Source organism: Populus trichocarpa, chromosome 2 (assembly GCF_000002775.5).
Source record: "Populus trichocarpa isolate Nisqually-1 chromosome 2, P.trichocarpa_v4.1, whole genome shotgun sequence".
Taxonomy (NCBI): domain Eukaryota; kingdom Viridiplantae; phylum Streptophyta; class Magnoliopsida; order Malpighiales; family Salicaceae; genus Populus; species Populus trichocarpa.
The window spans coordinates 8673897-8745590 of record NC_037286.2 but is presented as its reverse complement, the minus strand read 5'-3'; the positions used below and the strand labels follow the sequence as shown (position 1 = coordinate 8745590).

Genomic DNA, 71694 nt, shown 5'->3' with positions numbered 1-71694 from the left:
TTTGTTTTTTTCTCTTTTTTTAATTGATTTTTTTATCACATCCTTCAACATTGAGTTGGTTGAAAATCGTGCTTCATAATTTTCTTGATCTCATGACCCAGATTGCAGATTTGACAGGTTAACCCGTGTTGACTCTGGTAGTTATTTGTCTTTTTTTTTTAATTTCATCTTTCGACATTGGATTGATTATAAATTAATTTTTATAATTTTTTTATTTATTTTTTACAGGGTTATCACGGTCTCATGATCTAGATTATAAATTTGATAGGTTAATTCAAGTTCATCTAATACATCACAATCTTAATATTTTAAAATTAAATATCAACCAATATATCGTTGTATCAATATTTCAAGAATATATCGTTTAATATATATTATATATTGAGTTTATGATTAATTTTTTTTATTAGCAAACACATTAGCAATAATTCAATAATTTTTTGAAATTAAAAAAAAAAATAACTCAACTTACACCGTAGGCCGCTGATATAGTTAAAACTAAAGGAAATGCAATGTTTATAATTTTAATTTTTAATATATAAATATAACAAAAAACAAATATCTGTAGGTTTTATTCAATGCTCGCAAGTTTGTTTATTTTATTATTAAAGACATTATTTTAACCAACACGCTTTTTAGTTGTCTCTTTAGTACCATTGCAAGTGCTGCAAAGTATGTTTCTAACGTAGTTATAACGCAATTTAATCGTTAATATGTGAATTATGTTTTTTAATTTGAAGATGAATATGGCTTCAATTTTCTATTTGCGTTTAATATTCTTGTTTTTTTAATAAATATTTTAATGCTCTTTGGTTGAATATATATTATTACACTCTTCATGTTTACTTATAAAAAATCAAAACAATGTTTTCTTTTATAGATGATTTTACCATAATTACGTGAAAACCAATTACAATTGGTACATATCTTGTCGTGCTTTAAGTTTAGTTTAATCATTTAAAAAAAAAACAACCGAATGAGTTTTGTCACCACCTCAATCTTACATGTGATAGTTGAGGGCAGAGATTCTAAGTTTATTCTCTAAAATTACTGGTTTGACTTTCATAAATTTCAGGGTCATTAGAGACTTATATGGTTATTAATTTCAAGGCTTGTGAAATTAGTCAAAATGCACACAAACTGACCCGAAAACCTGCATTAATGAAAAAAAAAAAAGTTGAAGGCAAATGAAGGGCACCCAATAGCTGTACTAGGAAAATTCTCCATACCCATCTAGGTGGTGGTCCAGTGGTAAAAGCTTGGGACCAAGAGGTTTGCTCTCTCTGTGGTCTCAGGTTCGAGCCCTGTGGTTGCTCATATGATGGCCACTGGAGGTTTACATGGTCATTAACTTCAGGACCCGTGGGATTAGTCGAGGTGCACGCAAGCTGGCCCGAACACCCACGTTAAACTAAAAAAAAAATTCTCCATGAACAATGCAAAACTGTCTCGTATACATGGCTAAATTTCAGCATGGGCTCATGTTATTTAAATGGTCCCAGGGAGTGTTGAATTCGGACCCCCGTTTTTATTCCTATCATGAGGAACAGCTCACTGGAAGGCAGTGGATCCCAATGCATGCAGGCGTCTGTGTTGTTGTCCAGCAGTGCTTGATGGGGAAACGAGATCATGTCTGTCTGAACAAGGGGGGTCTGTTTCTTCCGGGGAGACCTGTAGAAGCTCTTGGCTCTTGCTTAAACCTGACCTGGCTTTCTCCATGGTCCAGTCTCTCCTTCGAGATTCTCGTCTTCGTTTGCTTACTCTGATCAGACAGACCTGATATATATATATATATGATTGATTTCTTTTTTCTCTCTATCTGCACAGCCTCAAATGAAAACACACACACACATTTATATATATATATATATATATATATATATATATATATATATATATATATATATATATATATATATATATATACATGGAACCGCAGTTGATTAGAGCGTGTTTGGTAGTGTGGTTGCGGATGCTTTTCAAATAATTTTTCGTGCCAAAATCATTTTAATTATGATCAGACAGACCTGATGTTTTTTTATTTTTTAAAAATCATTTTTGACATCAGCACATCAAAACGATTCAAAACATACAAACCATATTAAATTTTAGTAAAAAAAAAAAAATTTCAAAATTTTTGGGAACGCAGACGCAGCCGCGTTCCCTTAGTTGGCCTTCTATTGTTACCCCCATGTCGTGAGTGGCGGGGTTAGTCAAGGTAATTCAAGTTGACTCGTTTTTCTTTTTCTTGATTATTTTTATGATTTTAATTATTATTTTTTTAATTTTCTCATTTCATATAAAATTATTTGCCCTTGGCTTTGTCATTTTTTCGCTCTTCTTTTTGCTTCATTATTTCAAGAGCGGGTTGATTAAGTTAACTTGGTCAGCTTGTATTTTCGTTCACAATATTTTTTTTATTTAGCCTGGGCCTTTTTTGCTTGGTCCTTCTTTTGAAAGTCTATTTTTTTATCTCGATCTCATGTCGCATGTGACGGGTTGGTCGAGTTAACCGGATTTACTTAGATTTATTTTCCTCCATTTTGTATGATTTTTTTTTTCAATTTCATCATTTTGCAATAAATTATTAACCCTTGAGATTTGTTATTTTTTTACTTTTCTTTCTGTATGGTTAATCTAGAGCGTCTTGGTAAAGTTAACATGGGTTTACTCGGGGTTTTTTTTTTACTTTTTTTATTGTATTCTGGTTTTTTTTACTAGGTCACCATTTTGATATTATTTTTTTATCCTGATCCCATATCGCGAGTTGTTGGTTTATCAAGTTACTCCGAGTTGACTCGAGTTTTCTTTTTCGACGTTATATTTTTTGATGTTTTTTTAATCTTTGACATGAGTTTATCATGCCTTGAATTTTACAATTTCCTTTTGTTTTTTTATTTGCGGATTCTTTCAATCTCATATCCTGGATTTTATTTTTAGTTAATTTAATCTTAATTATCTCAAATTATTGTCACCCATATATTTTTTTCAGGGTTGAAAAAAGTTTGGCCCGCCCGCCACACAGCATACATACAGGCTAGAGAAAGATATTGGGTAGATGAACGAATCAAAGCACTAATCACATGGAAATCAGAAGGTTTATTGCTTGACAGATACAATCATACAAGCTCTCTTCCGTTTTGTTTTTTGTTGAATTTTTTTTGTTCTTACTCATCCTGGTCTATTTTTTTCAGGGTTGAAAAAAGTTTGGCCCGCCCGCCACACAGCATACATACTGGCTAGAGAAAGACTCTATTTAAATTTAGCAGGGGGCGGAACATATAGCCCCACATGACCAGGGCGCTGGGTAGATGGAATTCATTGATGTTCCTTACAGATATGTCCATGCCGGTTCAGTGCCGTATTCGTTCGGTAAAAGTGAAGTAAAGACCTCACAATTATCACCAAGCAAGAGATAGGGCAGATGAACGAATCAAGCACTAATCACACGGAAATCAGAAGGTTTATTGCTTGACAGATAATCATACATGCTCTCTTCTGTTTTGTTTTTTGTTGAATTTTTTTGTTCACGATTGTCCTTCAAGCGTGTCGCGCATTCAGTTTTTAAAGAAATTAACAATTCATGAGTGTATGGCCTACGGGGGAAGAAATGCATTCAGAGCTGGTTCTTGTAAGGGCGGGCCTGGTCCGTCAGAAATGCGTGGACTGGACCCTGGCTTTTATTGCCGTTATGTCATCTTCATCATTTATTCATAAGAATAGTTGCATCTCGTTTTTTCTTTTGGCAATTTTGTCTTTTCCAGCAATGTGTACGTCTCCAAATCTATCAAACACGTACATCGAACCTAAATCTCGAGGATGATTGGGAGCGTGGAGTGTTTATTTTTACAATTATTTTAAATATTATTATGCTAAAACGTTTTAAAAAAATTATTTTAAAAAAAACAATTTTAAATATTTAAAAAACATCATTTCAAAAGATTGAACAAACTGCTCTCGATAAACGCATCCACCTCCTTTAAATTCCTCCTGCCTGATCACGCAATTAATCATACGTCCCTTGCAAATGATTTGCTCATTTGAAATGCACAAGCAGCATAAACAGATAGGGATATTTTATTTGTTTTATTATTACAAGTAAAATCTAACACGATGAGTTCTTGTTGCAGCACATCAATTACTGGACCATGATGGTCGAACGTGATGCCACACACAGAGACGGATTTCTGACCTGTGAAAGAGAAGGCACCGAAACCAAAGCTGGAAGGAGCTATAGTAGAGTAGCTAGCTAGCTTTAATAGCTAGGGTCAGGACTCAGGGTTCTTCAGGGTGAGGTCAGGGCTTATAGGGACAGAAAATAGGGAAAAAAAGGGTCCTGTCAACGTCCCGTATCTAATGTAGGATCTTCGGCCCCAAGTTTTTGACTTTTATTTAATTTGGCCCTCGTGATCTCTCTCTCCCTCTCTCTGTTATTTTTCTTTACTTCCACTTTTGTTCTTCCACGTTGTATTCGTGAGCCGTCTTAGTTACTGTTTCCGTGGTAGCCGCCGTTGTTTGTCTTTGGTTTTGTCTTTTCATTTAGAGAGAGAAGCATGGACTCAGCCCCTGGAGGCTAGAGGATCCGAGAATCTACACCATGCTGTTAAAAGTACTGCTGTTATTTTCATGAATTTCTTTTCAAACTTAGCGCAGTTACTCTTCTTTTTTTTTTTATAAAGTAACTGCAATAAGTTTATTAAAATACAATTTACTAACCTATAACATATTCAATCATAATTATTAAAATTAGACTAATAATTAAATTAATTATAAATCTATCGATGATTCTCATAACAAATAATAATTACCTCATATCATAAAAAGGCCTAAAACATTTGTGTACAAGTTTTAGGGTTTGTTTGGCAATGTGGTTGCGGTTGCTTTTCAAATAGCTTTTCGTGCCAAAATACATGTCAATGATGTTTTTTTATTTTTTAAAAATCATTTTTGACATCAGCACATCAAAATGATTTGAAAACACTAAAAACATATTAATTTGAAGTTAATAAAAAAATAAAAAATATTCAAATTTTGTCAAAAGCGCTTTTGAAACGCAGAAACAAACAGGCCCTTAGTTGAATGATAAACCTTGTACTATAATGATTTTTTTATAAGTCATTATTTTAATTGCAATAATATATTCAAAATTATTTTTGGTTTTTTTTCTAGCCTCCAGTTCATTAACTAATAAGCTCGAATGCCTATAATAATTAGTCAAGTCATTGCATATGTATTGATCATCCTCACCCACAGCCTCAAATTCAGGAGCAGGATGAGCTATGTATTGATCAACATGCTCAACTAATTCAACATCCTCATCTTCCCTACCTTCTTCTTCTTCGTATTCTTCCTTAACCTTAACTCTATTAATGTGATAGTCATTTTCATCGTCATTTGGTTTGGATTCTTCATGGTAATATGGAGCACATATAATATCTAACTAAAGTTTAATATTAACAAATTCTTGAAAATGACATTTATCTCCTTGCATTACCACCTAATCTACATGAACCAATTACTCGTGATGCTTACATGGTTCTCTGAAAGTTACTTAGAACTCGTGTATGGAATCAAATTAACACACATTAGAAAAAATTACATCAAATTGATAGAGGAGAAATGTTGCATATACCTCTAAGTATAGAACGTGGATGGTGGTGGTGACTGGTGGTGGTAGTTTTAGCTGGAAATAGATTGACCCATGGTGGAGAAAGAGTAAGAGGCGACAATCTCATGTTAGAGAGGGAGAGGGGTGTTCTCATAGTGTTTTGGATGTATTTCGTGGCAGGGAGAGAGCGATAAGAAGGTTGCTAACGACAAAGAAAGGGGAGGGGTTGCTGATCGTGGGGGGAGAGGGGGGGATAAGGGAAAAGAGGGGGGGAAAAGGGTTTTGGGTTTAAATTTTATATGCAGTTGCAGATGTTATCTACGACTTGCTTGTCGCAAATAAAAACTGCGATATAAGATCCACATATAATATATATGAATCGTTAAATTATGCTATTTTTCCAAATATTTTCTCCATTATGTTATATTATCAAAAAAAATTAATAGTGTTAAAAACCGCAAAAACTCTTATTCTATACTTAATAAATTATTATTCTTTATTTTCTACTTTGACCTAAAAGAGTTTAAGTAAGCTTTAATAATTTCAAAAAGAATTCAGAATAGTTTGATTTCCTACATAGATGAAGAAAATGTTTTTTCAGCTCTAAAAAAAGAATGAAAGTCGTTAATTTTTTTTTTGTCATCGATACAAATTTTAATTGTAAATTAAAAAACCTATATATGCGATCAATAAAATAAATTAAGAATTATATGTGCTAATAAATAATAATAAATTTATTGATTCTAACAAACGATCAAGTCAGAAAACGAAGATAAAGATGTTATTTCTTAGGAAAATTTTTTTTTGAATATATTTTCAATATTAAATTGGGTCCCTAAAGTTTTCATTTGTTTAAATTGATAAAATTAAATTGTATTTTGTCAAATTGAGCATCAACTCAACGTTGAAACTCATTTTTAATATTGCAAAGCCTTATATAAAGCCAACCAAAATAAAAATCAAACTTAATTCTAAGTCAATTTAATGTGAAATTATTAAAATAAAATTAAAAATAAAAATAAAATAAAACTATTTTTTTAGAAAATAAACGTTTTGAGAAACACAATTAAATATCACAATAATAGAAAAATAACATAGTTCAATAGATAACACAAATAAATAGATTGCAATTGTCCAAACAATGAAACTATTTTGATAACAGCACAACCTAAAAAAAAGTTATGATAATTTTAACAGTGTAACCTCAAAAAAGAAAAGGAATTATGATAATTTTAATTATTATTGCTTGGTACATGGTTAATTATTATTTTAATTATATTTATATATAATAGGGCAAATTTGTCTTTGAAGGCAAGATTTCACAAATTCGACCGTGAAAGTTGCGTTGCCTTCACAAATTTCTTACTAAGAAAATAATTGAGCCATTTCTCAACGTAATTTATAGATTTTATTATTCTTAACAACATAATCTATTGAGTTACATTGTTCCTGACAGTGCAACTCATTTAGCCTTGTTATTTTTCCAAGTTTTTTTGAAATTGTGCTCGTTTCTAAAAACAATTGAAACCCAAATTTTTACGTGATGATTTGGAATATATTCACTTTGTTGACAGATTTTGAGGCGTCTTGCTGGAGATGAACTTTTCTCAGCAAGCCCTGCGGCTCCACCCACAACATTGAAGGGGGGAAATAGACTCGGCCTGCTAGTTAAAAAATACATGGGCCAGATCACGCAGTTCAATGATATAAGTCGACTGGATCGCTGGTCCAGAATGTTTCTTTCTTCCAGTGTCCATTGTATAGGCCGCGCTTCACATTTAAAATTAGTTGGTTCTAAAGATCGGGAAAAAATGCACCAAAATATGCAAATGATATAAGTCGTGCTCGAAACCCTAAATTAAAGAGTTCGTTTTCAATTAATATTTTCTGCTGCATTTCACTTCATGCCTTGCAATGGTTTATCCATCACTATCATACATTTTTTTTTTTTACATGATGGAAACATACATGAAAAGTTATAATTGAACCAGGTCAAATAAATTATATATCACTCGAAATAGTTTATTAGCATGTGCTTCCCTATAAATTATATTTGATTTTTTTATGAATGGAAAAAAATGTTTAGGCCACAAGATATTATTTAGCTTTGGTATTAAACTCAGCCTATTAGGTCAACCTTAAAGTCTCCTAACGCAACTCATTACCTAACCTGAATTCAAAATTAAACCATGTGAGGGTTGCAGTGGTGTGCCTTAGTTGACTTGGCAGGTCTAAAGAAAACCTGAACGACAAATAAAATTGTGTTTTGACTTTATTTTTTTACAATGATTTTTTTTTAATATCGACACAACTAGACATTAGATATATCCAAGCTTCATGACTTAACCTGCCAAACACATGACCTATAATATAAAATATATTGAGTTTAATAACATTTTATGTACTTAATTATATGATAACAAAAATAGACACTTGCAAAATCAAGCACTAGCCAAAATACCATGATATTTTTAGACCGCGATAAATCTACAAAACCAACCGAATATTAAAAAATAAAATTATTAATAATAATAAAATAAAATAAAAAAACACAAAAAAAACCAAGCGTGCAAGCGTTGATGGGTCAAGCCCACACACTTGGTTTTTCTATAAAAACCTATATAAATATGGGCTTGAAAAGCTCCACAAACAAGCCTAGGTTTTTTTACTTGTATAGTATTTAAAATAGATCAAAAAATATTTAAAAAGTAAACCATATCCCATCTTTTAAATTCAACTAACAGTAATAGTTAGTTTTTTTAATAGTATTTTAATCAATAAATAATAATCACCACCATTGCTACTATATCTAAAATTCTAGTTTAGCCATAGTCAGGCACACACTATTAAACTACTTGGAACCCTCCTTTACAAAGTACTTGAGTGGTATTCAACCTTTTTTTTATCATCTTTCTTTTTGTGTTTTTATTTTTAGGGGTTTGTTCTCTATGATTTTATTTCTCTAGATTCTTGATTTTCTCTCTCTAAATTAAAATAGAGTCTCAAGTTTTTCTTTTAATTTTACAAATCCGTAGATATAATTGGATCATTTGATGGATCACAATTATTTCTAATAATGAAAAAAAAATAGGGTTTTGATTGGCAAATGATGGATTGAAGAAGTTTGGCCTTTTTAATTGAATATATACAAAATTGATTGATTGAGTGAAAAGAAAAGTTTGAACTTCAAGTTTTATTTCTTAGAAGAAGAGTGATGGATTGATGGTACTCAAAAGAAAAACACAAGGCTATGCTGCATGAAATGAAAGGTAAGGAGAGTAAAAAGGATTATCAATACATGTTAACAAGCCTCACACGTGGTAATGTTGTTGTAGCTAGTGATGATATTTGATGATGTCCTAAAAATCCATGTAGCTTAAGAATAGGGTTCTGCGATTGGATAATCGGTTGATTAGTTGGTTCTAACAATCTTGTACATTCTCCCTAACCAAGGTGATTGATAGCTAATGCCTGGTAGATCAATGTGGCTTGTAGCTAGTACTTGTGAAAGATCCCTTTTGACTGATGTGGGGACTCTTTGATACTTAAATAAGTATCTTTTTAGAGATAGAAAATACAAAGATATTCTAAAGAGAGATGCTCTAAAAATATATATGCAGTAGAGAATGAAGATTATGAACTTTTATCTTGAAGGATTTATGATGTATTTATAGCCCATGAGTTTTGTCTTTTTATGGAAAAGAGAAGGACTGAAAAGTTCTATACTTTCGGTGATATTATTGGGGGGACAAATATCTCTTACATACATTAATGAGATAATAAGTATGGTATGTCCCTTAAGAGATCTTTTATACACCTATAAGTATAGCAAAAATAATTACATTGGATACGGATGAGTCATATTATTGTTCTAGATGAAGATAGATGTCAATTTATCATGCATACAATACTTTTAATTTAGGGGATTGTCTATGATAAGACATATAGACTTGGAACTTGGTAATAGTTGATCCAAATGTTATGGGTTTGAGATGTTTTTCAAACTCATATAGTCTTAAGCTTGGCTGACTGTCGAATTCAAGTCCTTTGGGTCTATCATGTTTGCTAGACTCACGTTACATTGGGCTTGACTGACTGTCGAATCCAGGTACTTTAAGTCTGACATGTTTGCTAGAACCATGTTATTTTGGGTTTGGCTGACTGCTGAACCCATGTACTTTGGATCTGACAAATATGTCAGACTCATGCTACCTTGAGCTTAGCTAACTACCAAACCCAAGTTATTTGGGTCTTACATATTTGTCAGACCCACAGTACCTTAGAATTGACTGATTGCTAAAACGAGTTATTTGGTTCTGACATATTTTTCAGACCCACACTACCTTGAGTAGTATGGGTCTTTTAAGATCTTTTCTATTTATAAAAATCTATAACAATCTTAGGTCATCAGTATTGTTTCTGATTCGTTTTTCAAAGGTAATTTTGTTTTCTCTGTTTTATTTTTTAGGGTTTCTTTTTAGTATTTTGGGTATTTTTTTTTTTGCGTTATAAGATGAAGGGTTAATTGGGTTATTATATATTTATGTGATTGAGAGAGGTGTTGAATCAATTTTATTATAATTATGTGTTATTTGGATTGAATTGGTGGATAATTTTGATAAATGATTGGAATGGAAAAATTATTTATGGATTGATATAGCTGAGGGGTTGGTTTTTGGTTTGGAGACTGGGGCTAAAGAGGACTATTTGAGAGAAGATCAAACATGAGTGTCCGGCTTATTGATGAGGGTTTTTTTCAAATGGTTAATGAACTTTTAAAAACTGAAAGGATATTAATTGAAAAAAAAAGCGGGAATTGAAAGAAAAAATATATGAGAAGTGTCATTTAATTGTGCAAGTAATTTATCATTTGCCTACTAAAATCAATAATTGAATTTGAAACAACAAAATTTCTAAATATTTTAAATTATGTTAATATGCAGTTAAAGATGAAAAGTGGTAGAAAAAATCCGCTAATTCTTATATCAGTTTCTCATAATTCTTTTCAAAATTGAATTATTCATGTTTTTATAGTTGTTGATCATAGTAAATTGCAAACTCTTTTAATTATACTTTTTATGAAATGATCTCGTTGCTGAACATATTAATTTTTGAAACATCAAAGTTTTTAAAGAGATAGATATAATCAAAATGAATTTGAGGTTGCTCTCTTCTCACCACAATTGACAAATACTGGATCAAAACCTGTAGCTCTCCAAACTTGAAATAGAGCACTCCATATAGCTCTTAAGCGGATAATTAAAGTGACTTGAACTTAGGATTTTGTTCTAAAATGAATTAGATTGAGGAACAAATTTAATATAATTAACAAATAATTTAATATTTTTTTTATTTTTTACACCTTCTAAAAAATATATTTCGTTTATAATAAAAGGAAAATGATTTCTTAGAAAACCACAAACAAACTGTGCATAGACTTCTTTAATTTAGAAGTTGCAAATGTATTTTCTTTGCAATTTCTTCGTCTCATATTTGAAAACGACATTGCATGATTACTCTCTGGTCCATGACCATTACCAACAATCACTCGAAACCTGCACAGTCCTTGCCCCTGCGCTCTTTCCATGAAAATGGAAGTCGCTGCATGCGTTGCATGCTCTCATTAAGTCAACATCTGCATGCATGATTAATTATGCACTTTGTAACCATAAATCTTCCTTTAATCATTCCAAAAAAGAAAAAAATAGGAAAGATTTTCTCTAATCTGTACGGTGAGTCCCAATTATCACTGGCTTTCAATCTCCATCCCGTGCTTTCTAGCTGGATTGGGTGTTTTTTTCTCTTCTCTCCTTTTCTTTTCTTTTTGTTGGAATACAATAATGCATCACAACGCATTCTCAGCCAGAGCATATATAAGGAGGGGGCAAGAAGGAAGGAAGGAAGAAAAAAACAGATGCCTTAGCTTCCTGAGGGCCTGGCTTGCCCCCACCTCTCTCAGTCGTAAACTGAAGATGGATTTGGTGTGAGTGCCCACATTGATTACTTGGGTGCCCCATCTCAATCATCATATCTATACACTCATTTTGACTATGCACGAGGGAACCGCTTGGCATCATGCAAATTGCAAAATCAAATCATCCCCGATCCCCACACCATCCACCGCTATTTTAGACCCGTTTATTTTTATGATTTAAGAATATATTTTTAAAAAGTTAAATACTTTTTATTTTTTTTAATTTTAAATTATATTTTTTTGTTTTTTTATTATTCTGATGTGCTGATGTCAAGAATAATTTTAAAGATAAAAAAATATTGTTTTGATGCATTTCCGAGTGAAAAACACTTTGAAAAGCAACCGCTACCATACTTCTAAACAAACTTGTAGTTGTTATTTTTAAAATATTTTTTATTTATAAATATATAAAATAATATTTTTTTATTTTTTTAAAAAATTATTTTTAAACAACATAAAAAAATTAAAGAGAATAATTTTTTTAAAAAAATTAAATTTTTATAAAATGCAGCTTTGGCCGTGGTTTCAAACAGCTGCTGCCTACTGTACAATAATTCATTCTTTGCAATGAGGTGTCTCACACAGGATTATGCTTTTGGAACAAAACTGGCCGTTAATTTCGGATTAAATTTAAAAATTCCAGCAAGGTCACAGCAGACTCGAAGTTGACCAGATAATTTGGTTTTGAACAGGTTAGGGTGGTTGAGACTTGAGAGGGTTTTTTGCACACTAAAACCTACAGCTGGAAACTGTACCAGGACAAGAGGGTAAAATTGATGATTAGATTCCATTATTCCATGTGTTCTCCATTGGCCAGAGCCTCCAAAGTAAAAAAGAAAAAGATTGCTGCAGGTGTTAATTAATAATCTAACATAAGCTAAATAAAATAAAAAATAAAAAATGTAGACACCATACCCTGTGTTGACACTTAGAGTACTCTCTTTGAGTTCTGTAATCACAGCCACACAGTCGTAATCACATAAAAACCAACCATCAAATAGAAGGGACCTCTTTTGCATGAAGGAGACCTTTTTTTTTAATTTACTTTTTAACATTAAGGTATTTTTGTAGCCTGTGACCAGCTACTAATTTTGTTTTTTAAAAAATATTTCATAATTTGAAAGCAAATATTATTTTTATTTTTTTAAAATTTATTTGTAACATCAATATAATAAAAAATTAATTTCAAGCTTGAAAATTCCTGGAGCTTATTTATTTGATGGATTGGGGCTCGGGAAGGAGGAGGGTTTGGAGACAAGTTGATGGAGAGCAGTGGTGCTCATTCATTGAGAATGATGGACCTCAGGAGCATAATGAGAACTCTCAAAAGAAAAGAAAGGTTTGTTTGTTGGCACTGAGAAAGATGAGTGTGTAACAGCAAAGAGAGCCTGGTAGAATAGTTGGCAAATGTGTCGGTAAAAAAACATAAAGTATATGTCGAAGAAGGAAGCAATCTAACAAGCAAGCAAAGCTTGGGCTTGAAGAGAAGAACCTCTTCCAATCTTTTCTCAGACAATATATATTTACTATTTCTTTTTTGTTTCTAAAAGAAAAAAAAGAAAAGAAAGGAAAAGCACTGTGCAGGGTTTTAATAATTTTTAAAGATAATAATAACAATAAAAAAAGAAATTACAAGGAGTAAAGTGATTAGGTTCTATAATAATTTAGCAACAAAAGCAGTTGGGTAGTAGTTAGTCTGTCTTTTAAAATCATACATGTCACCTGTTAACTCGAGCAGGTAACCCAAGAGACACTCTCTCTCTATCTCTACTTTTGTATTCCACTCTCCCTGTCTCTCTAGCTTCATAGGTCTCTACATTGTCCGTGGTCTGTTGAAAAGGTTGGAATTTGATGCTTCTTTAACTGATTGTAGAAGTGCCGATCTGATGAAATTTGTTTTTTTCTTGTCTGTTTGAGAAAGCATTTGATGCTCTTCGGGGGTGCTATCAATCCATCCATTGAGGGGACTGTGAATGAAACTCGGTTCTTTTCAGTTCTTGCATAATTCAAGTAGAATTTGATGCTTTTTTGGACACCCATCTGAGAATATTGCAAAAGGGTGCCTGAAAACGTACCTTTTCTTGGTTCTTGGGGTTGTTTGGTCTTCAATTAAAATTTTGGAACTTGTCATTTCCGTTTTAGGAATTTCTCCGGACACCATTTCTCTAATTCCACGTTCATTGCTACAAGTCTTGTGGTGATCCTCTTGGATTTTGGTCTTAATTGAAGAGATTCAAGGGTGATAAGATCAATATGGTGGTGCTTAAATGAGTGGAGAAGGTGAGAAATTTTTGCTAGTCCAACAAAAAGTGAAAAAAGGGAATCTGCTTTCCTTTTGATGAGCTGTTTGTTAGCTAATGCCATTGTTTGTCTGTGTCTACTTTATGCTCTGAAAGGTTCACTTTGCTGTCTGTAGGAACCATTTTTCATTTTTCTCTTGCAAATTAGAGTAGACTTGATCGTAGGGTTTTCCAAATATTGAAGTAGCTGATGCTGGTTAGATTTTATGCCTGATACATTGGATTTCTCTTTTTCACTTTGTGTCTACGGGATGCTGCTGCGATGGGTTTCTTTTACTTTATAGCACCATCACAGTTTTATAAAGCTGCCAAGGTTACTTGTTCCTTGTTGAGTCGTGCAAGATATCACCAGCTAATTTTGGTCAAACTCACTTCTCACTTTTAAGGTTATAGTTCCTTCTGTTTCATATCTATATTTAGCACTTGTCTTTGCTGACTGTTGCTTTGGGTTCTCTCCTCAATCGTATACATAGGCTATTCCTTAGAATTTGGGGGTTTAGCTTTTGAATCCCAGAACATGGATGGTAGCGGTGATAGTAATGATGATTTAGGATATCAAAATAGAGGTGAGAGTGTTATGAATTGTCCATCTTCAGGAATGAACACAAACCCCTTCTATGTTTCTGCTTGGGATCCAGTAGTTTCACTAAGCCAGCCTGGGAATTTTGGTGGTTCATCAATAGTTTCTCAAAGTGGGTTTTCCAATTCTCCTTTCCCAATTGTAATGGAAAACCCAGGTATTAGTAACCTTGTTCATTACCCATCTGGTTCAGGCTTTGTTGAGCTGGTGCCAAAGTTTCCTGGCTTTGGAAGTGGGAATTTCTCAGAAATGGTTGGCTCTCTTGGCCTGACCGAGTGTGGTCAGATTACTCATACTGGGTGCCCTCCAAATTACAACAAGGAGGCAAACAATGCTCAACATCAGGAAGATCAGCAATTATCAGAAGAGACAAGTATAGGAGCTTCACCAAATGGAAAGAGAAGAAAACGAGTACCCGAGTCTAATTCTCCTTTGGATCCAAACAAGGTAATTTGAATTAGGTCTAATCTTATACTTTAGGAAGTTAAAAGATTCTGCAGCAATGTAATTTTGTGTTTCGTATTTGTGAATTCATGAATCTTTTATCTTTAAATCTAGAATACTGAAGGAGAGTTACGAAAGGATCTTTCTGGAGAGAGTTGTGATATTGCAAAAGAACTGGATGAAAAGACACAAAAAACTGAACAAAACCCCGGTCCTAATTTGCGGGGCAAACAGGCAGCTAAACAAGCTAAAGACGATACTCAAAGTGGAGAAGTTCCTAAAGAGAATTACTTTCATGTGAGAGCCAGAAGGGGTCAGGCTACCAATAGTCACAGCCTTGCAGAGAGGGTACCTTCTCACTATTATGTGTTGACAATGGGAAAATGATCTGGCTCATTTTCATATTGAACATAGAGGCCTTTTTGCAGGTGAGAAGAGAAAAGATCAGCGAGCGGATGAGAATGCTACAAGAACTTGTCCCAGGATGCAATAAGGTACTTAAATAGCTTCTTAATGGAAACTATTTATTTGAGTGAAAAAAAACAGATGCTGATTAGTTTGGTGTTGATCATTGTTTTAGATTACTGGAAAGGCAGTAATGCTTGATGAGATTATCAACTATGTGCAATCATTGCAACAGCAAGTTGAGGTATGCCATTCTAAGATCGAGATTATGGACTGTGAAATTGTCATATGAACCTGTACTCTTAATGTTCACTAAGCCGCATGATAAATTTGCTAGTTTGAATTGTAGCTCTAACTTTTAGGGAAAAAAAACACACACAACAAAGCACCCTGGTGAACTATTGGAAGCAGAATAAATTCATAGTATATCATCATTAGCGTCTGCAAAAAGTGTTGCTATTTCTGGAGTCTAACTGATGTCCATGGGATGATAATACCCATAAAGGATAGTGATTTATAAGTCAAGCATTAAGTTTGTAATTCCTATCATAAAACGGATGAGAATCAAGTTTAGCTTCTTTTCTACGAGAATCACATTTGCAAATTATAAGCACTGAGAGTTCTTTGTGATGAATTCAATATCACTGAAGCCATTTGTGCTTCCGAATGACTACAAGTTACTAATACTTGCCTGCTATTGCAGTTTTTGTCAATGAAACTTGCCACTGTAAATCCGGAACTGCAAATTGATGTTGAGAGGATTCTATCTAAAGATGTAAGCAAGGTTTATGTGGTGAAAGAATTTATAGACAATTTTCGTATATGTTTCTTTGAATAAAGCCTGATAGGTTTCCCTTCCATCAGATCCTTCATTCACGTGGTGGCAATGCAGCTATTCTAGGATTCAGTCCCGGGATAAGCTCACACCCGTATTCACATAGAATTTTTCAACCCGGCATACAAGTCATTCCAAATTCCAATCCACAATTTTCTCCAGCACCTCATGTAAGTGATGCATCTTTGCAAATGCTCTGCAGAATCAATTGCTCATCAAAAACTTATTCTTGGAATTGTTTCCGCATGTGTAGGCTGTATTAGATAATGAGCTCCAGAGCTATTTCCAAATGGGATTTGATTCCAGTTCAGCTATTGACAATTTAGGACCGAATGGTAATCAGCAGTACTTCTTATAATCTCAACTCAAACTTTTGTTTCTATTTTCTTGACCTGGAAACACTCATGCTTTCAGCAGCACGTTTGAAACCGGAGCTCTGAATGCTGAAGAGAGATAACAAGGCGTTGATTCCTTCTAACAAAGAATTGAAGTGGTTCAAGTTTGACTTTTCATACTGGAACTCGTTTTGAAACAAACAAAAATAGGGAAGAAAGTTCTTGTTTCTTTTTTTGTATAGGTTTAAGCTCCTAACTCTGCGTTCTTCACATTTTTTGGAAGAAGATTACGTGCTAGAATCACAGATATATGTATATTGTCCGGGTAAGAAGGGAGACTTCTGTTGGTGATTTTGATTTTTGCCTGTTTCATTGGGAATTTGAGGATGTACGAGGCTTTCTGTTGTGAGGTTTATGAAGCTAAAAAAATACATTTGCCTGATATCTGTTTCGGTTGGTATCACGATAATGTTCGAAAAGACTAGGATCTATTTGTGATAAAATAATTGGGTATCATTCAAGCACTTGATCTGTTAATTATTAGGAGGATAACTCGTTGGGCGTTAAGATACTTGGGACTGACGGTAGTGGAGGTGGGTAGCTCCTTTTTCCCTGTTAGGTTGAAAACAATTGTTCATAGTTTTGAAACTCGGCCCGGTTCGGCAGGTCGACCCGGGCTTGGAACCGAGCCGGGTTTAAAAAAAATAGGGAAAGTCAAAACCCGGGATGACCTGGTGACCCGGTAAAAAACCCGGTTGCAACATGTTGACTTGTTTTTTTACTAAAACGACATCGTTTTGATTTTTAAAAATAATCGAAATTGACCTGGTTAAAACCCGAAACCCGGATCTTGAATCGGGCCGGGTTTAAAAACTCTAGTACTTTGAACAAAATGAGCTGCACTCTTTTCGTACCTCACTGGGAGTGGGAGTGTTGTACCACAAGAGCAAAGTCGAGTGCGTCTAAGTCTAAGGAATGTTTGAAAGAATGATAATAGTTGTTTTTTAAAGTATTTTTTATTTAAAAATATATTAAAATATATTTTTTTATTTTTTAAAAATTATTTTTGACATTAGCATATCAAAATAATCTAAAAACACCAAAATAATTAATTTGAAGTAAAGAAAAAAATTAATTTTTTTAAAGTGCTTTCAAAATGAAAAAACAAACGTTAGTCATCCGGTTGAAATCAATATTTTCATAAAACTTAAATTTGGCTTGTTTCTACCGTTAGCATAACATATGAAACTCGAACTAAATTTTTTAAATTTATAATTAGCCTAAACTTGTTTTGAAATTGATACTGGGATGAAATAGATACGGTAAAGTAATAAGTTACTTACATAAATAAATATTTTCACACACCACTCCAAGATATAAAATCAAAGAGATACATACGTGAATAACTTATCATTTTAAAGATACAGATAAAAATCAGATTTTTGTCAAAAGATCAAGTTAAAGACTTTCAATTCAGATTTTTACCAAAAGACCCAATATATAGTTTGAATCATCATTATATACTTGGAACAACCCAAAACATTGAAATAACTCAATTAAAATCCAAATAAATGACGTCGACATAAAACTAGACATTCATTAACTAGCACACATTTTTAACTTCTTAAAAACACAAGCAGTTTCTTTTGAAAAGATAACCCTTCAACACAACAAAATGCTTGGAAACACCACTTTCACATTCAACTCATATCTTTCCAAAGCCACCATCATGCTTGTAAACATCTTTTAATATTTTAAAACCTATCACTTCTAGTTGCATATTTGTCAATAACAAATGTCTTTGACTTAAAGCATTAGCAAAAATATTATGAATTCTATATTTGTGTTTCATAGAGAAACTAAAAGTTTGTAGAAATCCAACCCAATAAGCATATCTTCAACTAAGTTTTTGTTGAATATTAAGAAACTTCAAATCCTCATGATTAAAAAGTAACACAGATGGTTTTAGACACAAATACTGACACTAATGGTCCAAAGCACGAACAATGGCATTTAACTTCTTATCATAAATTGAATATTTTCTTCCTAAATTATTGAGCTTCTCACTATAAAAATTAATAGGTTTGCTTTTTTAGTTAAAAATAACATCAATGTCAACATTAGATGCATCACATTTAACTTCAAAAACTTTTTAGAAATCTTGTAGATAAATAATATGCACATTAGTCACCTTTTGCTTCATAAGTCCCAAACACTTCTCTACCTCATCAATCCACTTGAAATTATCTCCTTTCAAGTATTCAGTGATTGAAGCAGTAATAATGCTATTTTTTTTATTATTATAAAACAACGATAAAAAGATGTTAGACCATGAAAACTCTGAATATTATAAAGAGTTTGAGTGGCTAGCTTAGAACTACTTCAATCTTCATAGGATCCATCTTCACTCCTTCACTGAAAATAACAAAACCAAAGAAAACAAGATTGATAATGAAGAATTCACACTTTTTCAAATTAGCATATAACTCTTGATTCCTTGAAGTTTGAAACACTTCTTGCAAGTGACTAAGATGCTCTCATTTATCCTCGTTGTATATATTGGGTTCCCAAAATTCATACACGCAGCAGAAATAATAAATTTAAAATTATTTGGGAATCCCAAGGATCTCGTTAGACATATCTAGAGTTGTTTAAGGGTTTATGCGAAGATTACTTAAAGATCTGAACTTTTTTTCAGCTTTGAATATATGCTTTAAGGCTGGGTTATCACAAATCACAAGTCGTCTAATTTTTTGGCTATAACGGTAATCCACATGAATCACCAGTGAGAAATCTTCTAAATCTTTATTTAGGAGAAAAGGACTTGCTAAGTTTAGAGTGTTAGCTCTAATTTTTTGTTTATGTAGTTTTTTTGTAAAAATTATCTGACATAAATATTCTCTACCTAAATAATAGGCCTGACTTTATATTTATAGGGAATCCTAAAAACCCTATCAATAAATAAAAAATATCAATTTGCCCCTTAAATAATATTCATATATTATATAAGGATAATTTTATAAATTTAATCAATAAAGTCCCTACTTGATTATTATAGGACTAGAATTATAATCCCTTAATTAAATACATTTTAGTGCTTAATTTCTAAAATTATTTTCAATCAAATCACATTTGATTAATTATCCCATTTTAATTCCTGACTAATAATTTTTAATATGTGTGACATATTAAGTTTCTAATTTGTTGACCAAAATATAAATTATAATTCTAAATAAATAGAATTAAATAAATTAAATAATTTAATTCACTATCAATTCAATAATTGATTAATTTATATTTGAAGATTAAGTGCACTGTCTAGCAATATGTTATGATCCCCTAAATATTAAAAAAGTCATAAGTGGTTTGACTTAACTTTTTAGTGACCGGTTTCTCAGTGTAATTATTATCCATTTTATCAATAATGCTCTGATTTAAACATTTTAGCATGGAGTGTGTTTTCCATGCCAAATCATATTTGTTCACAACATTATAGTGATTGATTATTTGAATAAGATTTGAAACTCTTTTCAAATCTCATTCCACCTTGTACAATGATTTAACAGTCAATACTATTTGAGAACATTTAGAATTTTTTTTAATTCACTCAGGGTGATGAATCCTCTCTTGATCATTTAAATATCTTTATATGGTTTACGTTATATCCAATGTCTGTTTATTTATTACATTTACCAAGATAACGTATAATATGATCAAAACATAACACTCTTTATATAAGATAACATGGTAATCTCAAGTATACGAATCATTTACACAACCATCATGTGAGTCTTTCCATAAACACAAGTGATAACTCCATGTAGAATTTTCATGCGAGTCAGTTCAATGTATATCTCATCTGATAAGCACTTACATATTATTTCTAAGTATCCCTCATATCTTAGCTTACAAGATCAGCTACTTTCTTTCATAAAGAAAATAATATAATATGTACTAGTCTCAACAACTTTAATAAATGTCCATTATTAAGAGAGCATTGACCAAGAATATTTAGAAACAATACTTTGATGCAATAGGAATCTCATGATTATAACATCCTTATAATTTCATTTACAAAGTGTTTTTGTTTCATAAACTTTATCTTTACTTTAAATTTATTTATCAAACATTAAATTCACAAATTAGATAGTGAATAAAATATCTGTTAAACCTAATGGATCAGATGCTTAAGTTATTAGGTCAGCTTTTGAGTAATTGAGTTGCTCCAAGAGTATGATTTATGTTTTATAAGTAAGAAATAAATGAGTTATTTTTTTCATAATTGTATTTTCATCAAATCAATTATGTGTTTTTTTTTTCATTTATAAAACCCACATGTACTAAACTTGACTATCAGATTATTAAGTTACCTCGTAAATATATAATTATGAATTTCATGACATTGAGTTTCCTTATAAAAAAAAAAGTTAATTGTTCAATATTTCCTCGTATAAATTAGTAAATATTTAGTATTTACTTATTTATATATTAATTGTGATTGTCATGTTATTTCATATAAAAAAAACTAAAATTCATTGGTGTTTCATTGTGGACCAAGACTTATTTTGTTGTGTAGTATAATGATGTTTTTACCCTCTATTGAAAATGCCAAGGAAGTGCAAATTAAAGGGAATTTTGTTTTTCGGTAGTGTTCATTTGCATTATCTAGATCAATCTTTTCTCCTTATTTAGAATAGTTAAAAGACTTAATTACCCTTATAAATAAAAAAAAATAGACTGGCATCAAAGGGCTTCTTAGTCTTTTTTTTTTCATAAAACAATGAAATGATTTAATTACCCTTAAAAACAAAAACAAAAATTATTAAGCTTCCATAAAGGGTTTTTTTGTTTTTTATTTTTTTAAAACAACAAAATGACAAATTTATCCTTTAAAAAAAAACTAAAGTTGTCGTTCAAGAGCATTTTTGTCTTTTCCTTATGTTTTTTTTTTGTTATTATTAGTTTTAGCTAGGGGCAATTTAGTAACTTAGAAAATATAAATATTATTGAAAAACAAAAGTAGCCGACACGAGCATTACATGCATCAACGCGTGGACACGTGTCCATACCTTTCGGGTAGCGCGTGCGACGTCGTTCAATGACCAAACACCGCATTTCACAATGATATTTGAAAGCTTCCGGTGGCCCCTCCATGATATGGAGGCGCATGTATCCAACGAGTATCTGGTTTGACATCGATAATTTTTTCCCCCCTTATTTTCTCTCGCTTCATCGATTCTCATGCTAACACTTCAAAATTTCAGGCAACCTTTCAATTGTTTTCACCTTCAGATTTGATCCTTATTTTTTATTACTATTTGTTTTATATGAAATAATTTATCAAATTGAAACTTGTTTTTAATTTCATCATCCTTTAGTTTTTTTTATATATCAGATTTGGTCCTTATTATTTTGATTGCTATTTGTTTTATTTGAGATAATTTTTAAAATTGATTTTATTTTTTTGCAATTGCATCCTCTTTTGTTTTTGTTTTAATATCATATTTAATCCCCATTCTTTTAATGGTTATTTTTTAAAAATTTGACAAATTTTTAAAATTGATTTTTTTTCTGATTTCATTATTCAACATTAAATTAGATGGAAATTGAACTTCTTAGTTGATCCCAAGTCTAGGATTTCACAGGTTATGAATTTGGAAGATTGACCTAGGTTTAAAAGACTTGGTTGAGTTTGCTTTGTTTTTTTTTATCTTTTTTGAAGTTTTTTTTTCAGGTTCATCATTCAACGTTTATTTAATTGAGGATTGAGCTTTGTTATTTTTTTATTTGCTTTCTATTGTATTTTGCATTGATTTTTAAAATAATTCGGGTTATATCGCCTTCAACATTGGGTTATTTGGTAATTAATCTTCATAGTTTTATTCAATTTTTTTGATGAGATTACCTTGGTATCACAACTAAGTCAGTTATCTTGCATGCTGACCCGAGTGGACTCGGGTCTTGCTTTTTTGACCTATTTGTAAAAAAAAAATTTCTTCAATTTAGTCCTTCATTATTTTATTTGCTGAAAATTGAGCTTATTTTTTTCATTTTAATTTTTATGAGATTATCACATTCTCATTTAATTTTTTCTTTGTTATTAGATAAGATCCTTCAATGTTTGATTTTTTTTCTTAAAACTAATTTTTTTATTTTAATTTCATGATTTAATGTTTTATTGATTAAATATTGGTCTTCATATTTTTTTTTGGTTTTCTTTTTATGGGGTTATCTTAATGTTATACCCATGATCACGAGGTTAGCGGGTTTACCTGGTTTGACTAGGAATATTTTTTTCCTTGTTTTTTTTTAATTTCTTTTTTAATTTCATCTTTCAGCATTAAGTTGTTTGGTGATTGAGCTTAATAATTTTATTCAATTTATTTTCAGTAGGGTTACCCTGGTGTCCTGACCAAATATCATATTTGAAATGCTAACCCAGATAAGCTCGGGTTGGGTTTTCTTTACTTTTTTTGTTTTCAGTTTTCTTTCACTTTATTTACCTTTTTTGTATTTTTTTCTTCATGTTATTTAATTAGTTGAGTTTATTCAAATTAATTGAGTTAATTAATTTAATCTTAAATTTATTTTTTGTTTTTTAAGAACATTTGTATTGCCACGAATGTTTTTTTTTAATTATGTTGAAAACAATTAGATCATCCTGCAGCACAACAACGTGAGTTATCTCTATCATCAATTGGTATAAATTTATTTTTTATTTTGAAAATTCTTTCAAACCACACAGGAATAGAAGGAAGGCAACTAGAAGTGTAAGATATATTTAATACTTGTATAACATGAATTATGAAATTATTATAATTTTTTCATTATTAAACTTTGAAATGTAAATGTGCAATGTCCCACCTCGTCAGGTACATGCAAGACTAAGGCATGAGCGAAATACAGTTTAGATAACCCTTCTCCAATTGCCACCTCACGCATCTCTCTCGCTCCGAATTTCAATAAACCAGAAGCTCCGTATTACACGAGAAATCCATTTCAATCCTTCTTCCCTTTCCATTCAGACAAAAAAAGAAAAATCACATATTTATCAAAGAAAAGAGAAGAGAGAGGCAGTGCAAGAAAGTAGACAGTCGAAACCCTAAAAATATGCTTCTAGGGTTTCGTAGAACCCAATCGATAGAAATCAGTGAAGGATTTATTAGTTTTTGTATTTAAATACAATACAATAAAATGGGAGGCGAGGAAATTAATCGGAGTAAGGATAATCCGTGGCCGTCTCCAAACAGACCGCCACCGTACCAAGGAAAATCCGAAGACATGAGTCTCTGGGGAGTTGTCATGTTCGGTCTAATTGGTGCCACTGCCACCACCTACGCTGTTAGTGCTCTTTCTTAATCTTGTTCTTCTATTATTGTTTATGTTTATGTTTAATTTCTTGGAGATAATTTATTTATTTTGTGGTAGATAAGCAAATGCATTCAATATGTATTGGTGTAATTAGTAATTAAAACGTTGGAATCTGCCTTAGTAATTGAGGAATGGATAACACGTAAAGTTGTTTCATTAGATTCTGAGAAAGTTGATTGATTTGGCATGGCAGGCCAGACGGCTGCGGTGGACTATTGATGAGTTGTATGCTCAGGTAGACTATTGCAAGTATAAATGCACGGCCTTCCTGCATCGTTAACTTAAATTCAGCTCTCATTTTGGTCAAATTGAATGCCCAAGAGTAATCTCTATTTTTTTATATATCATTGAAAATTTAGCTAAAGTTTATTGTTTAGAAACCCAGTCTCCAGGAAAATATTGTCTACAATAAGAAGTGACTGGTTCTGAGTGTTTAGTCTGCTAAAAGAATGTGAATTTTATAATTATAATTAGAAGAAAAGAATTTTCTTTTTATGTTTTTCTTGTTTATGCTTGCCAATGGCTGAGCTGATCATGTCTGTAAATGTGCCTGATTAGCTAACCAGGTCACAATCAGCATGGAAAGGAGCAACTGGATCTGCCAGGTCATTTCGGACATATTTTCAGGAGGAAGCGTGCAAGAATTACAATCGTCGAATGCAAGAAGCATATGAAGAGGAAATGGAGAGAGTGGTGAGTTTTGGTCTTGTGAATCATTCCTTTTGGATGCCATATTAGTAACATTATTAGATTATGGAACCCCGCGGAACATACTTTATCAATTTTTTGTTATATGGTTTCTTCATATATGCCTTCACATATTATCCTGCAAGTATTTGACTGCTTTGTGTTGTGAAACTAGATTGTTGCTAGCTCTAAGAGTAATAGGTGGGCTTAGAGTAGATAGCAATTATCTGTCAAGCTGGTTCTGGTACATTGCCATGAACTTTATGTTACTAATCTATTTTATTTTCTTCATATCTTGTCATTTAATTGCATGAGGAAGCAAGGTTTTCAAGACGGATCAATTGGAGTACTGCTCCTTATGCAGTTTGAATTCAGAAATATGTTTTTGAATTCAGATCTATAATGCTAGTCTGGATGCATAATAGCTTAAATAAGCTGATTCTTAGCCATCAAAACAAACTACAAATTCTTAGCAAGTTAGGCTACTTCTGGTTAAAATTCTCTGTCTCTATCTGAGTTACATTGTGAACAGAAAGGTGTCTTTCCCTGCTTTGCCCTATCCACTTGATCTATATTTCTGCAAAACTTTTTTTTTATGCCTCAAGATTGGGGTCAGATAGTAGAAACATAATAGGGGTCCTTCTTTGTATTAGCTTAGTTATCTTAACCATTTTGTATTTCTATAACAATAGAACCTCGAAGAATTCTCTAGACCTAAGAAATTCTGTCGTATAACTCTCTCCTTCTGTTGGGTCCTCTTCAATTCTGTTTATAAATCATGTAGGTTGCTTTTCTTTGTATGCACCATATCACAGTGATAAGCCTAGTTTTGTCTTTCTCTGAAGCTGTCAAATTCATTTATCCTGCTCTGATTTTGATCTCTCCAGCAGTTTCCTTTCTTGATTGTATTTGCATGCAATTATGATGTATTGATGTTGTCCTTTTGTTTTTCAGGAGCGTATAAGACGTATGCAAAGTGTGTTTAACCGTGAAAGGAACAAATACACAAGGGACCATGAGAAGTGGAGGGAAAATGGCCCAGGTGCATATCATCAAAATTTTCAGCGTGATGATTGGTATTGGAAAACTGATACGTCTTTCAGAGAACAGAGAACTAACTTCAGGAGAACTTCAAGAGACAGTGGAAGCTATTCATTATCACATCATTACTCAGTTTTGGGACTTGACAGGTAATGCCAAGAGCTATTAGTACCTATTTGTGAGACAGTCAACTTGTGTAGCTGTCTTGATTCTTGAGATATATAGCTTTTTTAGATGATTAAGAGGCTTTTGGAATGTGATACAGTATAATTAAGCTTCTCAATTTATTTAATCATGAGATTTTCTCAGTTATCTGGACTGTACCATTAACAGTTGGGATTAACATATTTTCACTGGACTTTTTGTGACAGGTCCAGAACAATACCATATACTGAAGCTGAGATTAAGGTATCACTCATGATAAATATCATCTCTTTGAAATCATTATTAGCCAGTGTATCAGAGTTGACAATTGATATTTGTATTTCGAGTCCCATGAAACCCCCACTGAACAAAAAAAAAAACTATTGTGCCATTCACATCTTATCTACATCCTCTATTTAGAGTATTATCCACACCGTCATGTGTTTAAATCTGTAATCTAACTTAAGCTCCAGATTCTCTATTTAGTATGTTTACATTCATGTATTTTCTACACATTCTCTTCTTACTTGAAAGCTTGGAAAATGTTAGGGGTTGACTATTGTGCTATTTATATCTTATCTGCTTTCTGTACATGGTGTTATCATCCATGTCTTCATGTGTTCAAATCTTTAATCTGACTTAAGCACCGGATTCTCTATTTAGTTTATCTACTTTCATGTCTTATCTACACATTCTCTTCTTACTTGAAAGCTTAGGGGCTGATTATTGCTGATTGCATCTGTAATACTCAATTCCACTTGGTTTCATTGCCTGCTCTTTTTTCAAATCAAGAGCTTCATCTTATAACTGGGGATTATTGTTCTCTTTTTTGATACATGCGATTCTAAATGGACTTTTTTCTTTTATATATATGCAGACGGCATTCAGGACCAAGGCAAAGGAGTTTCACCCAGATCAGAACCAAGATAATAAAGGTTGGATTTTGTTTTCCATCGCTAACCGTGATCTTGTACTGTGATGCCACTGCTTTGAAGTGAAACTTAAAGTTGCTTCTCGTGATTTATTGCAGAGGCTGCCGAGGCAAAGTTCAAAGAGGTGATGATATCCTACGAGGCCATTAAGCTAGAAAGAAAGAACACTAAATATTGAACTTCCTGACACTGGTCGAGGGGATTGCAAAATGTTCCTACAGATGAATACTTTATTGACAGTGGTTCCTCCGGGAAAAATGAATCCAATAGGAACTTAATTTTGGGGAGAATTTGTTATTATATCGATAGGAGGTTGTGTGGAGAGAAGTGAGTATATATTCTTTCAGGAGCTAGATATATAAATAAGGCAAGGTAACTCGTGTGCAGAGCCTTCTATGCCTAATTCGAATTGTGTAAAATATTAGTTGATTTTGACTATAGTACCCAGTTTACATATCAAACAAGCTATGTCACGGGTTGGATTTCTTTTCCTGGTTATTTCAATATGTTTTTTTTATATAAAAACATCAAGTGGAATTCAAAAAACTTGTGTATATATTTAATAAAATAAATTGAGAATTATATTTGTTAATAATTAAATATAAAATTATTAATGGTAAATAAAAATAAAAATTAAAAAATTAAAAGTTTGATATGGACCAAGATATTTTTCCTTGTTTTATGGTTGTGTTTAACTTTTTTTGTTCACAAAAATAAAATTTTTATTTAATTAAATGGTAATAAAAATAATTAGACAAAAAAACATTATGTAAAATTTCACATATTAAAAAATTATTTGAAAATAAATATTTTTAATTTTTTAAAATAAATTTCATTTATATCATAAAAAATAAAATTATAGATGAATTAAAATGATCTCTCAAAAAATTAAACGCGTACAAAATAACTAAAAAACAACCTATATTTAAAATAGGTTAGATAAACAAAATAAAAGAGATAAGTTGTATTAATATAAATATAAGTTTAAAAATTATTTTGAAAAAATACACATAAAAAAGCATTAATTAAAAAAATATAAAAAAATGCTCAGACACTGCTAGGCCTAGCAAGCTAAACCAGTGAGCTTAGCCTATCTAGTAAAGGCTCATGCCCAGGCTTGTAAGAGTAGCCAACGTGCTTTTACCCTTAATTTTTTTTATGGGGCTGATGATATATCATTCGTTTTAATTTTTCTTGAAAAAAAAGATAAGTTAGACAACATGTCGTTTGCTGAGGCAGATGACACGTTGTTTGATATTACCTAGTTTCCAACCACCATAATGATCGGAAAATCAAGGCATAAGTTTTTTTAACTAGAAAACTAATTTTTCAACTAATTTTGACCCAAAATACCTATAAAAACATTCTAGGTAACTTGATAACCTCATTCATGCCCTTAAAAAACCAAAGAAAAAAAAAACATCACAAGACCCGAAATCAACTTGAAAACAAAAATCTTACCAAGCTCGGATATATTGTTCTAAGCAATTCCAAGGTAAAAAAACATGTAATGGGTGCCAACATAAACTTTCTTTTTAGAGTCAGATTCCAGTCATTTTCTCTCACATCTCTCAAATTAAGAATAAAAAAATAAATAATATGAAATCTGACACCAAAATTGATTTTGGCCTTCAATTTTAAAAATTAAAAGGACTTGATATTTATAATTTGAAAAGTATAGGGACTATAATAAATATTTTCCCCAAACTTTGTTAAAGCCACCCATCCCTTCTGTATTTTTCACTTTGATCCTCTATCTTTCAATCTCACCCTTCTACAATAAATTAGCCTATAATCTAGTCCAATAAGGGTCAAATTAAAAAAAATAAACAAAAAAAAGGAATTATGAACATTCTGTCCACATTTTCACATGAAGGGATTTACAATGCATTTTGTACAGTAAATTCCCTATGCATTTTAGATTTATAGTTAATACTTGTGTCTCAGTGTCTTAAAACATTGATTTGAATTTGGTTGAGATTTCATAAACAGTTTACAGTGGTTAGTTCATTTTTGCAAGCTTTTTTCTACATAATTGACATTAAAAGAGGAGATGTTAGTAGATCATTAATCAAAAACTTTTCAGAACGTTGCAATATATAATTTTGAGGATATGAAGATGTCATTCTAGAAAATTACATCCACAATCTACATGTCACTATCCAAAATCTAAGTCATTATTATAACTTGAACCAGGATCGAGATAAATTTTTCTTTAAGGTAAAAAAAAAAAAAAAACTTAGATGGTGTTAATATTTTTAAAAGAGTAAGAAAAATTTGAAACCCATTTCATTAATTCTAAAGGTTTAATAAGCTTAGATATTTAATAATATGATTATAAAAAAACCAAAGACAAAAAAAAAACAAAAAAAAAGGACATTGACTAATAAAAAAATAGTTAGCACTTGTCAATACTATAAAAAGATATCTTTTAGATATTCTTAAAAGATCTCAATGATCTTATTTCATAACAAAGTAAAAATTAAATGAAAATATGATAACTTCATTAAAAAAAAAAACAAAAAAAAAACTTAAAACTCAATTACCAGTAAATCAAATGGAATTTTAAAAAATTATTTAAAAAAAACAAAAAAACATATCTAGTCAACATGTAAAACTCGCAACTCAGTTGTAAGATCAAGATAACCTCTAAAATAAGTTGAATAAAACAATGAAGGTCAACTCTCAGACAAACTAAATGATGAAAGGAGAAATTGAAAAAAAAACAATTAAGAAAAATCATGAAAATACCCAAGTCAACCCGATTTAATTCGATTAACTCGCATCATGAGATATGAGATTAAGATAATCTCATAGAAATAAAAAAAACAATTCACGAAGTTGAAGGTTTAATAACTATTGAATGATGAAATTGAAAAAAAAATTCTAAAAAAAATCCAAAAAGAGAGTCAAATCAGGCTAATCATCGAAGTCTGTAATCCGAATCATGAGATTGAGTCTCCATAAAGAAGGTAAACCAAAAAATATCATGAAGAAAAATTGTCGACCACCTCAAATAAAAAAAATAACAATAAAAAAATAAGAACTAAATCTAGTATAAAAATTAAATGAAATAAAACATGAAGGATGAAATTAAGAAATAAAATGAATAAGGAAAAAAAAACAAAAAAAAAACAATCAAAAGAATGGGAATCAAATATGGTATAAAAATAAAATTAAATAAAAACAATAAGGGATGAAATTAAAAAATAAAATAAATCAAGAAAATGATAAAAACAAAACTAGCATTTAAAAGAATAGGGAACAAATATAATATTTGAAAAAATTAAAGAATAATAAAATTAAAGAATAATAATTTTATAAATTAATTTAAATAAAACAAATAAAAAAACAAATATCAAATATAAAGAAAAATAAATTGAATGACTCTTTTGGAAAATTGAATGGCTTAACGTGTAAATTAAAAAGATAAGAGAAAATTAAAAAAAATGTCAGTGTCAAAACAAAAATTCATAAACAACACGCGCTGCTCTAGGAAAATGTTTGGGAACGCGGTGCAAACCGTGTTTTCAAAATTTTTGAATTTTTTTATTTAAGATAATTTTTTTATATATATATATTTTTAAATCGTTTTGATATACTATTAAAAATCATTTTTATAAAATAAAAAAACTTTATTTTAATATATTTTAATCTAAAAAATACTCTAAACAGTCATCACTGCTACCATTCTAATCATAACTTTAAATATGAAGGCGCCAGCCGCCGCTGATGCATGCAATGCTCACGCATGTTTATTAAATTACCAAAACCCTTTCACACTAGTTAAATGGTGATTTAGTAATTTTATTAGATGGCCCCGACGACAATGTTTAATATTATGGCTCTGACGACAATGTTTAATATTACTAGGATTACTTCCTTGTCGTAAACAACCCATCACCGTATAGAAAAATATTCACAATTTCTTTGTCATATGATATTCTAACTCTAGCCCTATAGCCTTTATTAGGGCTCATGAATTCTTAACACCTTTCCTTGCTACTATTCATGAAATTACAATCTAAATTATTATGGTTTTGTAATTACTGAGCTTTAAGCTGACGTCTCAGCAATTTTCAGTACTGAGCATCTTTAAATCAGGGAAACTGTTCTTTTTTTGAAACTTTGAAAACACATTCATTTTTTAATGTCTAGAGAGACCATAGATTCGATCAATAAAAAAAAAAACAGAAGAAAAAATCAAACTCCAAGTATAGATTCCTTTTTTTTTTGGTAATCGCAGACCCCTTTTTGGAGTTGTTTAGCTGGTGAGGAGCCCTATATATGAAAATTGAGAATAAAAAAATGAAAAGTTTTAATATGAAAATACATGGTAGGAGTACAAAACAAATTATATTGTTTGTTGCCGTTTTACTAAATAAGATAAAATATCTGGAAAATACTCCAAATTCCAATATTGGAAGAATTCTTAACGACTGACAGAACATCTTTTTCACACTATATCGTGATTAAAAATTACAATTACAAAGAAGACTGAAACATTTAAGAGTTTCCTGTTCACTCAGTGGATTATAATTGTATCATGAGTTTCTTTTCATCCTTTGTTTTTTTTGTCACTTAAGTTTTTTTTATTAGATCCTTCCAATTTTTATTTTTTTTAAGGTTTGTGTTGGTAATTGATCAAAATCCCATGTTGTTTTTTTGTTATCGTAGCTAAGACATGTTCTTAGCATTCTTAGGCCCTGGAGTTTTTTTTTCAATTTTCTTTCGATTTTAATCTCTCTTTTATAAGTTTTTTACATTCCGATGCAAAACTTTATTTTTTTCATGTTTTAATCCCTAAACTTGAGAGAGTGGCTGTATTATGATGAGAGAGAGAAAGTTTAAAAAATGATACTTTTCAACGACAAAATTCATTGTTCCTAGTGCAATGGGTTTCATTTGATGGAAGGAATTTCATTTAGGGTTTTTTTTGCCATTTATCTTGCCTAAAAAATCAGATTAGGCTTTGGAATTTGTTTTTAAATCAAGTTGATTCCCTTCTTTTTTAACTGATTAAATGGTGATTTTATACCAAGAATGAGTTTTTTAAATTCCTTACAATGTTTCTTAGGTGTTTATTGATGAAAACATAGGTCAAAATGAGTTTTTTACCCCTAAAAGGCAGTTGCTCGATTTTCATTTTCATTTGAATTATTATTATTATTATTATTATTTTCCATTTGCATTTATTTTTCTTGTTTTTTTTTCAATTTCATGTTTTAATAATTTGTTTGTTTTGAATTGGGCTATGTAATTTGTTTTAATTTGATATTTGTGAGTTTATAACCGTTTAAAATAAACTCCTTGATATTTAGTTGGTGCTCAAATTTACAAACGTCTATTTTTTTATCATATAATTAAATAAAAAATAATTTAAAAAATAAAAAAGCTATTAAAACAAGTTAAGTCCATCACTCAACTCACGTATTATATAATTAAATAAAAACAATAATCTAAAAAAATTAACATGTTAGAGTCTATTACCCAAGTCACGGGTTTGAAGGGTTAGGCCGCAAAACCCGGATCGATTCAATATGTTGTCATATCAATATTTTAAAAATAAAATTATGTCATCTTAGAATTTTAGTTCATTTTTTAGTTATAAAAAATTGTTACGGGTATATATTCTTTTATTTCTTGTTCGGATTTTTTTAAGGGTTAGGCCATGAAACTTAAGTGGATATTTTTTTTAGTTCAATTTTTTTTTGTGACATGCAGTGTAGCATGAGCACATATCTAGTTTAAACTAAAAGAGATGGGCAAAACACTGGATAAGTTGTTCATTCCCTCACATTTCACAGTTTACATCATTGTTCATGATCAATTTTCTCTTTTTATATTTCTAAATTTTTTCTGCACTTTGGTCATTGAACTTAATTTCTTGGCAATTTCATAATTGCAAGGTATGTTAACATTGTTTCATGAATTGGGATCTATTTCAATCTACATATTTTTACTTATCCAATGTCATATAATATTTCTAGGTTAAATTAAAGATTGATTTTATGAAGTAGATGTTAAAAAAATTGAAAGATATAGGATTAAACCAAGTCAAAAATTAGGTTTTTGAGATCTAAAAACTCATAATCCACTTTTCTAGTCATCAAAGATGACCAAAAATTATAATTCGTAGATGACATGTCGCCTGCCTAGATAAACACTATGTTGTCCAATATTTTTTTCTTAAAGGAATTGGTTGGAAGACATTTTTTCTAAAAATAAAAGAAAACTAGGAACACGAGCCTAGTCTTTTTTTTTAGGCCAAGCTTGTGGCCTTGGCTTTCCAAACTCAACAACATCTGATTTTTTTTTTAATTTTGATTTGTTTTGTTTTTTAAATTTAATTTATAATTAATATCTTCTATTTTTAAATCACTTATTTTAACTATTATTTACATAGTAATTAATCTTTAAGAGAGTTTCTGTAATTTTATAATACCTCAAGGAGATATTGTATTTTATCATTATTTCTTTTTCAGTCAAATTTTAAATAGATCAGTTGTATTTGTATGAATGCGAATCATATGTACTTAATTACCATATTGAATCTTGGAGATAAATACAAGGGAAATATATAAAATGAAAAGGAAAGCCAAGGTAAAATGTTTGTATTTTTGTCTATCCTTTAATTTTTGTGAGGAAAACCAACTTTCTGTTTCCCTACTTTTTTTATTCATCGGAGGTCGACTGGGATAAGGCCTAAGTCACGGGTTGGGATGATTAACACAAGTTGACTCTTGTCAATGTATAAATAAAAATAATTTTTATCATAATTTTAAAACCCGACTTAGAAGTCGACCCAAGACAAGGTCTAAGTCATGGATCGGGATGGTCAACCCGGTTGACCCATTTTTTAAAATAATTAAAGCAACCTTGTTTTGACCAGAATTCTTTTTAAAAAAGTCAATGGGTTTTTAACCAGTGTTTTATCCTGAGTTGACTTGGGGTTTTTACCGGGCTGGGTCGAGTCAGTTTTTTCTCATTTTTTTTAAATTCGAACCATTTCAGGTCTCGGGTTAACCCGCCATGTCAATCTTGGTTTTGTAAATATAATTATTATAGTATTATTAATTTTAACACTCAATATACACTAAAGTTTGATAACAATATATATTAAGAGTAAAATATATTTTTTTATTTTATTATATCATGTTCATCGTAAACAAAGAGGATATAGAGACAATCACTTTATATTGTACATCACTACCAAACACAATTCTATTTTTGTTTTTTTTTTTTTTTGTAGTCTTCTTTGTCATTATTGTTACTGTTTTTTTATCCCGGTATAGTAACCAAACTCTATTTATAAGTTTAAATCTAGATGATATACAAGGAATACTATATGCATTACCGCTTAACATGATTTTGTTGTTGTTGTTGTTGTTTTTGCTACTTGTTTTTCCAATTTGATCAAATAAGAATTCAACTATACAATTTTATAACTAAGGGATCAAAGTGTGTTGTGTCATTTTACGAGTCGCAGATTTGTGTCAAGAGCGGGACAAAGCCGTCGGGGGGGCTTCCTGCGTGCTCTTTTATTTTCTTCCCGTCTTTCCTTGTCTTCGTTTTTTACAGTGAGCCTTACCAGCAGTGCAGGTCGATGAAATGTCCTGAATAAAGACAAGAGCATCATGCTTGCCTTGCCTTATGTTCTAAAGGTTGTAGATTAAGATGAAGATCCAAATGGCTTTAAAATGTATGAATTAATAATATTGTTCCTCACCACGGACATTGGAGTTTATTAGGAATAAGGCCTTTGGTGACATTTTGAGATTCAGCAGCCAACGAAGTCTACAAAAGCTAGCTTCGAAGACCAGATCTTTGAACCGATTGTTTTCTTTTCTTTCCCTTCCCTTTTCCTTTTTCTTTCCAATATAATACTTTCCTAACGGGGCGCCCATTTCCCAATTCAAACATCTTATTCTTCTAATAGGATTATCGTATTGATGATTAGAGGGGACGCGCGCAGGATGAAGTTGCAGAGTTGATTTTGTCCAGGAGAGGTGTATTGAAAATAGATATAGGAACATAAATAATGACGTGAGTTGCAGGGATTAAAACCCGACGGCTTGAAAGTGGATATTATATATTGATGTCAAGAGTTGAAGATGTATAAAGATCCTAGGAACAAAAAAAATGTATACTAATGCACAGTGATTCGTTGAAGCATTCAACCTCACCCAGTCGACTTTGAACAAGGGGAAGGAGGAGTTGGGACACAAGTGGCTCAATTTGACCGGCATAAGAAAAATTTGCTATCTCCTGGCGTCTTGTCAAATCAGTCTCACATGACTGGAGGAGATCTGTAATATGCAGGAACAGTTGCAGGGAAGAACATTTGTCTAACTCCTTCTGACCTAATGATGGGGAAGATAATTCCCGATGCACTCTGCAGAACAGTAATTCGATCCTTCAGTGTTCGGGAAGGGGAAAAAAAACAAAATTGCATGAAATTGTGATAACAACAACAATAATAAATTGAAATGGCAGCAGAAAGAGTACAGAGAGGGGTAGATACGCACTGAAATCAATCTAGCTCCAATCCAGATGCGTTTAGGTGAAGGGAATGGCAGTAACAAACGACCAACACCATATATAGCAACTGCAAAGAAGTGGGCAACCAAGCTCAACGGACGGGGGTTCAAACCTGAGAGCAGAGACACTGGTCCTTCTGAACATACACCTCCAAGACTTAAATAATCAAAGCATGCCTGGCGCATTTCCTTCCTTGCTTCATCAGGTGAAGCACAGAAGACCTTGTAAAGTGCACCTGCCAGTGTATTGATTGTGGATGCTACAGGCTGCAAAAACATGGGATAATCTGAGTTTAGCAGCAGTACTATGAAGGCATCTTCTTCATGAAGAAAACTCTACTAAGAGTAGGCTCTGAATCCTGTTATTGTTCAGAAGCAGAGAACCTTTTTCTTTCCCAAAGATTTTCCAAAATCTGTGCAACCAGCAAGTGAACAGCAAGAACAGACAAGCATAACACCAGAGATACAACTTACCTTACGCAAGGTGTAGAAAGATTCAAGGTATTTGCAGAGGTTAGGGGAATCATTAAGGTCACGCAAAGGCCTGAGAAGATTCCGTAGCACAACAATGTCGGACAACGCAACAGTCATCCCTCCCCCAGTTAGAGGATGCCGCATATTGAATGCATCGCCCATCAACAATGCACCGGGAGTAGGATAAGGAGCAGCTGGCATGCTTCTGTTTGGCATTGTCCTAATGTTTCCTTTATCAACTGCAGCTAGAAAGGCATCATAAACTTCCGGGGGAAGCTGCAAAACAGATATGTCAGAATGTCAGCTGAAGACATCATTAAACATAAATAGAGATGAATAAAGGCCAAACAAGGAGCTGAAAATGCGTTGAAGATTACAACATACCTGAGGTGCTACCAGAGTCTTCAAATATTTTGCCATTTCACCACTTGAAATGGAAGGAACCTTCTGACCAGGAATATCAACCAGACAGCGAGTCTCCGTGCTGCTAATAGGATACATCAAAATTGGAGATGGATCCCCTAATATAACATGCCCATGATTTGCACATGGAAGTTGGCAATTCTCCAGGATCATACCAACAAAACATGAGGGCACATCCACCTGCGCAAGATAATTAGAGGTGCATTTTAATTTCTAGGAAGTACTTCATTTTGTAATACAGGCAAGTAGCGAGAAAAAATTTCTGTTGAATTGGTTGTCTTAGGCTTGATACTACAAGTGCTACCATCCAACAATATCAAGGGTTCTCACCTTAGGGTCGCAAAGGGAGCGGCGCAGGTTTGAGAAACAGCCATCACAAACAATAGTCAGAGGAGCAAATGCCGTCAGCTCTTGCCCATCTTTTGTTTTGTACTGCACGCCTCTAATTGTCCCTTTCTCTTCGAGCAGAGAAGTCACAGTTCCTTGCTCCAAATGTACACTAGTAAAATTGAAAATGAAAATATAACTAACAGCAAACAAAAAGAAAGGCTTCTAGATATTATGTTGGTATATTAAACTGGTATAAAATATATTCTCAAGATCAGCGTCTAAAAATTAAAACATGCACACAGCAGACAATCAGATGACCTTGGACACTCACCGCATACCTGAAGATGTCAACCATATTAATTGGATCCAGGTACAATGAAAAGAATGATGCACAAACACTTAGAAGCAATTTTATGAATAATTTTAAGAACCATTTAAATTTTCAAAAGGGAATTGGCACATGCATAGATTTACAATGGAAGAAAAGACATACTTGGGGAGGGACACAGCTTTTTCCCGCATCCTCTGTATGAAACGCCCATTGTGAAAGCTCCTTCCGGCTACATCTGAGTGAAACTTTTCCAAGGGATAAGAGAGTCGAGTATGCATTCCATCCTTGAAAAGAGCATAACCAAACACCTTCTGAGCATCAATTTTCTCTACACAATCTGCAGTGAGAAAAAAAGTTTAGCTATATATTTAGCAACTAAGCTCTCCCATGATTGAGTGTCAGCAAATGGTATCAATTAATACAAACTTGTAGAATTACAAAACTTTGCAGGTAATTGTGAAATTCATCACACGCACCTTCAAGTCCCAACTCAATTAACTTTAAGTAACCCCCTGGCTGTAGCAATTCACCAACAATCCTATCGGGCTCAGTCAGGTCTCTTTCAATGACGCGCACTCGACGTCCATCCTGCGTTTAATTAATACATGCAGTGAATTGGCTATTGGAATAACTCGCAGATAGGATATATATGTGTTCATTCTAAAAGATATGATCTCATGTCGATTCAAGAAGAAAGTCTATGTTAGATCACGGTGCAAACTAATCAGAATAAAACAAGAGGCAAAGCTTGAATGAGAACATATTTTCCAAGACGAAACCGAAATACGGTAGGTCCTCAATTTTAATAACTGTATGACAAGATTTCTTTAGTGATTGGAGAATATTACCAGTAGCCATCTATTAGGATCATGAACAAGAGTGAACCCTTACAAATAAATACTGTTTTGATTAAAATATAGAAAGATAGATTTTCAATCTGGGAATCACGATTTTGGGTAGTAGAAAGATGGATTTCATTGGTGCAGTCGATTTCTTATTCCGCTAGCTGACAACGATAATTAGAAAGAAACAAAAGTATAGCAGCTACAACAGATACAAGTTGACAACTAATTAATTGAAAGATGACAGATCCTCTCATTATAAGAACATGTTCAGTGCCAGTTATCGCATAATTATTATTTAAAAAAAAAAAAAAACATATTCATGCGTGTTCCATAAGATAAAACATAAAAGCCAGGTCATCTCTACAGATTGATCCCCGCTTTAATTCATCTTATTATCAATTCTCAACCAACTCCATGAAAGAGATGGAAGAGTTTTTTTTATAAAAAAAAAGCATTAACGACAGCTGGCTGCGTTCATCAAAATCTTGAACGTTTAACAAAAACATTTTCAGAAAAAATCCTTGGACGGCTACTTCATGTTGGGAAAGCACGTGTTTGACAAAAGATTCCTTACTGTTATAGGTCTGCAAATACTTTAATCTGTGTTTGATGGAAATATCAAAGGGTGGCCTCCATGGAATAAAAGAAGTGTGTAAGATCACAAGAACAAAAGGACTGTATAAATTCAAAATAAACACAAAAGAATCATCAAATCCTGAACGCGCCATTCGGTGTCGTATAATTCCAAAAATAAACTAACTCTTCCAATCAATCCTCAAAGTTTTTCAAGCACGCGCTGCAACTAAAAGGCTTCCTATTCCATTAGAAAATTAAATTAATGATTTGAGGTGCGTCTCTTTTATACAATTAGCCAAATTAGAAAAAAAAAAAAAGTTTTCAGGTTTTCGAATAATCGCTTAACCAACGGAAAATAAATGAAAGTTTGTTTCTCTCCGTTTAATTGCCGAGAATATGCAGGAAAAGAAAATACCTTGCCAAGAGTATGAGCAAGAGCGGCGCCAGCAACACCGGCGCCGACAATGATAACGTCGGCATCGGAAACGTTACCGGATCTGCATTCTTCATTGGTGGTGGCTGTGCAATTAACGGACTCACTTCTCGATTCTAGCAAATCCTTTTTAGTACCCCGTTCCTTCTTCTTAATTACCAAACAATAGATAGCGAAGAGAACAAACAAAGTAGCTAAAATCCATCCTAGCATGCACTGATCCGCCATTTTTTTTCAATGTTTCTTTTCTCTCGCTCGGGCAGGAAAAGAACAAGGGCTTCGCTGGCTATGCCTAACTGTTAGTTGTTTCTGAATGGTTTCAAGCAAGGCAAGTGCTTCACAACGGATGCACCTTTTTATAGGCTCCAACAGCCATCATCAGAGCTTTAACGTCTACATGTAATGTTGCTAGCATGCGCCGCATGGGTGAATCGGTTAAGATGTACCTTTGACCGTTTATTATCATATTTTTTTTATAGAAAAAATAAAAACCTCTCCCTCTCTTCAATACAAGACAAATTGGGTGATGACCGTAGTTTTGAATCTATGAATTAGAATGTGTTTTGCAATTTTTATTTATTTATTATTATTATTATTTGTCATAAAGATCTGAATGGTTCAAAATTTATTTAATGTCCTTAGAATTTTGTTATTTATTTTATTCAAAACGGATGCCGTAACAAGATGGAAGTTTAGAAAATCAAAATTTGTTGTGAATTTAGGAGTTACAGTGTATTTTTGCGTCCAATATTTTGCCGACTTCCTTTGCTGATTAGTTATGGAGAATGAAGGGCCGGAAATGAGAATGGATTTTATTTGTAAGGTTTTGGATTAAAGGGAATGAAAAATGTTAAAGGTCGAAATGATGACATGGCAGGTTTCAAAACAATTTAATTCCAATCTGACTAGGCGAGGTAGAAAAGAAAATGAAATTTTATTTTTAAAATATTATCATTAACGAAAAGCCTTAAGAAGGATGGATTTTTATTTTACTCTTCCTCGCATTATACTTTTTATTGAAATAATATTTTTTAATTTATATTTTTTAATTTTAATTTATTTCTCAATTTTATATTTATCAAGGATTGTGCTTTATATTTTTTTTAATTTACTTTTTATAAAGTTATTTCATACACATTACCTAGACCATGAGTATGACAGATTAACCCGACTGGCTCGACTTTTTTTTCTAATTAACTTTTTTTAGTCAATTTCATCATTTAATATTGGGTTGATTGAGAATTAAGCTTTGTGATTTGTTTCAGCCTATTTTCTATGATGTTATCTTTATCTCATAACTCGGGTTATAAGTTTGATGGATTAATCATGATTAACTCGGGTTGTTTTTTGTATCCTTTATGTAATTATATTTTTTCAATTTTATCTTTCAAAATTGGGTTGATTGAGAATTGGATTTCATAATTTGTTTCAATTCTTTTTATTGGGTTATTCATATCTCATAACTCGAGTTGCGGTTTTAACATGTTAACCTGGGTAACTTTGTATGCAAATTGACGGGTTAAATTGAGTTGATCCAATATATTATCATCTCAATATTTATTACAACAAATCTCATCTTAAATATTTTTTTAGTCAAATTATGTTTTTACTTGTCATCCAGGTTGTCTTTTGACCCACAAAAGTGATTGAGTCATGTTGGATCAATTACCATATAGTTTATTTTTTTTCTACTAGAAAAAAAAACATTAGCAATGACTTAGATTTTTTTTATGTTTAAAAACTATGTATTATAGGTTTGAACTAGTTGAATTTGATGAAGTTATAAATTGAATTAATAGGTTTACATGTAGTAAACTAATTCAACCCACAACAAAGCGCGGCTAAAATGATTTTGTTGTTCACTAGATGGGGAATCTACACCACATGGTGGGTTTTATGTACTTAAATTATTCATAGCAAAAAGATTATGATTTTTTTATGAAAAATCAAATTACTGTTATATTTATATTTTGACAGCAAAAAAAAAAACAAAGAAATAATATAATGAATTCTAGACAAAAACTATAGTGAGCCTGTGCTATGCCGAGGATTTATATTAATTTCTTCTCGTAGAAAGCAATATTTAGGTGCTGCAAATGCATTTCAAAGAAAAAAAAACTCAATTATTCAAGTTTTAGCTTTAACTGGTCAAATAAGCTAACTTTTTATTTGAATCAAATGAAAAAAATTAGACAAAGATAGTAAACCAAAAAAAAACACAATAACATGGGAAGAAACTTTTTTCCAATAGCAGAAAAATAATGGTATTCAATTTTTAGCCAATTACATATGAAAGGATAAAATTAAATTAAAAAATTGATAAAAAAATAGTGCGAGTCAACCTGAGTTAGCATGATTTCTATGTGACTTGGGCAATAAAAAGTGAGCCGGTCCAAGTTAACCTGCCAAACCTGTGTCTCAAGTCATGAAGTCGAGACAACTCGATAGAAAAGAAATCAAAGAAAACAACAAAGTCAAATTCTCCTAAAAAAACTAATGTTGAATGATGAAATCAAAAAAGAAAATAAACAAAAAAAATATCAACCCTTGTTAACTTTTCATACCTAGGGATGACAGTTTAATTCAAATATGATGGATACCAACCCAACCTGACCCAAATAAATAGGTGTTTTTTGGATACTTATCTTACTCGGTGAGTGATGAGTAAGATATGAATATTGTCAAACTTAACCCAAAATCCGCTCGAACCTAACTGAAATATATATATTTATATTATATTGATATATTTGTAGAATATTTAATTTTTTAAAAAATATAGTATGATACATACATATCTCAATACTGACATAAAACACACACACACACACACATACTAACTATTTTATCTTTTATTGAATCATAAATAATAGTCAGATAATGGATATTCTAAAACCTAATTAATAGTGTATGAATATCTAAATTTATTACCCAATAGGTAATGGATAGGATATAAAATATGAATATCAAGAAACCCGACCCATGGGTACCCATTGCAACTCTTATTCAAACCTGTGACCCGAGTCATTAAACCGGATGCACCTTACATGAAAAAATCAGGAAACTCAATCCCTAACAAATCAAGTGTTAAAGGATGAAATAAAAAAAAACAATCATACAAATGATCTAAAATAAAAAAAAAAGTATCCAGAAATATTTTAAAAAATAGCGATTAAAAGAATAAGGATAAAAATCAAAATAAAAAATAAATCATAGGAAAACTATAAATTTCCAATCGAAGGGTGAAACTGAAAAGAAAAGAAACTTGAACAAAAGGATAAAAAAAATCAAAAGAATGAGGATCAAATTGAAAAATATAATATATCGTAAGTTTGAATTGAATGATGAAATTGAAAACCAATAAAATTTTTACAAAAGGATAAAGGAAAAAAATTAAAAAAATCAAAAGAATAAGGGTTAAATTGAAAAAACAATATAGCATATGACAAATTGGGATTGAATGATGAAATTTTAAACAAATAAAACATTCATAAAAGGACCAAAAAACAACAATCATAAATTAAAAGAATAAAGACTAAAGTTGAAATATCAATAATAAAGAGGACCAACTTGTAATCTTCAAGGGTGGAGAGAAAAAAGAAAAAAAAAACGAAGCCTCATCGACGATAAACCGCCTCACCACCATCGACATGTGCCGCACCAATAGGAAAAAAACACAACGACACATCCAACAACACGGTGGAAAAGCATTTTTTTTCCACTAAGAGGTGCCGCCTGAAGTGCGCAGATGCCTTCCATGTGTTGGCGTGTGCGCCATACGTGCTAGCCACTTTTTCTATTCAAATAATATTAAATCGATATAAAACGATGAAATTACCGTTGGTGAACCTAGTAATAACAAGAAAACTAGAATGAAAAGACTAAAAGGCCTTTGGACACACAATCCTAGTTGGTGCATTTCATTTCTTTGGCGTCAATATTTTATCGGTCTCTTCGTCAATAATTTGTAATGCCAATGGAAACGCTGCCAGATAGCATATCCTTAACAAAACTTTTCTCGAAGATGTATTTTTATCGGTAATTCTATTGGCAATGTAAATGGCTGACATAATAGTGTTTACTCGTCAAAGAAATATTTTGTTGGTGTTTTCTAATTTTCTTGTTGTGAACTTCAATTGGAATATATGTTTAATTTTCAATCTTTCATTTCTTAAATTATCAAAGTCATTACTTTCAATTTCAATTGATTTAAGATTTTTGAATGCATAAACAAAGTTAATACTTGAAGTGTTTGAGATTGTGGTGCACTTTATTTTTTAAAATAACTTTTAACCTGAAAAAATATTAAAATAATTATTTTTAGATTTTTTTTATTTTTAATATCAACACATCTAAATTATTAAAAAATACTAATATAATAACTTTTCAAGCCAAAAATACTTTTAAAAAACATATGAAAATAATAGTAAAGACACTGCCAAGCGCCTGAAATCCCTACGAAATGAAAGTCGTATACATCGGTAAACGTGAATAGTATTGAATAGTTAATGTTAAAATAAAAGAAGTAGCAAATAGAATTACGAAATCAACCAATTAATGTTAAACCAAACATGTATATTATAATTGAAAATATAACAGAATTGTCGTTTATCCAAAGAAAAAGTAAAAGTCAATAGTTGACAACCACAAGCATATCAGGGCGGTGATCAAATAACCGAGCCACTTCACAGGTCAAATCTAAATTCCTCAACTTACCTAAAGGAGCAGTGCAATATCGACTGAATTTTCTTGACTGCGAAACCTTTATTGTTCGCTCAACACCTTCTATCAGGTTCGACGTGGACATTCTTGTGTTCAACCTTTGCAATTATTGTGTGTAGCTATTAGGTACGTGGTGTCGTTTAACCCAGGAATTAAAGACGGTTTACCACTGAATTTAAGGTGGCCTTACTCGTTAGGTTTCTGATAAGCATAGGCATAGCCGATTATATGATTTTGCTATTTTTTAAAATGAAAAATAAATAAATATAAGATGATATTTGGTAACATGTATAATATTAAGTAGGATTCTATCTTTACGAAATAAAAGAGGAAATAACAATAAATAAATATTAATTATAGAAAACATAGGGAAAAAATATTATTCACAACCTCAGATTGCTTCATTGGAGTCCATATCTGAATTAAAAAAACAAAGAATCAAGAACGAGGTTAGTTTTTCTATCTAAAAACCAGAAACAAGGTTAGTTTGGTAATCTTAAGATTAAGTAATAGTATTTAAATAGGAAACATGCTATTCCCATCAAGGTCACGCATGCCTACTCTATAGTAAATGGAGAATTATATATTTCATATTTTGTTTGTCGAATAATTTAAATTTAAAATTAAAATAGTTTTTAATATGGTATTAAAGTTTTATTGACTAAATAATTATGAGTTCATATCTCACCATCTTCATTTTATTTGATATAAATTAAACTTAAAATAATGTGAATATGTGAAGGGATATTTTACAGCCTTAACCTAATAGTTTAATTAAGCTTTTAAGTTGAGATGATTCTTTAACATGATATCAAAGCCGTGTTGACTAAATGATCACGAGTTCGAATCTAAGTACCCCATTATTCTATTTAATAAAAATTAAACACAAAAAAGTATGGACATGTGCAAGTTTCAAGCCCAAAAAATTTCACTTGAGGGGATGCGTTAGAGAATAACATAAATTATATCTCGAGGCTTCATCCAATAGCTTAAGATATTAAGTTGAGATGATTTTTAACATGGTATCAGAACCTTATTGACCAAGCGGTCATGAGTTCGAATCTCATCACCTCCATTTTAATTTACAGAATTTAAGTGTAAGGTAGTGTGAGTCCGTATAAGTTTTAAACTTAAAAGGCTTTCATTTGAAGGGATGTGTTAGAGAATTACATAAATCTAATAACTTAAGCTTTTGAATTAAGATGGTTTTTGATAATCACACTTTAAAATAAATACAAGTAAATGACATTTATAATTATAAGTGGACAACGAATCATCCATTTTATCTTGTTAATTTCTGAAAAGTCATGATAGCTGGATTTTCTCTATTAAAAGTGCTTTATTAAGACATTTTAACATAAAATGCCTCAAATGTTTTCAACCTCAACTCTATTTTAACACTCTTTTAACCAATAAATTATCCAATTAATTTTCAAAAACTATTTATACAATGAAACTCAAGATCTACATTTTTTTTTCCGACTACTTTAAACTCCTAAATATGTCCAATTGACTCGGGAGATTAAGTTTTATCAGATGAATTTTATAACGCCATTATAATATGCTGGAAATTGGTGTTTTGATCACTTTCTTTTTCCTTTTCCGTTTCTCCAACTTGACTCTCTCCCTCATAATTGAATAAGGAGTAAGGACCTTTTGAAAGTTGGACGCTTCATATACTTTACTAGGCCGGCACAATACAAATTACAAATGGCATCAAACCTTTGTTACCCGTCCCAGTAACTCAAGTCACCCTGTCCAGAGATGACAGCATGACTTCAAGATAATGTTACTGTTAAGTACCAATACAAAAAACTTACAAATTTCTTGCAGACTATTCCATGCTAAACATATACGAGCAGGTAATAGTCATGTACTAGCTTTTGCTCGCACTTCACCGTGGCACTGGACTGATTAAAAAATCATTTTCAAGTATCGTAAGTATTTTATTTTTTTAAGAAACATACACGGTTCAATTTACAAAGAAAAGTGATTATGAAGGTTTGAAAACAAACGATATATTTCAATTTACAACCCATTAAATAAAAAGAACAAAATAAGATAAAAAATATCATAAAAAAGACTTTGGTCAATCTAATTTAGCATGATAAACTTGTAATCTCGGTAATTAGAATCGAGTCAACCCGGGGTATCCCGTCAAACCTGCAACGTAAATCATGAAATTGAAATAATTCGATAAAAAATAAAAAGAATTATAAATTTTTTTTAAAAAAAAAAACATCCCGTGTTAACTTCTCCAAATCATGACCCTTTTGGATTGAAAAATGAAATTAAAAACCCATAAAAATTTTATAAAATGAACAAGAAAAACAATTAGAAATCAAAAGAATGATGACTAAATTGAGAAATATATATATATCAAATTAGAATGGAAGGATGAAATTGAAAATAAATAAAACTTTTATAAAATGATCAAAAACAAAAACTAAAACTAAAAATCAAAATAATGAAGAATGAAGTTGAAATACCAACAACCAAGAGAGCTAAACTGTAATTTTTTGGGAAGAAAAGAGAAAAGCAAGGGAGAAAAAAAAAGATCTACCGAAACAAACTACACTACCAATACTGACACGCGCCACTCCACAAGTAAAAGGACTTGATGGTACATCCAATGACATGATATATTGATATTTTTAGATGTTAGGAGGCGTCATCTAAAGAGCATGGACACCTATTACTCGCAAGTGAGTGAGCCGCACACACTTGTTTTTTTTTTTTTAGTCAAATACTAAATTGTTTTTCAAAGTTATTTTTCAAAGTGTTTTTCGCTTGTAAATGCATGAATTTTTTTATTTTTTAAAATTTATTTTTAATATCGGTACATCAAAATAATTTAAAAATATAAAAAAATTATTTTAAAACAAAAAAAAATCAAGATTTTTTTAAAACACAGTCTAAATGGATGGGGGAAAAAACACGAATGTTTTTGCTAATGAAAAAGTCAGCCGCGCGCATCTACCATAGTCAAACACGCGTTTGTATTCCTTTGCACAACAAAATAAAAATGCCTTGCTAATTTGTTGATCCTTTCGCCAGCAACCAACTAGTACCCGTCTTGAGATTAAGTCAAGCAATACACGAACTCGAACTTTTTAAGAGTCGTCAAGTCACGTCCATCTTTTTTTATTCTACAAAAAACGATCATGTTTATTTTCTGTTTATCTGGTCAATAGAAGGATGATTCAGGCGCCTTCCATCGTGGAATATTGACTGCAAATCAGTCACCGCGCAAGTGGTGCGAACCTACCGAGCTATTTACTGGTGTGCTCATGAGCATGGCAGGACAGTCTAATTCCACTAGATGCATCATGCAGGTACAGTAACTCCCCCCCGCTAGAGATGAAGTTTTGATCCCACAACCTGAATTGGTTCAGACTCGAGAAGTAGCTTGCCAAGAATTGAAAAGAGCACTTTTTTGTTGAATCGTTCAAGCAGTGGCCGATTCCTGTCACTTTTACATGTGCTGTTACATAACAAGGGAAGGGATTGGAATTTGGAATCGCTTGGTAATTACCATGTTTTCTTGCTGAATAATCGATTTGTTATTAGTATGTTTTATTATCTTTTTAGCATTTGTAAGTTATTAATTCCAAATTTCACTTTACATGACGATTTTCCATTTCACCTCCCAAATGTGTATGGTCAGTTATATTAGGATGATGATCTTTTTTAATCTAGAAAAAATGTTGTTATCAATAGTTTTATAAATAATGGATGTAAAACTTGTAAGTATGTTCAGTATAAACCTAAATCATGAAATGAAATGACTATAAATGGACAAAATCATATAAAAAGATATATTTTTGATATTTTATATTTTTGAAAATACATGAAAAAATAAAGTGTAAAAAATGAGCCATAACAATGTTTGTAGGGGGGAGCAGTTTCACGGCATTCAAGATTGCAAAAATATATTGCATTATCCTTTATAAATGATAAATATATTGCTCTTACTTAATGGGACAATGTGAATAAGGTGTAATGAATGACAAAGTTCTCACATGGACTTAGCCTAGTCCAAGAGAACTTTGTGTTGCATTACAACAGTTAGAATGCAATCCATCTTAGTAAGCATCCTACTTTTTATTTTTGATCAAAGCACATTCAAATTAGATACCAATGGATTATAGATGCTATGAAAATAAAAATTTTTGTTGTTAAAAAGATTCATGCTGATAATAATGTATTAAATATGACAACCAAGGTAAGCGGGCTTAGTGTAGCCCCCCAAATAAGAAGACAGGAGAGGAAGAATTGTTAGGTTTAGTCCCTAAGCTCTTGGATCATAACCTATATAAACTAAAAAAAAGAGGGACAAAGCCTTTTAGGTGATATAAGTATCTATGTATAAAAAGCTAATTTTGACTTATTTTTAAGTGGGTTAGCCGACATATACAAAAGAGAAAAAACAAGAAGAGGGTAGCTTGAGTAGTCTTCGTTCAAGTTTTTATAGGCAATTGATTTACCGTTGGATCAAATTAAAGTTTTAACAACAAGTTCTGGATACATAACTCTTTATTCAGTATGGTTGGATTAAATATTAAAGTGTCTAAATTGGTTTGTTCTTTACATAAACATGATTGTCAGTTTTGTAAAATTTTTCAATTTTTTTTTTTAGTATAAATGTATTCTAAGAATATATTGTTTTTGATGATTTATCTTATAACTTTTAATTTTAATAAAGAAATAACATTTATTTACCCATTATTGTGATTGATAGTAGAGGTTTTTAGGTAGATTATGGTTCTATTATTTTTTCACATCGAGATTTTTCATATAAAAATTTTGATGTTAATTTATTGTGACTGTTTGTTTAATTGTGTAATCAATTAGGGTAAATAATGTTTGATTATTGTTGTGTTTTTGACGCTTCTTGCCCAGCAATCATTCCATCAAGGAGAGGTTCAAAGGCTGACTTGACTGGGTGATATATAGTTAGATGTTTTTCCATTTAAATGTCCATTGAAGAGGTATATGCATTTAAAAAGGTGATATAAACACCTCGTTTGATGAATTAATGTGATGGACCCGCCAGCGTTGATTATAATCCTGATCATGGCGTGCATATCGCATCAGATTGACCTCAAACGAATAATATTTTTTTCCAATAATATTGTCAGTGCCACGCAAGACATAAATAATTGTGTAGTAACAAGTTAACAACCGCATAGTAAAATCTTTTGTCAAGCTCAGAATAGTTTTAATTTCGGCAAGAGAGGCTGCGTGTTTATAGCTACTTTAGCATCAGCCTATTAATGTTGATGTGATTATACCTTCTACCAAACCAGGCTAACCAGCAATTTAAGATTCTGGAAAGATCCGTTCCCTCTTTATCCCATTTGATCTAGGAATAAGAATGAGTAAAAAAATGAGTAAAAAAAAAAGAATGAGTAAAAAAATTAAAAAATTAATTAAATCAAAAAAATTAAAAAAAATAATAAAAAAATCATATTATTAAAAGAAATTGATTATAATTTTTAAAAAATCAACCGGTTTGGTTTAGTTTCGGTTTTATAAGCCTGAAACCGAAAAAACCGAACAAAAAAAACCGAGTCAAACAGAAAAAACTCGGTTTTGTTCTAAAATAACTGAATCGAACCGAAACAGGTCGGTTTAAACGGTTTCGGTTTGTTTTTCAAAAAAAAAACCAATTTAATTATTTTTGTTGATAAAAACCAAACCGAAAATAATCACCCTTAAATAAATCAGAGTAACATTATAACATATTTAAAGAATAATTACTCATAAGAGATAAACACCAACAAGAGAGACAAGATTGAAAAAACATTAAATATAATTGAGAATATTCATATAGATTTTAAATTCGATTTTCGCTTTATATTTTTCTTCAAAGTAAATTTAATAAATAACTACTCATAATTATTTTATAAACACCACAAGATTTTCTATTGGCCACTCACTTATTCTCTACCCATCAAATTAGCTCAAGTGTTATTAATTTAGTGAATTAAATCGTGCGTTATATGATTACAGATTAAATGAGATAAATGGAGTCTTTCTTGCTAATGACTATATATGTAGATCATGGAAGATTATCTGCTTCATCATTGCTTTATTTTTTTAAAATAAAAAATAAAAATAAAATCAAATTTAACATTTTATTTTATTGATTGACAAATAAGTATATAATATCAAATTTATCTTCGAAACTAGTTGTTGTTGTTGTAGTAATATTTTATCATGTGCGGTCTGCAAAGACAACAACACAGCTTAAAATAGAGAGAGCGTTTTAACTTTAATTGATACTTTACATATTTTATTTTATTGAGTGACAAGATTGCATGTACATGCACGTGAACTTAGTAAATATTATATGTTTAGAAAACAATTGATTGCACAGTTCCCAGCCTATATGCTTATTAAATAAATAAACCAGTCCGTGATTTTTAATATCTTGCTAATCAACTAAATGACCTTGTTTGGAATATAGTTTACAATTGAAGAAGATTTCTTTTTTTTTTTTCATTTTAAAAATTAGTGGATGGGGATCTATGTATCGGTCAACTAAAATCGGATTTTTCATATGTTTTTCTGGGAAATTCTTTGGAACTAGAATTCCCTGTACCGATTTTGGTACTTTTATCATTTTCATATTGTAAGTAGGTTTGAACTAATTAGAATCAGAATGATATACTAATAAATTATTTGTTTTTGCGTCTAAAAAATTATATTTTTTACTTTAAGTTATTTTTTTGTATTTTTAAACAGTTTTGATACGCTGATATCAAAAATAATTTTTTTTAAAATAAAAAAATTATTTTTATATATTTTTAAATAAAAAATATTTTAAAAATAATTTCCAAACAGCCTTTAATAAATCATTATAGCATTATACAGAGAGAGAGAGAGAGAGAGAGAGAGTATGATATAAATGGACAAGGGAACTGGTGAGGAAATGAGGCTGTCAGGATGCATTTTTATTTGTTTGAGGTGGGTCCTAAATTCTATCGCTTAAATAAATGAAAAAAAGAAATGATGTACTCGGATCCATGGGCCCCCGTCCCTCAATGTGTACAGCCTTCATCACATAAATATCAATCAATGTGTAAAGAGAGCAGTGTTATAAAACACCGACGGACTAACGTGTCAACTTGAAATTTGGCCGATTTGAGGTATTTGTGTTAAAGAATTTGAGGTGTTTGTGTTAAAAAAATAGTAAAGGAATGATTTACATGGTTTAACTTCGTGAAAAACCCGACCTTGCCCATTAGAATGACCGACAACCCATTGTGGCCCAGGCCGTGAATCATATGAGCAATTGGCAAGGATGTTCCGGGGATAATCTATGATCAAGAGAAATGGCTATAGTATTGGCAAGGATGTTCTGGGATTATTTTGTGAAAAACCCGAGTTGATTTATGATTTTATTTATTTTATAATTTTATTTAAAAAACAATTTTATTTTAATTAATTTAAGTCTTCAATGATTTTAAATTTTGTAAAATTTAAATTGAAAATCTTTAAAACATGACCAATTAAGTTACACCGTTCATCTATTATTTGCAGGTAAAGAGGAAAGGCGTGATGATGCCCAAAATTCTCTAGGACCGAGGGCACCCATTCAAAGTTAAATCGAGGACAATATCATACTAAAAAGCTTTTTTGTTGTTAGACAACGACACTTTTCTTAAAGTTAATTTAGGGATGATAATGTACGTGTGATAATCATGATAGATCTCAAGAGTGATCAAGAGGAATTCAGTGGTGAATACGTCTACTCCATCCTAAAGAGACCACGGATTTCAAATTAAAACCCTCCATTCCCACTTTCCTAATGAAAACAAAAAAAAGATTAATTTTTAATTTTATTCTGTTGATCTATCCCTGTAATTTCACTCGATCATCTGAGCATCTAATGTTTTTCGATTTATTTAGATCAGGTATTTACTGGTGTGATTAAGACAAAATTAAATACAAATATAAACTGACTTGGTTTTACTAAAATTGGACAAGAAAAAAACTTGACAATATGAACACGCAATGACTCGGCATCTCTCATCCGGCTGGGGACAAAATACACCCCACTTGGAGGTCATCCAGACCCCAGTGAAGGAACCCGTGTACCTCGTCACCGAGGGGGAAATCCTCCGGAAAAAATATTACATTCTGATTTTTGGTCTCTATGATCTTATTCATATTCGACTCTGAACGAATGGTTGCTTTTTTGCGAATAAGAGGTGGCGATCTCTGACTGGTTCGGAGGTTATTTTATACAGCACACAAAGCTCTCTCTACCGGAATCAGCTTTTACAGTAACTAAACGATCCACTAGTCCTAAACTAATCGCCTGCCTGCAGCACACTCACGTGACCTCTCTAATTCGAGATTTGATTAGTTCAAGGCTGTACAAAATGCCTCGAGCCCTAAAATAAGAGGACATCTCCATCTTCTTCTTCTTCCTCAAGCTAATCTTTACAAAATCATAGTCTTTTAAAACTTTCTTTTCTCCTCTATCTTTATTTAACTTAGACACCCAAAGGTTTTGTATTGTTTTAAAAGATTTTCTTTGTTCTGTAGCCTTCTGCAACCCGTGAGTTCCCACCCTTCCACAACTCTAGTCCATTTCGGTTTTCGAGGGAGCAAACTTTCCCGTAGAGGTTCATCACGACCTCGTGAAGAATGGTTTAGGAGGGTATCTACGAGCGTAAAAATAGTTGTTTCTTTTTTAATATTTTTTATTTAAAAAATTATTTTTAATATAAACATATCAAAACGATAAAAAAAAAAAACTAGTTTTGTATCATACTTCTTGGTCTAATTTAAGGGATGTTTATGAATATAGTGGTATTTACTTTTCTCTTATAAATTAATTAAAAAATTATTTAAACGAGTATAATTTATAATTCAGGTCACGCGTTTAATATGTCAAGTCGTGAGGCCTGAATTAATCCAATATTTTATTGTCTTAATATTTATTTAAAAAAATTATCTTAAACTTTTTAAAAACTAAATTATGTGTTTACTTATTATTCAAATTATTTTTGAACAATGTAGATTTATAATACAAGTTGAATATGATTTAATTTGAAAACTTGTGATAAATAAACACCTAGGTTATATTAAATGACAATAAAAAAATTCACAATCTAAACATTTTTTTTTTTATATTAAATCTTTTTTTTTTATCCCAGTCGCAGCATAGTTCGGACAGCAACCTTGTTATCACTATAGGTTTTCTCATGATCGTGACCTCAGCAAAGTGGCATATTATTTGAAGTGGTGGAAGGAAAACAAGGCCGCCCATAGAGTTAAAAGCCCATGAATCAGTTTGCTATAGGGTCCATATACACAGGAGGCATAATTTTTGTTCTTCTTTTTAAAAAAACCGCCTCCGGTTAACAACTACAACGGAAACGATGGATTTTGGGAGCTCCGACGTTAGCTTATGGAAAAACTCCCTCTCTGCATACCCAGCCCGAATTCAATCTCTCAACAAAACAAACCTCGTTTCTCTTGACGATTTTTACAGAATCGAACTCCCTTCTCTCATTCACCAACGAAACCCTGACCCACACATCACCACTCCCGAGCTCTCCAAGCTCATGCAATGGAAACTCTCCCGTGGCAAATGGAGGTGCTAAGATTTATTTACTTAACTTCTTTATAGCATGAGTGGTTATTACTTGGCTTATTTAATGTTCATTTCAGACCGCGTTTGCTGGATTTTGTGTCGTCCTTGGACGAATCGCACGTGAAATCGGCTTCTCAAAAGGCATTTGAATCGCTTCCTGATGTATCCAAAGCTGTGTCTGCGCTTACGGTTTTAAAAGGTGTTGGTCCGGCAACCGCCTCTGCCGTTTTGGCTGCTTATGCGCCTGATGTAGCACCTTTCATGTCTGATGAGGTAATTTTCATGGGAAATTGTTTTGATTTTTTTTTTTATGTTTGGGTGTTCATTATTTGGTTTGTTGTGATGATGGTGATAGGCCATGGAGGCAGTTCTTGGTAACTCTAAAGATTACACACTGAAGCAGTATCTATTGTTTGTTGATAAATTGCAGACAAAATCCAAGGTCAGTTTCATTTTTCTTTTGTCAGTACGATTAAAAAGTGGTGTTCTTTTCACTTCTCATTGTCTTGATTTCGGATATTTTAATTGTATTTCTGTCACTGCTTCTTGTCATCTGTATGGATGGAAGTTTCAATCTGACTCAGGAGTTAGGACATTGACATTCGTATCTTGTTTTGGGCTGGTTATTGCTTTGCATAGTATTGTGACTGATTGTACTGGCTTGTAAACATGTTCTTAATTTAAGATGGACTGTGCTTTCTCGGCTATTTTTATTGGGAAATTATAAGATGGTCCCTGGAAAATGGGGCTTTCGCAGCTGTCACATAATGGTGGTTTAATTGGAGTGGGGGGGGGGGGACCAATATTGTTGAATAATTGGATTTAGCCTGATGTCTCATGATTCTGGATCTTACAATATTGTCTGCTGTCATCTGAAAGCAGATTTATTGTACATGTATCGCTTCCAATCTACTAATTTATGCTTCACAGATGCTTTCCTACAGTATGTTTTGTTCCAATAACAAGTAGTTGATGATATTTCTGGCGCTTCTGTGTATTTGTATTTATCTGTTTGTGGCTTTTTTCTGGATGGAATCCTTAGTTAAGGCAACATGGACCTAAACATCAACTTAGTAGTAGAGACAACTCTGTTGCTTTTGCGTGTACAATTATGAGCTTATAAACTAGGAACACTATTAATAAATCAAATTCAAGTTTTGCATCACTCCAAAGCATATTGTTTATTGTTTTTGAGCAATAAAGGACATTATGGCTCTATTCTGAAGCATCAGAAGTGAACCATAAAATTGTTTGAGAGGAATTAGTGAATAAAAGTTTTTGTTCTCTCGATCATGTCAATCTTGGTCTTTGATTAGTATCGTTTTCGTATTTATAAGCGGGTGCTCAGAATGGAAGAGATTCTTGTAAAATGTAGGAGATTGATGAGTTGTCAAAGACAGCGAATATGAAATTTAAAAGATGGGAAATATGTAGTGATATAAATGGAGTTTCAAGTCTTGCTAGTTTTGTATCATTGCCTTATTTCTGTAAGAAGCACGCAATGTCCTCTCATCATACTAAATTTGCTGGTTGCTTCGGACCAGTTAAAAGTGTTGGGCAATTTCCAGAACTCAAACACACACAATTTACGTGGTTCGGCAACTTGCCTACTCCACGGAGCTACTGGTTTGTATTAATGAAGCTTACAAACAATACAAACAAAGGAGGAGGAGATAAAACTCTCTCAACTCAACTCTACTCTCTCAAGCTCTCTCTATTCTTCTCTGTTCTCTCTTCTCTCTGTGTTTCTCACGCTGCACTCTATGTTCTTCATACACACACAGCTATACATATACAATTGATGATTGAAGGGGCATGATTGATGCCCACCGTTGCCTCCACTTTGTGTCCTCCACCATGTGCCAAGTGGGAGATTAGGTATTCCCACTTGCATATGGTGGGACATTGTTTGTCTCCACTAACTAACAATCTCCCACTTGGAGACAAACAATGAAATCATCATTTATCCTTGAAGACCAACTGAAGTTTTACACAACTTCAGTTTATCAAGTGTAACTCCTTTGGTTAACATGTCAGCTGGATTCTTGCTTCCGCAGACCTTTTCTAGCATCAGTTGTTCATCGTCTAGCAATTGTCGGATGAAGTGATATTTGATCTGAATATGCTTCGTCCTGGAGTGAAATGCTGGATTCTTGGCAAGGAAGATTGCACTTTGACTGTCGCTATACAAAGTACCTTTTCCATTCAACTTGCCCAATTCCTTCAGGAAACTCTGCAACCATACTATCTCTTTTGCAGATTCTGAGACTGCAACATATTCAGCTTCTGTTGTTGAAAGAGCAACGATCTTTTGCAAGGTAGAACTCCAGGAAACAGCAGTACCTCCTAGAGTATAAACATATCCTGTAGTGCTCTTTCTGCTATCAACATCTCCTGCTAGATCAGCATCTACAAAACCTTCAAGTTTCAAACCACCAGCTGTGAAACTGAGACAAGTTTCCGAGGAACCTTTTAAGTACCTCATGATCCATTTGACCGCCTCCCAATGCTGCTTTCCAGGATTGCTCATATATCGGCTTACAACTCCCACTGCATGGGCAATGTCTGGTCTGGTACAGACCATAGCATACATCAAAGAGCCGATAGCTGAGGCGTATGGAATCTTATCCATGTATCCATATTCTTGCTCAGTTTTTGGTGACTGATCTTTGCTGAGCTTGAAATGATTCCCCAGTGGTGTACTTACTGGTTTAGTATTATCCATACTAAACCTGCTGAGAACCTTCTTGACATACTCTGTTTGTGAAAGCTTTAGTACGCCTTTGTCTTTATCTCTGAAGATTCTCATGCCAAGTATTTGTTTAGCAGCTCCCAGATCCTTCATTTCAAACTGTTTTGACAACTGCTGTTTCAGCTTATCAATCTCCTCAATGCTGGATCCTGCAATCAACATATCATCTACATATAATAGTAGAATGATGTAGGAGTTGTCAAAATGTTTGACATAGCAACAATGATCAGCTTGGCATCTTGTATACCCGGAACTGCACATGAAGTTGTCAAACTTCTTGTACCACTGTCTTGGAGCTTGCTTCAAACCGTATAGGCTTTTCTGTAGCTTGCAGACTTGATTCTCCTTTCCTTGCATTGCAAACCCCTCTGGCTGTTGCATGTAAATATCTTCCTCCAAGTTACCATGAAGGAATGCTGTTTTTACATCTAACTGTTCAAGATGTAAATTTTCTGCAGCTACTATCCCCAGAACAACTCTGATTGTTGTGAGCTTCACAACTGGAGAAAATATCTCAGAGTAGTCAATGCCTTTCTTTTGTTGAAACCCTTTGACAACAAGTCTTGCCTTGAACCGTTTACTTCCGTCATGCTCAGTCTTCACTCTGTAAACCCACTTGTTTTGTAAAGCCTTCTTTCCTTCAGGCAGTGTGGTTAGCTCCCAAGTCTTGTTCTTCAGCAACGAACTCATCTCATCCTTCATGGCTAACTCCCACTTGCTTGAGTTTCCATCTTGTAAGGATTCTTCATAAGTTAGCGGTTCACCACCATCTGTCAACAAAATGTAATTCAGTAAAAGTGTGAACCGTTGCGGGGGCTTTATCGTCCTCGAAGACCTGCGAACAGCTGGTTCAATTTGCTCCGCATCTTCTTGTGTAGTAGCGGGTACAGATATGCTTGAGTCTTCTTGTAAAGACTCTTGATTGTTGTTCTGCTCAGTAACATCGGGAAGGCCTTCTAATCTTATGAATTCAGATCCTTGTGGCCTTGTATCTGAATCAGCCGTATCTGTTTCTGCACTTGATCTGTCTTTGTACAGAACTTTCTCATTGAAGATCACGTTCCTGCTTCTGATCATCCCAGAACCGAAAGCCAAATTCTTCATCTCCATAGCCGATGAAGAAACATTTCTTGGATTTGGCATCCAACTTGTTGCGAGCATCAGAATCTATATGAACATAGGAAACACACCCAAAGACCTTTAAATGAGAGAGTTGTACCTCTTTTCCTCTCCATACTTCCTCGGGCAGTCTGAACTCCAAAGGAACTGATGGTCCACGGTTGATCAAGTAAACTGCGGTATGAACTGCGTCGGCCCAGAATGTTTGAGGTAACCCTGAATGCAACCTCATGCTTCTAGCTCGTTCATTGATGGTCTTGTTCATCCGTTCAGCAACGCCATTCTGTTGCGGTGTGCCTGGAACGGTCTTTTCCATTCTGATACCATTGACAGCACAATACTCCTTGAAACCTCCATCAATGTATTCTCCTCCATTATCAGATCTTAAGCATTTCAACTTTAGACCTGATTCAGTCTCAACCATAGCCTTCCATTTCTTGAATGTTTCAAACACATCAGATTTATTTTTCAGAAAGTAAACCCATACCTTCCTGCTGAAATCATCAATGAAAGTCACGTAATACCGAGAACCTCCAAGAGATGCTACTGGAGACGGTCCCCATAAATCTGTGTGTACCAGCTCTAGCTTTCTTGGTCTTAAAGTCCTGCCAACCTTCAAGAAACTGAGCTTTTTCTGTTTTCCAAGAACACAGCTTTCACAAATGTCTAGATCGACATTTTTTAATTCTGCCAGCTTTCCCTTCGACTGAAGTATCTTCATCCCCTTTTGACTCATATGGCCGAGTCTACAGTGCCATAGATGTGCTTGATTTTCTGCTTCAGTAGAGGCAATAATATCTGCAAATCTTGTGGTCATATACAGGGTGCCGGTTTTCTTTCCACGAGCCAAAACCATTGCTCCCTTTGATACCTTCCACATACCTCCAGAAAAAAGGATTGAATGACCACTATCATCAAGTTGTCCGACCGAGATCAGCTTCTTCTTTAGATCAGGAACATGCCTTACATTTTGCAAGGTCCATATAGATCCATTCATTGTCTTGATTTGTACATCTCCTAAACCCACAATATCCAATGGTTGTCCATCGGCCAGATAGACTACACCGTGATCTCCAGCAATATAGTTTTGCATCATTTCATGGTGTGGTGTACAGTGAAATGAAGCACCAGAATCAAGAACCCAATCATCAACAGGACTATGCACAGCAAGAATCAAAGCATCTTGCACCTCATTTGTGGTAGCGTTTGCAGAGTCAGCTTCAGGTTTTTTCGGTTTTGTGCAATTCCTCATGAAATGACCAGGTTTGCCACAATTCCAACATTCAACCTGCTTTCTGGGTCCAAACTTGCTTTTACTTCTATATCTTGATTTTGATCTGCCTCTGGATAAGCCTCTATCATGTCTCCTCCCTCGAGTGTTGATGTTGAGAGCTGATCCTGAGCTTGAACTTTCACCCGAGTCTTTCCTTCGCACTTCTTCAGCCAAAATCAAGTCTCGAATGTCATCATACTTCAGTTTGGATTTTCCAGCTGAATTGCTCACGGCTGTCCTCATGCCTTCCCAACTGCTTGGAAGTGAAGCTAGCAAGATGAGTGCACGAATCTCATCATCAAACTCAATCTCAACAGATGATAATTGATTTGTGATGGTATTAAAGTTATTGAGGTGTTGTGTCACAGAAGTGTTTTCGACCATCTTCAAGTTGAACAACTTTTTCATCAGGTGCACTTTATTATTTGCTGATGGCTTCTCATACATCCCAGACAAGGCTTCCATCAATCTTGCAGTGGATCTTTCTTTCGTAACATTGTGAGCAACTCTTCTTGATAAGGATAACCGGACAATGCCCAGAACTTGTCTATCAAGAAGTAGCCAATCTTCTTCTTGCATATTTTATGGTTTACTCCCCAACAAGGGAAGATGAAGTTTCTTCCCATATAGATAATCCTCAATTTGCATTTTCCAGTATCCAAAATCTGTCCCGTCAAATTTTTCAATTCCAGCTGCTTTTATTTCATCTGCCATTTTTACTACTTCTCCGATTCGAATTTCCCAAATCTGACCTTACAGATGTGTCCGGAACAGCCGAAAACCTTGGAAATGACACTGAGATCACCCCAATCGGACTTCGGATGGCTCAGATTTTAGCAATCAACGTTTTGAATTAACGGACGGTGCAGATGCAGCCGCGTGTCAACCAGAGTACCGCCTGCGTCGCACCGGATCAAAACCTCAGTAGCGGTTCTGATGAAGCCACGTGTCAGCAGATTAGGTCCTGCGTCACACCGTATCAAAGCTCAGTAACGGTTATGATGAAGCCACGTGTCAGCAGATGATGGCCTGAGTCACACTGGATCAATACTCAATAGTGGTCCTGATTTAACCACGTGTCAACTGATTGGATCCTGCGTCGTACTGGATCAAAACCCCTCAACGGTTGTGATGTAGCCACGTGTCAGAATATCAGCTTCTGCGACACATCGGAACAAAACTCAGAGATGACGTGTCAGGTGACGTGGCAGGTGACGCGGACGTGGACCGTACGGCTGTGCTGACGTGGCGGGTCAGCCCGACCCGTTTTGCAGAAGCCGGGCGAAGATGGAGCGTGGCGCGCGTACGACGCGTTGGTGCGCGTGGGCAGTCTGGGCGACGGCGCGTGTTGGCGCGTGCGGGCATGCAGGACGTCGGTTCTTCGCCGGGTTTGCAACAGTGGATTCGTCCGGTTGTCCTCTACACGATGGTATGTTCAAAAACACGTTTGGAGAACTTTGATTTTTGAGTTTGGATCAAACACCCTCTTTGTCAAGAACAAGCTCTGATACCAGTTGTTGGGCAATTTCCAGAACTCAAACACACACAATTTACGTGGTTCGGCAACTTGCCTACTCCACGGAGCTACTGGTTTGTATTAATGAAGCTTACAAACAATACAAACAAAGGAGGAGGAGATAAAACTCTCTCAACTCAACTCTACTCTCTCAAGCTCTCTCTATTCTTCTCTGTTCTCTCTTCTCTCTGTGTTTCTCACGCTGCACTCTATGTTCTTCATACACACACAGCTATACATATACAATTGATGATTGAAGGGGCATGATTGATGCCCACCATTGCCTCCACTTTGTGTCCTCCACCATGTGCCAAGTGGGAGATTAGGTATTCCCACTTGCATATGGTGGGACATTGTTTGTCTCCACTAACTAACAAAAAGGGGGGCTCAAATTCACAAAAAAAAAAGTGTGTTAATTTAGGAAGCTTTATGTGGGAGCTCGTAAAGGGGTTGGTGGGCAGCAATGTTATGCAAAGTAATTTACATGTCTAATCATGTGATCAAAACTTGGGATATTGTAGGTATAATTATTTAATTAGAGTTTTCTTGATGATGGTTAACTGAACAGTGGTTAAAAAGTTCAGCAAAAGCTTTGGCCACACCTTACACATTAGAGAAATTAGATAAATTTGTTTATGGCAGGATTGCTCAAGTACTGGAAATGGGAATGTTTTAAAACACATTCTAGAAAATTTAATATTCTGAAACATCCTCTTCACTTTGCCAATTTGGTATACTGAACCATCATGTGATTTCAATTTAACATGATATCTTGTATGTTAGCTTAAAGGCCCAAGATTCATTATCCTTCTTTCTGCATGTGCAAATGTTGTTTGTTGAAGGAATTGAAGTAATACAAGTTCTCCTTGACTTGCTGGTGTTTTATCTGTTGAAAATATTTAAGGAATTAAGTTCAGTGAGGGACATTTTTACACCATCAGACATAGAAAGGGCCCTGTGGAGTTCTGCTGTAGGGGCCAAGTTGCTAGCTTTGCAATCAGATCCAGACTCCAAGAAGGCTAACACGGCCAGAGACATCAAGAGAAAGAGAAAACGTTGATCTAGGGACGTGCCCCTTGCACCAATGCTTGTAAGCTCTTTGCTAATTTATAAACATTCTTTATGCATACTTACCTACTCATGAACAGCAAATCCTCTTCAATTTTTATTTACCTGTTTATTTGGCTTTCACCCTGCAGGTGGTAATGATCGATCAGTGCCTGCTAATCTCACATCACTAATTTTCAGCGCTCTGTGTTGGTTGAAGAGTTGCAAGGTCAGAACTTACAGGACAGCATTTTGTGCTCAAATCACTTCACTGGTACACTTAATATGGCCAATGCATGTAATATTAGGTTGGGAGATTCGATCTTAGGCGAGGCAGTTAGCTCTTTCATTTATTATGGAAAGTTGAAGCACTCGCTAATCTTATGGGACCTTGTGTTGTGTATTATTATTTCTCCAATGCCATCAAAAAAGGGTCCCTAATCTGTTTGCTAGCTTTGCAGCAGCTACTTACTCCTCTTCTCTTTTCTTAAAGACAGTAGTTCTGACCTTACTCCCAACCACATTTTTTTTCTCTCACCTGGGACCTCCCCCGCGATGGAGAGGGATGATTCCATCAAGCCTAGAAGTTTTGCAGCTAACTTCAACAGATTTACATTCGAGAAGTGGAGCGGTTTTGTTTATTATATAGTAAATCAGGGACCTCGTCCCCTTCACAAGTCATATTAGACATCTTCAAGCTATGCTATGTTTCAAGTCAGATTTAGACTGGTTACATTTATGATACATTGAAGGCCAGTTTTGGACTACCTGTATGCAGACCCAAATATTCTTAGACGCTTAAGCATAAACCAGTGCTTACCTGCCGTATTTCGAAATGTTCGGTGAAGTTTGTGCAAATGCGATGGCTTGCTTTCATTCATTGTGGCTGTCCTTAGTCGCATGATGTTGATGATTCTAAAATCTGAATTGGATAGAGAGGGGCTGATCACCTAGCTCATGACCCAGAATGCGAGACAAAGTCTACGAGACACCTAAGCCCGATCCTTTAATGGGTCATGCACTTCTCCGAGCATCCGAGACCTAAACGCAGATTACATCCTTTTGGGTTTGGGCATATCATGTGGTCCATGTTTTCATTAAACCTGGCAAGGATGGTGTAACTCCCTGGTTGACCCAACAAGCTCACAATGTCCATCTCTAGACTAGACCCATGGTATTCACAGAGTCCAGTAAGGCAACACCCCAGGTAGCAGAAGGCTAGTTACGGATAGATACAACTTGACATCAACAGTTCATCTTCAGGTGCATTTCATCCTGGAGATTGGTTCTGCAATCTCCATTAACAATGAACAACTCATGAAACCTAAAACTCATACAATTTTGAGAGAGGCTTGTTGTCACTCTAAGCATGTGTCACCGTGCAGTCTAGGATCATGTTTATTTTTATGTTTTAATTTTAAATTAATTTTTTTATGTTTTCAAATTGTTTTAATGTGCTGAATTTAAAAATAAATTTTAAAAAATAAAAAATATTATTTTAAATCATCTTCGAATAAAAAACCCTTTAAAAAATATATTCTGTGATGTACTCTCATATATTACCCAACACTATAGACAGGAGGAATATATAAACTGCCTTGAACAACAAGATGTCATTTTCAAACTTACTATCTTCATCCTCTTACAACCTATGATTCCAGTTGCAATTATCTTTCCTTAAACTCTGCAAACAAACAACACAAATTCCAAGGATATTTTACTCTTTCAATTGTGTTAACTTAAACACCAACGAGTTTTTAAACCTAATAGAAAACCTGTTTGCAGGAGTTTGTGCCAAGTCCAACATTCTTAGCCGTCCACTCGCCTCGAAAAAAACAATATCTGTAAGGTTTTTTTAAAAAAAATTACCGAAAAAAATAGAAAAAGAAAGAAAAAGATTGGTGTGCCACATTTCAACAATAAAAAATCAATTTCAATGTTAATGAATTATCTTGCCAAGAGAAGTGTCATTGAAGTAGTTTGACACTTTTATTTTATTGAAAAAAATAAATTAAAGTTTAAAATGATTTTTTTTATTTCGGTTTAATTTTGAGTTTATGATCGATTGAAGGGTGTTTTGAGATTAACAAGGGATTCAATATAATTTTATATAATTTTTATCTGATATTTTTAGATTAAAAGGATTTAAAATAAATTTATGAGGTTCTGAAACTAAGACCCTATCTTTTCGGCATAACTGCTGACTCTTTGTTTGCCAATATAGACAATGCATTGTTTGTTTATTTTTTTTATAAAAAAAAACAATAAAGTAGATAACGTGTGGTCTACCTTTAAAAAAATAAATAAATAAACTCAAATCCGCATGTCTAGCCTTCTTTCTATTGAGCTAAGGACGTGAGCCCAAAATTAATGATTTTATCACATTAATTTTTTATTTTTGATCACATAAAAAATATCAAGGTATTATTTTATTTTTTAAAATAAAAACTTAATTTTAAGATCATGATATGTTTTTATTTTTAAAAACAGTGCTTCTAATTAAAAAAAATTTTTTTTACTCAAGTAGTATTACTTTTCAAAGTGTTTTTTATTTGAAAATATATTAAACAATATATATTTTTTAACTTTTTCAAATTTATTTTTAATATCGGCACATCAAAACGATTTAAAAATAATAAAAAAAATTCAAAAAAAAAATTTAAATTTCTTCAAAGATATTTTTAGATCACAAAAATAAACAATGCCATAGTGTTCGTGGAGTGAGGTTATTTTCTTTAAAAGAGTTTTTAAAAAAAATTAAGATGATGTTTTGTAATGTTTTTTTAATAATTTTGATATTTTATATTAAAAATACATGTGAACAAATATTTTAATATATGTTTTTAAAAATTGTGTGCTTTTCTCGAACTTTCAGCCACTCCGTTACTCGAAAAAGGCCAACCCTCTCTATTGGACGAAAATCCAACTCTTCCCACTTGGCAATACTATGGCCTTGACCTTGTAATAACCATTGCGTCCACGTCGTTTCCCGCGTTAACAAGGAAACCCCGTCCCGGAAACGCCCCTGCATCGCATAAAAAGAATCCCTCTTCTTCATTCCATCTCTCCCTCAGGCCTCAAGATACAATACAACGACGGCCAAAAATTCTGCCTAATTGACGGTTATGTCCTCAAACGACATAAAATACCGGAGGAGTCCACGCATATCACACCTCCCACAAAAACACGACGATTACGAGCCTCTCGAGGTCGGCTTCAATGGAGCATCCTTCTCCGGCGCCGTTTTTAACCTCTCAACAACGATTGTCGGTGCCGGAATCATGGCTTTGCCGTCCACGGTCAAGCAATTGGGGCTAATTCCAGGTATTATTATGATTCTAATGGGAGCTGCGTTAACAGAAACTTCAATTGATATGATATTGAGATTCGGCCGAGCTTCTAAAACCGCCACGTACTCTGGCGTTGTTGCCGATTCGTTTGGTGGTTTTTGGCGGACTCTCCTTCAGATCTGCATTGTTATTAATAATCTGGGCATGCTTATTGTGTACATGATTATTATTGGTATGAACTTTCTCCTTGCAAATTTAGTGTTTTAATTGAGAGAATTTGATACTGTAATCAATGATAAAATCAGGAATTTTTTTTAAGTGTTATTCATATTTTTCTAGCCCAGGGTTTTAGACAAAATGTTTGATTTTCTTAATTAGAGATTAGACGCAGTAATACGCATTTGAATTTTGTATCTCTATTGTTTGATACTGGCATAGTTGGTGATCAACATGGCATTGTTGTTTTGGGATTTTTTTTTTTCTTGTGCGGCAGGAGATGTGCTATCCGGGACGTGGTCAGATGGGGTGCGGCATTCTGGTGTTATGGAAGAATGGTTTGATGAACATTGGTGGACTACACGTTGCTCCTTGTTGCTGTTCACCACGGTCTTTGTTTTTGCTCCTCTCATCTCATTCAAGCGTGTTGGTAAGCATACTCACTGTAATAATACGACATTGGCTATGGAACCTTGAATTATGTAAATATGCTTGAGCCCCAGAGGACTTTACAGGTTTAGTGGATACTGAGACAGTTGATTGGAGTTCTTAGTTATTGCTGTATAAGGCTGTCGTTGCAATGGACCGAGTTCAGCAATTTGACTTGATTATTATTTTTTATTTAATAACTAAAAAAGAGTCAACCGTGTTATTTTAGTAAATTCAAGGTTATCTTGCCAATTCTTTGGCACAGCAGATTTCTGTTTTTGCCACTGAAGCATTACAGGATAGTTGGCCTGTTTGTTTTATTAGCTGAAGAAAATAATATAGAAATATGGTATGTATACATTGCTGTCGGAGCAATTGTTTTCCTCAGCATGTTCCATGCAACTGTAAAGCATTAGGAGCCTTGATATTGAGTAACAAAGCTACCTTCTTGCTTCTAAAGAACAATTTTCTACTTTTCTTTATATTCTAAGAATGCCCATGCTAATCATGCTAGTACATCTTATATAGGATTGGTGATATGCTTTGATGCGCATGGGGCATCACCTTTTATTTTTTGTAATTATATCAGCTTAACAACTATGGGAAATGAAGACTAATTTTTGTTCCCTTTTCTTCTTGGTGTGGTGATACTAGATTCATTAAGATACACATCAGCGTTGTCGGTGGGTTTGGCCGTTGTATTTGTTGCCATCACTGCAGGAGTGGCAGTTGTTAAACTAATTGAAGGAACCATTGGAATGCCACGTTTGATGCCTGAAGTAGTTGATCAGACATCATTTTGGAAACTTTTCACTACGGTACCTATTATAGTAACAGCTTATATCTGCCACCACAATGGTGAGTTATGAATCTCGATATATTTGATGTTAGTTGGAACAGCATTCTGATCAGTTATCAGATGTTTGAATTGCATCTTGTTTTTCAGCTTCAACTAAACTTGATGCTCTTATTAATTTTTTATTTTCATTTTGAAATAACACTCATGCAACCAATATCATTGTGTGGTTTCTTGTGATTTGGAATTTCTTCTGGTGTATCAGGTTCCCTGAGTTGCCTTGAGTGCTTCAGTTTTGCTTAGTGATTACCTTATCTAGTGAATCAGCATATCCAAGTTGCAAAGTTAATTGTTTGCTACGGTTTAAGCTACCTGAATGCCTTGATGGATGGACATCGATGTGTTATTTAGGTGCATGTCATATAGCTATCTACCATATGAAATCCATATTATGGATAGCTCTCATTATATTCGTAACCTTTTAGATGTTTGCTTGCACAATGTGTTTTGCAGTTCACCCCATAGAGAATGAACTAAAAGACCACACCCACATGAAGTCAATAGTTCGGACATCCCTGACACTATGCTCGTCGGTCTATATTGCTACCAGTTTCTTTGGAGTTCTTCTTTTTGGTGATAAAACACTGGATGATGTCCTTGCCAATTTTGATGGCGATCTTGGTGTTCCATATAGCTCACTGCTTGATGATGTGGTCAGGGTCAGCTATGGTGTCCACCTGATGCTTGTCTTCCCTATTGTGTTCTTCTCCCTTCGCCTCAACCTGGATGAGCTTCTGTTCCCGTTTGCCACCCCCATTGCATATGACAATCGGAGATTCTTCTTAATAACTTTAGCTCTCATGGGATTTATCTTTCTGGGAGCCAATTTTGTGCCTAACATCTGGGATGCCTTCCAGTTCACTGGTGCGACAGCTGCCATCGCTGTTGGTTTTATTTTCCCAGCTGCCATTGCTCTGAGGTAAGCATCTGCTATTAATTATGCATCACAACGCTCTATCAATGTTAGGATCATTAATTAAATTTCCGAGAACCTGAAGCAAACTTGTCTGTTGGTTCGATTAACAAAGTTTATTTTTCTCTCTCATACATAGTTGTAACCTGAATTTTAGGCCATCTGGTAGGTAGAGGGGGTGGTTCAGCACTGGACCTAGCTTAAATCCAAAGTAGTCAGTTTCTATCCTGGAATAATAATCATTATAATGCTAGTAATGATCTAGCTTAAATTTACTGGGGTTGTCAATGTTGAGTGCCATCTGTTTGATGTTGGAGTTTCGAGAGTTGCTGTCTATAGCAGGACTGTATCGGATGAAATGCTATCAATAGTTTATTGATATTTGGATTTTGATATTTTACACTGAAGTAGCAGATATCATAATGAAATAGTATAGTATACGATTGGTAAAGCACGCGCAATGTAGTTTTTCGTCAAGAACTTTATTCTGTCTTAGCTTGTACATTTCAATACATCCACCTAAGACAATTATGATTTTTTGGCATTAAAAATACAGTCTACAAATTGAATAATTCAATTCATAAATTTGGTTTATTTTGATATGAAACCTTACGGCAACTTGTCCTCGGTTCAAATATTTTCATAGAGGGCTGAACTTGACACACTCACACTGCACACTGCACACTGCACACATTCACAAAGTAAACTGCATTCTTAGTTCTTAGGCATTAAGTATTGCCTACTCCCTGTTTGTCTTCAGGGACATGCATGGAATTGCCACAAAGAATGACAGACGAGCATCGTGGGTGCTGATATTATTGGCTGTCTCATCAAGTACAGCAGCCATCTGTAGTGATATTTACAGCATTTTCACAAGTGACAGTGGAATTAAAAGCTGATGATGACCAGCAGTTCAACTGAATCCAGGTGAATGCGCGCCACTCATGTAGATTAAAGTTGTCAACCTTAAACCGTGTGGTTATATTTTCTGGCCGTGATGCTTTTGATGAAATGTGCAATTTCTGATTCTTCTGTTACGAGCTAACCAAGATCTTGTATATAAACCAGTTAACCAAGAACTTGTGGTCAAGCAATAAGAAATTAATTTTTTTATGCAGAATTGCATTATCTCTCCCTTCTCTCTAATTTCCTCTACTTCTCCCTTATTTTTCTTCTAAAGTCTTGTTTGTCAAGGAAAATCTTTAACAAATGGTTTCATAGCCGCTCTTCCTAGGGAAAGGAGAATTCCTTTTGTTCAAAGAATCAAATAACAATGGTAGATAACAGTAAAATCAAGGTTTTAGAGGAGCATGGTAGGAAGGTGGATGAGCAGATTCAATATTTGCAAGAAAAGACAAAGGAGTATGGCAAGAAGCTCGATCAAATCTAGGCTTTAGAGGTGCCGACAACTTTTTCTTTTTCTCTCTTTCTTTTCTTTAATTTCTGCATTCGATCCTTCAAGATTTCAAAATAACTTTTCAATTTATTATTTTATTATTATTATTTTTTATTCGGAGTAATTTATAGATTTAGAATTTCTTTTCAATTTTATCCCCTTTAATTTTTTCATCTTTTAAATTATGTTTCTATTTTTTAAAATACTATTTATTTTATTTGAGATAATTTTTAATTTTTTTTTTTTTGCAATTTCATCCTCCATAAGTTTTTTTCCTATCAAATTTGATCACTATTTTTTTATTGTTATTTTTTTCACTTTTGTAATTTTTTTTAAATTGATTTGTTTTTTCAATTTCATATTGCAATATTAAATTATTTGGGAATTGAGCTTTTAGATTGAGCCACAATCTAGGATTTCACGAGTTGTAAGGTTTAAAGATTAATCTAGATTTAAGAGATTCGCTTGAGTTTGTTTAGTTATTTTAGTTCATTTTTTAAGCTTTTTTTTCTAGTTTCATCTGCGAGCATTTATCTAATTGAAGATTGTGATCCTTTAGTATTTATCTAATTGAAGATTGTGATCTGTTAGTTTTTTTTATTTGCTTTCTACAAAATTTTTCACTGATTTTGAAAATGACTCGGATTATCTTGGATCTTTTTATTTGTCATTCTTTGTTAAATTTAACTTTTTAAAGAGATATTATGTTTCTTAATTAAATTAATTAATTAATTATAAGGATGGGATGTTCACTTTAAGATATTTTGTTAGCTCATATTTCTTCAGTTTCATCATTTAAAATCAATTTAATTGGAGATCAGGCTCCGTTAATTTTTTTTATTGGCTTCCTGTAGGATTTTTTACCTGATTTTAAAAATAACTCGGGTTATCCCGAGTTTTTTTATTTGTTATTCTTTGTTAAATTTAGCTTTTTTAAAATATATATATATTTTAATTAAATTATATTAATTCATTAAATATAAACATGAGATGCTCACTTCATGATATTTTGTTAGCTCATGTTTTTTTTAGTTTTATCTTTAAATATTTATTTAATTGGAGATTGGGCTCCGTTATTATTTTTTTGCTTCCTATAAGATTTTTCACTCATTTTAAAAAAGATATGAGTTATTTTGGGTATGGAGATTTCAGTGCTAGCTCATTGGCCGCCAAATTGATTTTTCATGACTTGAATGTTCTCTTTTTCAATGAAAAAAAATTAAATGCAGCGCGTGCTCCATGGCTAATTAAGTAAAAAACTAAAATGCTTGAGTTTTTCATTATGGCAGTTAACACTGTGCATCCTCTCGTATTTTATTATGGACATACTTTTCATAATTATTTTTTTTTTAAATTTAGTTCTTGATGTTTTTTTTATATGATTGTATTTTTTTTAGGCCAAATTCAAGTATAATAAAGTTAAATTTGTTGACTGAGAATAAAATTAATAGGCAGGGATCAAAGTAGAAATGCGCCACAAATTTATTAATTTTTAGTTAATTTTTACTAGGAGCTTGTAAGCAAAAATTGCTCGGCAATTGATCTCAAATAACAAAGAAGTTGCTCGTGGACTTGGCGTGGTCGGTCAGGCTTAATTCGAATTCAAAATGAGAATTTTGACGGTGGGAACATATAGGCTTTTGGGTTTGATACTCTGTACTTATCTGTTAGAAAGGTTCGAGATTGTTCACTTGGGACCAGGTTGACCAGTCCAGATGGTCAACTCTTGACATGTTGCTTGCAGTTTAAGCGGGCAAAAGATGATCCATTTGCCCATGGACCGAGCTGAGCAGAGCGTCTCCAGCAAATCAATAGACCCTCAAGTGAAAGAAAATCCCGCACGTGTTTTTCACTTTTGTAAATAAATAAAGGAACCCATCATTTGTACTTGATGTCATGCATGTTATGTTTTGGTACATGATTTACGCATTTTTTTTACCATTATTCCTTTTCAGTGTTTTTAAATGTAATATTTCTTCCATTTAATCATAATAACTTTTATTCACATACAAATAGATTGGTAAAAAATATAAAATTTATGATATATTTTATAGTACGTATAAGAGCAGTAAACATAAAATAAGAATTCAACAAGGAATTGATTATATATATAAAATAATCAGTTTTAAAGTAAAAAAAAATGAAAATAAACAAAAGAAAATAAATTGGTCTTGGAGTTAAGCCCAAAGAAGACTAGGCTGTGGCCCAGGCATGTTTGGGCTTACATCCAGGTCTAGAAGTTTGGAGAAAGAAATTCAGACGATGCATCATATTTATTTTTAGATGACAAGTCTTCCAACATTGTGGAAGTTGAATTCCGACTAATCATGCTGGCAAATCTCGACAGTGACATATGATCTCCAGTTTTTTTATATTTTTTTTTTTACTCAAAAACACTGTTAAGCATTTCGACGTGTTTTTTTTATTTATAAAAACTGTGTTTTATAAAATATTAATTTAAAAAAATATATGTTTTTTTATATATTGATATAAAAAAATAAATTTTAAAAAATAAAAAAAATATTATTTTCATGTATTTTCTATTAAAAATACTTTAAAAAATAATCATTAATATAATATCAATCACTGTCTAAATTCTAGATGCATAACTATAAACAAATCAACGGAAAAAAATTGTAATTTGAAAGTTTCAAAATGAACTTCAAATTCAAATATTATTTAATTTCAAAAAGTGGAATTTTAGTTCTAATAAATTCGTGAAGATAATGACTTTTTGTCGGTGGTGGTAATAACCATCATCAATGGCTGGAATATATCACCGTAAAATTTCTTATTTTTCTCTATTTCTTTCTTTTTTCTTTTATATTTTTGATTTTTTTCTTAGACAAATCTAATGGTAAAAAATAATCCATGTGAAATCAATGGCTAAGACCAATAAGCGAGGGACATGACTTGGAATTTTGTAAAGTTTATGAGGATAGTTTTAAAATAAAGTTTTATTATGTTTATATGTTTTTGTCCTGTATATTCAAAAGATTCACTCGTGAGACATAGACAAAAAAAAAAAAAAAACATTATCCCCATCTTTTCAAATCAAACAAGATAACATGTCCTCACGTTGCCGCGGGCTTATAAAACAAATACACTTGATAGTGTTATAATTATGAACCAGTGCTAGATAAGTAATAAAAATTAAATGTATGATAGAGCAAATATTTCATGACAGAAAAAAAGTTGTGTTGGTGATCAAAAACTTAGAGATTGAACAAAATGATTTGTAGCAATCTACAGTGTTTTGTGAGGAAAGATACAGTGCTTTCGCCATATGATTTAGCTTTTCAGTTAATAAAAAGCAAAAAAAATTACAAAGCTAAATTCTCTACCAACTTAATATTTTTTAAAAAAAACCAACAAAGATAATTTTGGAAGGAAAAAAACCCATGAGAAAAAATATTGCAGCAATTGACAATATTTTGTGAGGAAAACTATAGCGTTTTTCCCAATAAAATAAACTAAAAAACCATTTAGAGAAATATTGTAGCAATCCACAGTGTTTTGTGAGAAAAATTACAACGATTTCCTCATATAATTTAGCTTTATTGTAATTATAATTCTTAACCAACTCAATATTAAAAAAAAATCGACAAATATAATTTTGGAAAAAATCATAAAAAAAATCACATGGGAAAACACTGCAACAATTTACAGTGTTTTAAAGAAAAAAAATAACAGAGCTAAATTCTTAATCAACTCAATATTAAAAAAAAAAATCGACAGAGACAATTTTATAAAAAACAAATAACAAAACAAACACCAAAAAAAGAAAAAAAAAATTATGTTGGAAACACTGTAGCAATTCACAGTGTTTTGTGATGAAAGCTACAGTGTTTCCCCACATGATTTAGCCTTATTTGTAATGACTTGTAATTGTAATTCACAAACAACTTAATATTAAAAAAAAAAATTTGAAAAAAATTATAACAAAA

The 71694-nt window shown here is 32.7% G+C and overlaps 5 protein-coding genes across 7 annotated transcripts; 4 read left to right on the top strand and 1 right to left on the bottom strand.

The window, feature by feature from the left end:
* Window positions 1-13269: 13269 nt before the first annotated feature.
* On the top strand, window positions 13270-16923 carry LOC7472635 (transcription factor bHLH74). 2 transcript variants are annotated; one of them, XM_024596154.2, is made up of 8 exons: window positions 13270-14909; window positions 15021-15254; window positions 15335-15400; window positions 15487-15555; window positions 16015-16086; window positions 16176-16316; window positions 16400-16481; window positions 16564-16923. In XM_024596154.2, the coding sequence occupies exons 1-8, from the start codon at window positions 14400-14402 to the stop codon at window positions 16584-16586; spliced, it is 1197 nt and encodes a 398-aa protein (XP_024451922.1). In that variant the 5' UTR covers window positions 13270-14399; the 3' UTR covers window positions 16587-16923. The 2 variants fall into 2 exon arrangements, with proteins under 2 accessions (XP_024451922.1, XP_024451921.1); XM_024596153.2 differs by having other exon boundaries at window positions 13271-14909; window positions 16561-16923.
* A 6438-nt stretch (window positions 16924-23361) lies between these two features.
* LOC7467245 (uncharacterized) lies at window positions 23362-27154 on the top strand. Of its 2 annotated transcripts, XM_024594414.2 has the most exons (7): window positions 23362-23822; window positions 24046-24087; window positions 24411-24545; window positions 25494-25729; window positions 25952-25988; window positions 26602-26659; window positions 26755-27154. In XM_024594414.2, exons 1-7 carry the CDS (start codon window positions 23676-23678, stop codon window positions 26832-26834), a joined length of 735 nt encoding a protein of 244 aa, XP_024450182.1. In that variant the 5' UTR covers window positions 23362-23675; the 3' UTR covers window positions 26835-27154. The 2 variants fall into 2 exon arrangements, with proteins under 2 accessions (XP_024450182.1, XP_002302385.1); XM_002302349.4 differs by lacking the exon at window positions 24046-24087 and having other exon boundaries at window positions 23364-23822.
* A 7553-nt stretch (window positions 27155-34707) lies between these two features.
* On the bottom strand, window positions 34708-38952 carry LOC18096264 (squalene monooxygenase SE1). The gene is made up of 8 exons (XM_006386402.3): window positions 38591-38952; window positions 37231-37342; window positions 36917-37091; window positions 36424-36592; window positions 36055-36273; window positions 35671-35946; window positions 35185-35463; window positions 34708-35051 (listed from the first exon to the last, which is right to left on the bottom strand). Exons 1-8 carry the CDS (start codon window positions 38834-38836, stop codon window positions 34947-34949), a joined length of 1581 nt encoding a protein of 526 aa, XP_006386464.1. The 5' UTR covers window positions 38837-38952; the 3' UTR covers window positions 34708-34946.
* A 13694-nt stretch (window positions 38953-52646) lies between these two features.
* LOC7472633 (uncharacterized) lies at window positions 52647-61114 on the top strand. The gene is made up of 5 exons (XM_024594908.2): window positions 52647-52943; window positions 53018-53213; window positions 53296-53382; window positions 60505-60690; window positions 60800-61114. The coding sequence occupies exons 1-4, from the start codon at window positions 52726-52728 to the stop codon at window positions 60658-60660; spliced, it is 657 nt and encodes a 218-aa protein (XP_024450676.2). The 5' UTR covers window positions 52647-52725; the 3' UTR covers window positions 60661-60690; window positions 60800-61114.
* A 2446-nt stretch (window positions 61115-63560) lies between these two features.
* On the top strand, window positions 63561-67471 carry LOC7472632 (amino acid transporter AVT6A). Its single transcript, XM_002302347.4, has 5 exons — window positions 63561-64169; window positions 64431-64583; window positions 65237-65440; window positions 65892-66357; window positions 67112-67471. The coding sequence occupies exons 1-5, from the start codon at window positions 63773-63775 to the stop codon at window positions 67248-67250; spliced, it is 1359 nt and encodes a 452-aa protein (XP_002302383.4). The 5' UTR covers window positions 63561-63772; the 3' UTR covers window positions 67251-67471.
* The last annotated feature ends 4223 nt before the right edge of the window (window positions 67472-71694 follow it).

What these genes read in the sequence shown, in the direction of transcription:
- LOC7467245 (XM_024594414.2), top strand. Translation starts at nt 23,676, where the DNA reads ATGGGAGGCGAGGAAATTAATCGGAGTAAGGATAATCCGTGGCCGTCT. An exon ending in CCACTGCCACCACCTACGCT is followed by an intron (nt 23,823 to 24,045) that starts GTTAGTGCTCTT and finishes TTGGCATGGCAG; the next exon opens with GCCAGACGGCTGCGGTGGAC. An exon ending in ATACTGAAGCTGAGATTAAG is followed by an intron (nt 25,989 to 26,601) that starts GTATCACTCATG and finishes ATATATATGCAG; the next exon opens with ACGGCATTCAGGACCAAGGC.
- LOC7472635 (XM_024596153.2), top strand. Translation starts at nt 14,400, where the DNA reads ATGGATGGTAGCGGTGATAGTAATGATGATTTAGGATATCAAAATAGA. An exon ending in CTCCTTTGGATCCAAACAAG is followed by an intron (nt 14,910 to 15,020) that starts GTAATTTGAATT and finishes CTTTAAATCTAG; the next exon opens with AATACTGAAGGAGAGTTACG. An exon ending in AGAGGATTCTATCTAAAGAT is followed by an intron (nt 16,087 to 16,175) that starts GTAAGCAAGGTT and finishes CCCTTCCATCAG; the next exon opens with ATCCTTCATTCACGTGGTGG.
- LOC18096264 (XM_006386402.3), bottom strand. Translation starts at nt 38,836, where the DNA reads ATGGCGGATCAGTGCATGCTAGGATGGATTTTAGCTACTTTGTTTGTT. An exon ending in TTGCTCATACTCTTGGCAAG is followed by an intron (nt 37,343 to 38,590) that starts GTATTTTCTTTT and finishes AATTAAACGCAG; the next exon opens with GATGGACGTCGAGTGCGCGT. An exon ending in AATTGAGTTGGGACTTGAAG is followed by an intron (nt 37,092 to 37,230) that starts GTGCGTGTGATG and finishes TTCTCACTGCAG; the next exon opens with ATTGTGTAGAGAAAATTGAT.
- LOC7472632 (XM_002302347.4), top strand. Translation starts at nt 63,773, where the DNA reads ATGTCCTCAAACGACATAAAATACCGGAGGAGTCCACGCATATCACAC. An exon ending in CATCTCATTCAAGCGTGTTG is followed by an intron (nt 64,584 to 65,236) that starts GTAAGCATACTC and finishes TGGTGATACTAG; the next exon opens with ATTCATTAAGATACACATCA. An exon ending in TTATATCTGCCACCACAATG is followed by an intron (nt 65,441 to 65,891) that starts GTGAGTTATGAA and finishes TGTGTTTTGCAG; the next exon opens with TTCACCCCATAGAGAATGAA.
- LOC7472633 (XM_024594908.2), top strand. Translation starts at nt 52,726, where the DNA reads ATGGATTTTGGGAGCTCCGACGTTAGCTTATGGAAAAACTCCCTCTCT. An exon ending in CTCTCCCGTGGCAAATGGAG is followed by an intron (nt 52,944 to 53,017) that starts GTGCTAAGATTT and finishes TGTTCATTTCAG; the next exon opens with ACCGCGTTTGCTGGATTTTG. An exon ending in CACCTTTCATGTCTGATGAG is followed by an intron (nt 53,214 to 53,295) that starts GTAATTTTCATG and finishes TGATGGTGATAG; the next exon opens with GCCATGGAGGCAGTTCTTGG.